Raw genomic sequence first — 72,089 nt, 5'->3', positions numbered from 1 at the left:
TCCACCACTTAAAAATATGAGAGGCGTCTGTAATTTACATCATAGGTAGACCTCAACTATGGGAGACAAACTGAGAAAAAAAAATCCAGAAAATCACATTGTCTGTTTTTTTTATCATTTTTTTGCATATTATGGTGGAAAATAAGTATTTGGTCAGAAACAAACAATCAAGATTTCTGGCTCTCACAGACCTGTAACTTCTTCTTTAAGAGTCTCCTCTTTCCTCCACTCATTACCTGTAGTAATGGCACCTGTTTAAACTTGTTATCAGTATAAAAAGACACCTGTGCACACCCTCAAACAGTCTGACTCCAAACTCCACTATGGTGAAGACCAAAGAGCTGTCAAAGGACGCCAGAAACAAAATTGTAGCCCTGCACCAGGCTGGGAAGACTGAATCTGCAATAGCCAACCAGCTTGGAGTGAAGAAATCAACAGTGGGAGCAATAATTAGAAAATGGAAGACATACAAGACCACTGATAATCTCCCTCGATCTGGGGCTCCACGCAAAATCCCACCCCGTGGGGTCAGAATGATCACAAGAACGGTGAGCAAAAATCCCAGAACCACGCGGGGGGACCTAGTGAATGAACTGCATAGAGCTGGGACCAATGTAACAAGGCCTACCATAAGTAACACACTACGCCACCATGGACTCAGATCCTGCAGTGCCAGACGTGTCCCACTGCTTAAGCCAGTACATGTCCGGGCCCGTCTGAAGTTTGCTAGAGAGCATTTGGATGATCCAGAGGAGTTTTGGGAGAATGTCCTATGGTCTGATGAAACCAAACTGGAACTGTTTGGTAGAAAAACAACTTGTCGTGTTTGGAAGAAAAAGAATACTGAGTTGCATCCATCAAACACGATACCTACTGTAAACCATGGTGGTGGAAACATCATGCTTTGGGGCTGTTTCTCTGCAAAGGGGCCAGGACGACTGATCCGGGTACATGAAAGAATGAATGGGGCCATGTATCGTGAGATTTTGAGTGCATACCTCCTTCCATCAGCAAGGGTATTGAAGATGAAACGTGATTGGGTCTTTCAACATGACAATGATCCAAAGCACACCGCCAGGGCAACGAAGGAGTGGCTTCGTAAGAAGCATTTCAAGGTCCTGGAGTGGCCTAGCCAGTCTCCAGATCTCAACCCTATAGAAAACCTTTGGAGGGAGTTGAAAGTCCGTGTTGCCAAGCGAAAAGCCAAAAACATCACTGCTCTAGAGGAGATCTGCATGGAGGAATGGGCCAACATACCAACAACAGTGTGTGGCAACCTTGTGAAGACTTACAGAAAACGTTTGACCTCTGTCATTGCCAACAAAGGATATATTACAAAGTATTGAGATGAAATTTTGTTTCTGACCAAATACTTATTTTCCACCATAATATGCAAATAAAATGATAAAAAAACAGACAATGTGATTTTCTGGATTTTTTTTTCTCAGTTTGTCTCCCATAGTTGAGGTCTACCTATGTTGTAAATTACAGACGCCTCTCATCTTTTTAAGTGGTGGAACTTGCACTATTGCTGACTGACTAAATACTTTTTTGCCCCACTGTATATATATATATATATATATATATATATATATATATATATATATATATATATATAAGATACAGGTAAAAGGGGTATTTCATCCTGTGGGGCACATTTCTATGGTAGGTATAAGGAGGAGAGATTACCACATGATAAATCTCACATAGTGATCTATGAAGCTCCCATTTTAAAAGGAGACTCAACAAAAAATGGAATTAATACCAGTATTTTCAAAAAACGCAAAAAGTCCTCATAAATATTTTTCTCTTTCTCAGCTTGACTATAAGAAACAGGCAAAGGACAACTGTTCATTTATCCCTTTTCGCTCAAGGCTCTCCATTCTGAACATCCATTCGCACTCCCTTCTTAGAATGGTCTTGTCCATATTTCCCCCTCTCGGGTTCACATTTACCACCTCAATTACCATAAATTTAATTTCGGCCAAATTACCTCCATGGAAGGTCTGCATATGTTTTGCCAATGGGGTATCCCTGTTGTTTCTAATGTCTCCCCCACTCGCCTCCTAAACTCCCTTTTAGTTTTACCTATATAGTCTCTAGGTCAGGAACATTTTACCATATATACCACCCCTGTGGTCTTGCAATTAGAGAAGTTGCGTTGATGAAAAACTTTCCCCGTAGTCGAACTACGAAATACGTACGCTACTCACCTGGTAGCAGTGTTTTTTCAGGAGCCATGACAGCACAACGAGAGAGGGGATCCGCCCTTCAGGGACAGGAAACCTCAGACATAAAAGGGCGGCACCTCACTCACCCGCCAGTTGGTTTACAGAGTATGAAAGGACCTTCTAGGTTAGTAGCACATAAACAATATTAATATATGGTACAATTCACCCAGTGAATAAACTTAGGAATTTTCTAAAGGGAGTGTTGAACCCATAAGCAAAGAGGGTAGGGAATATAAGGGTGCTGTCATGGCTCCTGAAAAAACACTGCTACCAGGTGAGTAGCGTACGTATTTATTCAGTCGCCATGACAGCACAACGAGAGACTTTCAGAGAAGTGAAAAGGTGACTAGGGAGGGATAATAGCTTCCAGCACCCTTCTCCCAAACGTGAGGTCGGAGGAGCCACCTAGATCTAATCTATAGTGTCTAAGAAAGGTGGATGGAGAAGACCATGTGGCCGCCTTACAGATGTCCTCAATCGATACTTCTGCTCTCTCAGCCCAGGATGTGGCTACCGCACGAGTGGAGTGAGCCTTTATACCTTCTGGAATCTCCACGCCACCTGCGGTATAAGCAAGAGATATCGCCTCCCTAATCCATCTGGCTAGGGTATTTTTTGATACTCTAAGTCCCTTCCTAACCCCCTGGTAGGATAAAAATAATGCGTGGTCTTTTTTCCAGGTGTCTGTTACTGAAATGTATTTAAGAAGGCACCTACGTACGTCCAAACAATGAAATCTCTGCTCCTTATTGTTAGAGGGATTAGGACAAAATGAAGGTAGGATCACCTCCTGGGATCTATGAAATTTTGAGGCAACCTTTGGAAGATAAAGAGGGTCAGACCTCATCACCACTCTATCTTCCAAAAATTGCATATATGGACGTTGCCTGGATAATGCCTGAAGATCACTAACCCTTCTTGCCGATGTAAGAGCAACTAAGAGGGCTGTTTTGACCGACAGGATCTTGATCGGGACAGAGTCAATAGGCTCGAACGGAGCTTGTGTTAGAGCTGAGAGCACAAGATTTAGGTCCCATGGAACTATTCTCTGTTTAACAACCGGCCTGGATCTGGTGACCGCTTTGAAAAACCTTGTTATCCAGTGATTACTGGCTATGTTGGAATTATATAGTGCCCCTAGAGCTGAAACCTGAACTCTAAGGGTGCTGGTGGCTAAGCCTAACTCTAGGCCCTTCTGTAAAAATTCTAGGATCTGAGCAATATCAGGTTTTTGATCGATTTGTGCTCCTGAACTTGATAGGAACTTCCTCCATACCCTAACATAAATGCTAGTCGTGGAGGCTTTCCTACTTTTAAGTAGAGTATTTACAAGATTCTGGGAGAATCCCTTTCCTTTCAGAAGTGACCTCTCAAGTTCCACGCTGTCAGGTGCAAGTTGGTTACTCGTGGATGGAAGACTGGACCCTGGGAAAGGAGGTCCGGTATTTCTGGGAGGATCCATGGTTGGGAAATGGACATGCTTCTCAACCATGGGAACCAAGACCTTCTGGGCCAGAATGGGGCTATTAAAACCACTCGGGCTCCGTCTTCGCGAATTTTCCTCAGAACTATAGGAATGAGATTCAGAGGAGGGAAAGCGTAGGCGAGATTGAAATTCCAGGGGATCAGAAGAGCGTCGACTGCGTACGGGTTGTCCCTTGGGTCTAGGGAACAGAATTGATGGAGTTTCTTGTTTCCTCGACTGGCAAACAGATCTATCTCTGGACATCCCCACAACCGCACGATCTGATTGAAGACAGCCGGTTTTAGAGACCAGTCCCCTTGTTTGAGCTCGTTGCGGCTTAAGTAATCGGCCATGGTATTTAGATTTCCCTTTATATGAAGGGCCGTAAGGGAGAGCAGGTGATTTTCGGCCATCTGAAAGATATGATTTGTAACGTTCATTAATGACCTAGACCGTGTACCTCCTTGGTGGTTCACATAAGCAACGGTCACCTGGTTGTCAGAGAGTATCCTAACATGTCTACCCTGCAGAGGTATAAGGAACCTATCTAAGGCGCGTTCCACCGCCATCAATTCCTTCAGATTGGAGGACGTGTCTCGCTCAGAATGGGACCACAGACCCTGAATGCAATTGCCCTCCAAGTGAGCTCCCCACCCCGTGGGGCTAGCATCCGTTGTTATTACCCGTGATATCTGATATGTCCAAGGTACCCCTTTACGCAGATTAGGGATGTGTGTCCACCACCTTAGTGAACCCGTGGCCTCTACAGATAGGGAAAATTTTTTGTCAAGGTTAGCGCCCAGACGCCGAAAATTATGCAGAACATCCCATTGCAGAGCCCTGGAGTGAAACTGTGCCCACATCACCGCCGGAAAACAAGAAGTAAGTGAACCTAAGAGTGACATAGCACTTCTTAGGGAAACTACGGGATTACTAATTGCTCTGGAGGCCAGCCGGTGAATAGTATCAACTTTTGAGTCTGGCAGGCGACATTCCTGCTGAGCTGAATCCACAGTAAGACCCAAGAACTGCTGTGATGTTGAGGGCTGAAGACGCGACTTTTTGAGATTGATAATCCATCCTAAGTTGTGTAACGCCGCCATCACTTTCCCCAACTGTTCTTTACAGTGTACCTCTGAGCGCCCAACGATCAATAAATCATCCAGATAGGGAATTATTAGTATATTTTGCTCATGAAGGTGTGCCATAACCTCCACCATAATCTTAGTGAACACCCGAGGTGCGACTGCAACACCAAAGGGGAGTGCCCGATATTGAAAGTGCTCCACTGTGCCGGCAAGAGAAATCGCCACCCTGAGAAAGCGCTGATGAGTTGCATGTATCGGGACATGATAATAGGCGTCTTTCAGATCTAAGACAACCATGAAGCAATTGTGAAAAAGAAGCTTTATTGCCGACTTCACAGATTCCATTTTAAAGGATGGGACCAGCAGGAATACATTCAGGCCCTTCAGATTGATGATGGTACGATAAGATCCATCTGGCTTCTTTACCAGGAATAAAGGGGAGTAAAACCCCGTACCTTGTTCCTCCGTAGGTACTTTAACGAGAACCCCCTTTTTTTGGAGATCTCGAACCTCTGACTCCAACGCCAACTGTTCTGCGGGAGAAGAACGGATAGGAGTTAATTTGAATTTTTCCAGGGGGGTATGGTGGAATTGGAACTTTAGCCCCTCTTTAATGATACTGAGTATCCATGGACTATTGGTGATTTTTACCCAGGCTGGGTAGAAGGCCAAAAGCCTACCGCCCACCTGGGCCGCCAGTCATTGATGCTTTTTAGAGTCTCTAGAAGAGTTAAACATGTAACCTCTACCTCTTCTCCTGTAAGAGTTGTATCTGGTCGATTCTCTATTTGAATCCCTGTCCGATCTTCGGCGATATGGCCCTCCTCTATTATAGTCCCGTCTATAGAAGGGTCTTGTTAGGAGAGGGAATCGCTTCTTACTGTCACCTGCTTTTTCTAGAAGCTCATCCAGCACTGGGCCAAACAAATGAACCCCCTCACAGGGGATGCCACATAGTTTTGATCTGGCCTGCAAGTCTCCTGGCCAGCATTTTATCCAAAGAGCCCTATGGGCCGCATTGGACAGTGCTGGTGACCTTGTCGCTAGCCTAACAGAATCGGCTGACGCATCCGCAAGGAAGGCTGCTGCATCCTGAATCATAGACATAGATGATAGGATCTCGCTCCTAGGAACCTTATCCTTGAGCTGGTCTTCTAGATTACCCAGCCATACCATCAACGACCGGGCAGTGCAGGTGGCCGCAATCGCTGGTCTCAGGGAACCCGCTGATGTTTCCCAAGCTCCTTTAAGGAATACCTCAGCTTTCCTATCAAGCGGGTCTTTTAGGCTCCCCAGATCCTCAAACGGAAGAGACGTCTTTTTACATGTTTTAGCCACCGCCGCATCCAGTTTCGGGACCTTGTCCCAGGAGGAAGAAGCTTCTTCCTCAAAGGGATATCTTCTTTTGAACGCTGGTGGGAGAGACCCCTTCCTTTCGGGTTTTTTCCATTCTCTCGTAATCAGAGACTTAACTTTATCAACTACGGGAAATACTCTTCTGGATTTGCGATCTATGCCTTTAAACATTATATCCTGGATGGAACATTCCGCCTGGGTCTCCTCAATGCCCATAGTGCTATTGACAGCTTTGACTAAGCGGTTAACCCTGTCCAGTGATAGACAGGTTCGACTAGATTCCACGTCCTCTGATGATGATGACGGATGAGAATCCGAACTCACACCACCCGTGTCTGAATCCACATCCGAGGCTGGGGATAATATCTCCTTCCTCTTTTTTGAAACTGTCTTCTGAGACCTTATGGAATCTCTGACCTCCTGTCTAACCAGATCCCTAAGAGTAGACGTAAGGTCAGGGGTCTCGTCCTCCATTAATTGTTGAATGCAGATGCTGCACAATTTCTTTTTATGTCCATCCGGAAGAGGTTCCGTACAGATGGCACACTCTCTATGTTTGGATTTGGACACAGATTTCCTCCCCTAATAAGGAGAGAGGGAATACAAGGAGGGACAGCTATCAGAAATGTACTTTCACGAAGCTCACTTACCCATCCCTGCAGTGAATGGTACCGTGATCGGGGGGTCCTTCTTAGCCGGAGATTCCTTACGGCCAGAGGACTTAGTTGACTTCTGAGTTTCTTTGGCTCTACCAGCGCGACTACTGCCACTAGAACGCCGCTGGGAGCTGCTCAAAGGTTGTTCAGGTAACTGCTGCTGCTCACCGCCCAGCTGCGGTGTTCCTTCCAGAGACTCCATTCCAAGATGGTGGACAGGAACAATGTTGAGGCCTCAGTGCAGCGTTTAAATCTATCCCCCTGGGTACCACCCCCGGATGGGGGGTCAGCAGGGACATCCCTCGGTGCACCGCTAATTGGTACTGCCCCCGCTAGCGCCCGTAGAGCGCCAGACACCCTGAGGCCAAAATCCCCCCCTGCGACGCCGGGCGCCGCCATTAGCCAGGATAAGACGCTACCGCGCATGCGCGGCCGCGTCATCGCCCCGCGCCGCACCCGCGTCATCAGGACACGCCCCTTCCGGACGCGGACGCGGCGCTGAGAGCAGACGCGCCGAACAAGGACGGCAGCGCTCACCTAGCCACCGCAGACCCCAGCAGCAGCGGCGGACCGACCCCAGGAGCTCCGGCAGATGCGCACCATTGGGCCTCACGTACCAGGTGAACAGCGGCACCACAGAAGTCAAGCCCCCCGCTTAGGGCTGCTTCCTCCTGCTGTCACCTACACAGACAGTCCCCCTGCCGTGTGGTGCTTCCATCCCCCTGATCAGGCCGAGGTAGGGGACCCCCGCTACCTGCATCGGCCTGTCAGGAGTGGGATAGCTTCTATCTTCAACCCTCTTCTCTGGGCCTGTCTGAAGAGGTTCCACTGTCAGGGACAGGAAACCAACTGGCGGGTGAGTGAGGTGCCGCCCTTTTATGTCTGAGGTTTCCTGTCCCTGAAGGGCGGATCCCCTCTCTCGTTGTGCTGTCATGGCGACTGAATAAATGATTTTCCTGGTTCCATCCATTTACACATGCTGCAGTTACCACATTTGAAAAGCCCACATGGTTTCCTATCTAACCATGTTTCACTAGTTGCCGGTCTCCTGTACTGACTATGTACCAACATGTCCCTTATCGACCTCCCTTTTCTAAAGGTAATACTGGGGTGTTCTCCCACTATATCCTTCAGATCTGGGTCCAAACTTAAAATATCCCAGTGTTTCATAAGGACTTTTCTGACTTCTTGATGTCTGAGGTCAAATGTTCCAATAATCCTAATACCTTCTGTGGGATCCTTGTCAGTACGTTTCTGTAGAAGTTGTTGTCTATTTGCTTTCTTAGCATGCTCATATGCAGTATCAAGGACATGCTCCGGATACCCCTTCTCTCTAAATCTCTTATACATGTCACCTTCTTGTCTATCAAAAAGGTAATTCCTGGAGCAGTTCCTTCTCAACCTAAGGAATTGGCCTTTGGGAATCCCCCTTTTAAGGGGGACCAGATGGTGGCTTTGCCAGTGCAGGAGACTGTTGGTACTTGTCGGCTTCCGATAGATACTAGTGGAAACACTTCCCTTATTCTCCTTTCTTACTTTCACATCCAGGAATGCCAGTTCTTCCTTTTGGATCTCTGAGGTAAATCTAAGGCCTATCTCATTATGGTTCAGCTCGTTGAGAAATTCACCAAAACTGTCTCACGTCCCTGTCCATATTACAAACACGTCATCTATGAACCTATACCATACAGATATAAGATCTTGCCACCATTTTGTGTCACCTCTAAATACGACTGTTTCCTCCCACCAGCCCAGGAACAAATTTGCATACGATGGGGCACAGGGACTCCCCATCGCAGGGCCCCTGAGCTGGTGGTAGTGTTTGCCATAAAAGGTGAAGGTATTATGGGTAAGCGTGAACTCAAGGAGAGACAAAACAAAGATGTTATGTTCACCACATGTCACTGGTCTCTGTTGTAAGAAGTATTCCACACCCCTGATCCCTGCTTGATGTGGTATGCTGCTGTATAAAGCCTCTATATCAATGGATGCCAGCCAGGAATCCTCCTCCAAGTGGATCCCCTCAAGTTTAAGTAGTAAGTCCGCTGTACCTCTCAAATATGATGGAATAGAAACAACAAGAGGGCGTAAAATTTGATCTATGTAAATGCCAACATTTTGTAACAAAGAGTCCACCCCCGACACTATAGGTTGTCCCTTCAGAGGGTCAAGCCCCTTATGAATTTTGGGGAGAGCACAGAACGTTGCTACTAGGGTTGAGCGAAACGGGTCGGCAATTTTCAGAAGTTGCCGACTTTTGGCAAAGTCGGGTTTCATGAAACCCGACCCGACCCCTGTGTGGGGTCGGCCATGAAGTCGGCGATCTTCTGAATCTGGAATCGGAATTCCGATACCGATTCCCGATATGCTTAAGATATCGGGAATTGGTATCGGAATTCAGATTTAAGTGTAAAATATAGAATAAAAATAAAAAATATCGCAATACTTACCCTCTGACGCGCCCTGGTACTAACCGGGAACCTTCCTTCCTTCGAATCAGCCCTTCCAGGACCTTGCGGTGACGTCGCGGTGACGTCGTGGCTTGTGATTGGTCGCGCGAGCGGTCACATGGGAGGTCGCGCGACCAATCAGAAGCCGTGACGTCACCGCGACGTCACCGAAGGTCCTGGAAGCGCTGATTCTTAGGAAGGAAGGCTGCCGGAAAGAAGCAGGGCGCGTCCGAGGGTGAGTATATTCCTATTAGGAATATACTCACCCTCGGACGCGACCTGCTTCTTTCCGGCAGCCATCCTTCCTAACAATCAGCGCTTCCAGGACCTTCGGTGACGTCACGGCTTCTGATTGGTCGCGCGAGCGGTCACATGGGCGGTCGCGCGACCAATCACAAGCCGCGACGTCACCGCAAGGTCCTGGAAGGGCCGATTCGAAGGAAGGAAGGTTCCCGGTTAGTACCAGGGCGCGTCAGAGGGTAAGTATTGCGATATTTTTTATTTTTATTCTTTATTTTACACTTAAATATGGATCGCAGGGCCTGAAGGAGAGTTTCCTCTCCTTCAGACCCTGGGAACCATTGGAAACCCAATGCACTGCAATGGGTTTCGAGTTTCGGCCGACCCCGACTTTTTTATAGGATCGGCCGATTTCACTCGACCCGACTTTTGAAAAAGTCGGGATCCTATAAAAGTAAAAGTCGCTCAACACTAGTTGCTACCAGCGGAAACTTGAGGAACAAAACTTCAAACTCAGTTTTAGAGATAAGGCCAAGAGAAATTGCCCCCTCCAGGCGTGTTTTTAGCTCTTCACTAAACGTCCCCAATGGGTTACAGACCAGTACTTCATATGTCATTTTATCATATAGGATGGAATTGCACATTGTGCGATATTCTAAGTGATTCATAATCACCAGGTTGCCTCCTTTATCGGAGGGTTTTATTATTACCTGATCATTTTTCTTTATGGTCTCTAAAGCTATTCGCTGTTATGAACTGGTGGTTTAGGAGCAACATGGGACGAGCTCTGAAGGAGGTGGTACCTGTACTGACCGCAGTCCCTAAGCTCAACACAACACTAGAAGTAGCCGTGGGATGCTCCTGTCACTCCCTAGGCACCTCGTCACAGCCTGAGAACTAACTACCCCTAAAGATATAAACAGGAAAACTATCTTGCCTCAGAGAAAATCCCCAAAGGATAGATAGCCCCCCACAAGTAATGACTGTGAGTAGAGAGGGAAAAGACATACACAGAATGAAACCAGGATGTAGCACAGGAGGCCAGTCTAGCTAGATAGATAAGACAGGATAGAATACTGTGCGGTCAGTATAAAAACTACAAAAATCCACTCAGAGTTTACAAAAATCTCCACACCTGACTAAAGGTGTGGAGGGTAAATCTGCTTCCCAGAGCTTCCAGCTTAACTGAATTAATCCATACTAACAAGCTGGGCAAAACATAGAATGCACAGAATGAATAAGTCCACAACATGTGGACAGAAAAGAACAAAGCAAGGACTTAACTTTGCAGGACTGGTCAGGATATCAGGGAAATCCAAGAGAGATGTGAATTCAACCAGGAACCATTGATAAGTGGCACTGGCTGAAGGAAAGAGCCAGGCATAAATAGCCGAGCAGAAAGACAATCAGTGGAAGCAGCTGAAGACTGCTAAATCCAAGGAGCAGCCATACCACTTACAACCACCGGAGGGAGCCCAAGAGCGGAATTCACAACAGTACCCCCCCCCTTGAGGAGGGGTCACCGAACCCTCACCAGAGCCCCCAGGCCGATCAGGACGAGCCAAGTGAAAAGCACGAACCAAATCGGCGGCATGGACATCGGAGGCAACAACCCAAGAATTATCCTCCTGGCCATAACCCTTCCACTTGACAAGATACTGAAGCCTCCGCCTCGAAAAACGAGAATCCAAAATTTTCTCAACCTCATATTCCAACTCTCCCTCAACCAACACCGGGGCAGGAGGATCACCCGAGGGAACAACGGGCACCACATATCTCCGCAACAAAGATCTATGGAAAACATTATGAATGGCAAAAGAGGCTGGAAGAGCCAAACGAAAAGACACCGGATTGATAATTTCAGAAATCTTATAAGGACCAATAAACCGAGGCTTAAACTTAGGGGAAGAAACCTTCATAGGAACATGACGAGAAGACAACCAAACCAAATCCCCCACACGAAGCCGGGGACCAACACACCGACGGCGGTTAGCAAAACGTTGAGCCTTTTTCTGAGACAACGTCAAATTGTCCACCACATGAGTCCAAATCTGCTGCAGCCTGTCCACCACAGAATCCACACCAGGACAATCAGTAGGCTCAACCTGCCCCGAAGAAAAACGAGGATGAAAACCAAAATTACAAAAGAAAGGTGAAACCAAAGTAGCCGAACTAGCCTGATTATTAAGGGCAAACTCGGCCAACGGCAAGAAAGCCACCCAATCATCCTGATCAGCAGACACAAAGCATCTCAAATAGGTTTCCATGGTCTGATTAGTTCGCTCAGTTTGGCCATTAGTCTGAGGATGAAACGCCGATGAAAAAGTCAAATCAATGCCCATCCTAGCACAAAAGGCCCGCCAAAACCTAGAGACAAACTGAGAACCTCTGTCAGACACAATATTCTCCGGAATGCCATGCAAACGAACCACATGCTGAAAAAACAATGGAACCAAATCTGAGGAGGAAGGCAACTTAGGCAAAGGTACCAGATGGACCATTTTAGAGAACTGGTCACAAACAAACCAGATAACAGACATCTTCTGGGAAACAGGAAGATCCGAAATAAAATCCAAGGAAATATGCGTCCAGGGCCTCTCAGGGACCGGCAAAGGCAAAAGCAACCCACTAGCGCGGGAACAGCAAGGCTTGGCCCGGGCGCAAGTCCCACAGGACTGCACAAAAGCACGCACATCGAGCGACAAGGAAGGCCACCAAAAGGACCTAGCAACCAAATCTCTGGTACCAAAAATCCCAGGATGGCCAGCCAACACTGAACAATGAACCTCAGAAATTACCTTACTTGTCCATCTATCAGGAACAAACAGCTTCTCCACTGGACAGCGGTCAGGCTTATCAGACTGAAATTCCCGAAGCACCCGCCGCAAATCAGGGGAGATGGCAGAAAGAATCACCCCTTCCTTAAGAATGCCAACCGGCTCAAGGACTCCAGGAGAATCAGGCAAAAAACTCCTAGAGAGGGCATCAGCCTTAACATTCTTAGATCCCGGAAGATACGAGACCACAAAATCAAACCGGGAGAAAAACAGGGACCATCGAGCCTGTCTAGGATTCAGCCGCTTGGCCGACTCGAGGTAAATCAGATTCTTATGATCAGTCAAGACCACAATACGGTGCTTAGCTCCCTCAAGCCAATGTCGCCCCTCCTCAAACGCCCACTTCATAGCCAACAACTCCCGATTGCCGACATCATAATTGCGTTCCGCAGGCAAAAACTTTCTGGAAAAAAAAGCACACGGTTTCATCAAAGAACCATCAGAATCCCTCTGAGACAAAACGGCCCCTGCCCCAATCTCAGAAGCGTCAACCTCAACCTGAAAAGGAAGAGAAACATCCGGCTGACGCAACACAGGGGCAGAAGTAAATCAGCGTTTAAGCACCCGAAAGGCCTCAACAGCCGCAGAGGACCAATTCACCACATCAGCGCCTTTCTTAGTCAAATCAGTAAGGGGCTTAACCACACTGGAAAAGTTGGCAATGAAACGGCGATAGAAATTAGCGAAGCCCAAAAAAGAGACCTTCTGAACTCCGAATAGGCAGTTAGACCCCTTCACAAATAAAGCATTATCACGAAGGATCTGAAATACCATCCTGACCTGCTTCACATGAGACTCCCAATCATCGGAAAAAATCAAAATATCATCCAAATATACAACCATGAATTTATCAAGATAATTGCGGAAAATATCATGCATAAAAGATTGGAACACAGATGGAGCATTAGAGAGCCCGAATGGCATCACGAGGTATTCAAAATGGCCTTCGGGCGTATTAATTGCAGTTTTCCATTCGTCACCCTGTTTAATACAGACAAGATTATATGCCCCTCGGAGGTCAATCTTAGTAAACCAACTAGCCCCCTTAATCTGAGCAAACAAATCAGAAAGCAAAGGCAAGGGGTATTGGAATTTGACCGTGATCTTATTAAGAAGACGATAATCTATACAGGGTCTCAAGGAGCCATCCTTCTTAGCAACAAAAAAGAAACCCGCTCCCAATGGTGACGAAGACGGACGAATATGCCCCTTCTCCAAAGATTCCTTAACATAGCTCCGCATGGCGGCATGCTCTGGCACAGACAGATTGAAAAGTCGGCGCTTAGAAAACTTACAACCTGGAATCAAGTTAATAGCACAATCACAGTCCCTATGTGGAGGAAGGGAACTGGACTTGGGCTCATCAAATACATCCTGGAAATCCGACAAAAACTCAGGGACCTCAGAAGAGGGGGAAGAGGAAATTGACATCAAAGGAACGTCACTATGTACCCCTTGACAACCCCAAATAGTCACAGACATAGATTTCCAATCCAGCACCGGATTATGTTCCTGTAACCATGGAAAACCCAGTACAACCACATCATGCAGGTTATGCAACACCAGAAAACGGCAATCTTCCTGATGTGCTGGAGCCATGTACATGGTCATCTGCATCCAGTACTGAGGTTTATCCTTGGCCAATGGTGTAGCATCAATGCCCCTCAAAGGAAAAGGGCTCTGCAAAGGCTGCAAGGAAAAACCACAGCGCCTGGCAAATTCTAAGTCCATTAAGTTCAGGGCAGCGCCTGAATCCACAAACGCCATGACAGAAAAGGACGACAATGAGCAAATCAGTGTCACAGATAAAAGAAATTTAGGCTGTACAGTACTGATGGTAACAGACCTAGCGACCCTCCTAGTACGCTTAGGGCAATCGGAAATAACATGAGCAGAATCACCACAGTAAAAACAAAGCCTATTCTGACGTCTGAATTCCTGCCGTTCTGTTCTAGTCAAAATCCTATCACATTGCATAGGCTCAGGACTCTGCCCAGAGGACACTGCCATATGGTGCACAGCTTTGCGCTCGCGCAGACGCCGATCAATCTGAATGGCTAGAGACATAGATTCGCTCAAACCAGCAGGCGTAGGGAAGCCCACCATAACATCTTTAAGGGCTTCAGAAAGACCTTTTCTGAAAATAGACAGCAACCACAGATGTACCAATCACTGTATACCAATAATTAATAAGATTGCATAAAAAGATATATATATATGTGTATATTTTTGTGCCAGTGACTAGCGTACTGTGGAGAAAGAGTGTGGAAACCACTAGTAATCCAGGAAGAAACAACCACAGCCAATATAGAGTTACTCAAGAAAGGCTACCAGGCAGAGATAAGATACACAAATGCCTTTATTATATCTAATTGGCAAGAGAAAAAAATATAATAATAATTATAAAATTCAAATTTCAACAATTGTGCGCACAACAGGACAATAGTAGCTCATAAATAAAACAATGTGGGAGATGGTACAGGCTAACCCAATTTATACATGGAATCAAATATCAGGTACGTATAACCCCCAAAGAAAAACGTAAAATATATATGCCAAGGATCTATGTATGAGATATGATGTGAAATTTATATGTATATGAAACAACTATAAATATATGTGAGCATATACCCAATCCACACTATAATAAGATATGTGTTAATGTGTAATAAGTCACTTGGTAAAGTATTATTGCCAGGACTGAAAATGTGTGCAAAAACTGCAAAAAATTGCACAAAACTGCAACAAAAAAACTGCAAAAAAACTGCAAAAAAATGAAACACTTTTTAAAAAAGAAATATATGTAGCCACTCAGGTGCTCCTCACACTATATTGTGCAAAAAATACATAAAGTGCGATGTGCAAAAATATATATGAAAAAGCAAGGAAGCTACAGCAACCATACAGGAGTGCATAGGAGAATAAGTGCAACTATTGTTAATAAAGTGCAACTGTTAATGATAATGTGCAATTAGCGCAAATAGGGAAATGCTATGAGTAGCTAAAAAGCTTCTAATAGAATTGTTCTGGCCGCAACTTGTAGTGTGCAGACTACACCAATGGGGAGAATTATAAGTAATTAGAAAGCTTCAAAATAGCACAGTGCCAGGTGCCAGAGTAATAATAGCGGATACAGAGCACTGCTCTGCAAGCCAATTATAGCCACAGTCCCACGGCAGAAGCTAGATACCAATGTGGCAATATAAAGGGGGGAGTATACGATATACCTGTGCAAATGGGTCAGCCCGGGTCCCGAGATGGCGCACCCCGACGCGCGTTTCGGATCTAAGTCCTTCGTCAGGGGGTGGCCATTGTATCAAATAAAGAGCCTTATATACGATTCCCATACCGAGCGCTGCGGCCCGGATGTAACCGGTGCATGCGCAGTTGCACCGATCCGGAGCTTCCGCCGCCCGCGTCATGCAGCCGGACGTACGGGGCAGAGTACCCGACGTCACCACAGCAACAAGGGCGCCATGCGGCCGAGCTCCCTCACAGCAACCGGGCATGCGCACCATCAAGGGCCGAGTCTCAGGCAGGTAAATGGAGCCCGCACACCTATCAAAACAAAAGCTCTACCGCATCTAATATGTAGTGTACTGGGGACCTACATGGATGTAATTAAAGTCCCAAAGTACCGCATACCGATACTCCTAACTATAAACCATTAAATGGTGCTACAGCACGGTATAAATGAAAAAAGTACAAACTATATAAACTATAATGTAAAGAATGCTTTAGGCTACGTTCACATTAGCGTTTCGCGTGTCATGATTCCAATGGCAGGGAATCACAAAAGGACAAGCACCAACGAGCTCTAGGGTGATGGAACCTGAGCTGACCGCGACCCTAAACCTGAACACACAAATAACAATAGCCGGGGAACGTGCCTACGTTGATCCTAGACGTCTCGCACCAGCCGAAGATCTAACTTCCCCTATTAGAAGAAACACAGACCTCTCTTGCCTCCAGAGAAATACCCCACAGAAATAGCAGCCCCCCACATATAATGACGGTGAAATGAGAGGAAGGCACATACACAGTATGAAACAGATTCAGCAAAATGAGGCCCGCTAAAACTAGATAGCAGAGGATACAAAAGTAAACTGCGCGGTCCGCAAAAAACCCTTCAAAAAACCATCCTGTAATTACTTGAACTCATGTTCCAACTCATGGAACATGAGGAGCAATTACAGCCCACTAAAGCAACCAGCAGCAAAGAGACAATTATATGCAAGCTGGACAAGACAAAAATAAAGCAAAACGTGGAACAAGAAAATCAAAACTTAGCTTGTCCTGAAGATTACTGAAGCCAGAAGCTGAGGTAACAAAACACTCTGATAACCTTGATAGCCGGCGGGGAAATGACAAGAAAGCCCGGTTAAATAGGAAACTCCCAAATCCTAATAGAACAGGTGGACACCAGAGACAGCAGAACACAAATCACCCAGTACCATCAGTAACCACCAGAGGGAGCCCAAAAACAGAACTCACAACAGTACCCCCCCTTGAGGAGGGGTCACCGAACCCTCACGAGAACCACCAGGGCGACCAGGATGAGCCCTATGAAAAGCGCGGACCAAATCATCAGCATGAACATCAGAGGCAACCACCCAAGAATTATCCTCCTGACCATAATAACCCTTCCACTTGACCAAATATTGGAGTTTCCGTCTGGAAACACGAGAATCCAAGATCTTCTCCACAACATACTCCAATTCTCCCTCCACGAGCACCGGAGCAGGAGGCTCAAGCGAAGGAACAACAGGTACCTCATACCTCCGCAACAACGACCGATGGAACACATTATGAATAGCAAACGATGCCGGGAGATCCAAACGAAACGACACAGGGTTAAGAATTTCCAAGATCCTATAAGGACCGATGAACCGAGGCTTGAACTTAGGAGAAGAGACCTTCATAGGAACAAAACGAGAAGACAACCACACCAAGTCCCCAACACGAAGTCGAGGACCCACGCGGCGACGGCGATTAGCAAACTGCTGAGCCTTCTCCTGGGACAACTTCAAATTGTCCACCACATGACTCCAAATCCGATGCAACCCATCCACCACCATGTCCACTCCAGGATAATCAGAAGGCTCCACCTGACCAGAGGAAAAACGAGGATGAAACCCCGAATTACAAAAGAAAGGAGAAACCAAGGTAGCAGAACTAGCCCGATTATTAAGGGCAAACTCGGCCAGCGGCAAAAAGGTAACCCAGTCATCCTGATCAGCAGAAACAAAACACCTCAAATAAGTTTCCAAGGGCTGATTAGTTCGCTCCGTCTGGCCATTCGTCTGAGGATGGAATGCAGACGAAAAGGACAAATCAATGCCCATCTTAGCACAGAACGTCCGCCAAAATCTAGACACAAACTGGGATCCCCTGTCAGAAACGATGTTCTCCGGAATCCCATGCAAACGAACCACGTTCTGGAAAAACAGAGGGACCAACTCAGAGGAGGAAGGCAACTTAGGCAAGGGTACAAGATGAACCATTTTAGAAAAGCGGTCACACACAACCCAGATGACAGACATTTTTTGAGAGACAGGGAGATCTGAAATAAAGTCCATGGAAATGTGCGTCCAAGGCCTCTTCGGGATAGGCAAAGGTGACAACAATCCACTGGCTCGAGAACAGCAAGGCTTAGCCCGAGCACAAACCTCACAAGACTGCACAAAAGAACGCACATCCCTCGACAAGGAAGGCCACCAAAAAGACCTGGCCACCAAGTCTCTAGTACCAAATATTCCAGGATGACCTGCCAATGCAGAAGAATGGACCTCGGAGATGACTCTACTGGTCCAACTATCCGGAACAAACAGTCTCTCAGGCGGACAACGATCAGGTTTACCCGCCTGAAACTCCTGCAAAGCACGTCGCAAGTCTGGGAAGACGGCCGACAAAATCACCCCATCCCTAAGGATACCAGTGGGCTCAGAATTTCCAGGGGAGTCAGGCACAAAACTCCTAGAACGAGCATCCGCCTTCACATTCTTTGAACCTGGCAGGTATGAAACCACAAAATTGAAACGAGAGAAAAACAGTGACCAACGAGCCTGTCTAGGATTCAGACGCCTGGCAGACTCAAGGTAAATCAGATTTTTGTGATCAGTCAAGACCACCACACGATGTCTAGCACCCTCCAGCCAATGACGCCACTCCTCAAATGCCCACTTCATGGCCAAAAGTTCCCGATTACCCACATCATAATTCCGCTCAGCGGGCGAAAATTTTCTAGAAAAGAACGCACATGGCTTCATCACCGAGCAATCGGAGCTTCTCTGTGACAAAACCGCCCCCGCTCCAATCTCGGAAGCATCAACCTCAACTTGGAAAGGAAGCGAAACATCAGGCTGACGCAACACAGGAGCAGAAGAAAACCGGCGTTTAAGTTCCCGAAAGGCCTCCACAGCCGCAGGAGACCAATCAGCAACATCAGCACCCTTCTTAGTCAAATCCGTCAAAGGCTTAACAACACTAGAAAAATTAGTTATAAAACGACGATAGAAATTAGCAAAGCCTAAGAACTTCTGCAGACTCTTAAGAGATGCAGGCTGCGTCCAGTCACAAATAGCCCGAACCTTGACGGGATCCATCTCAATAGTAGAAGGGGAAAAAATATACCCCAAGAAAGAAATCTTCTGGACTCCAAAGAGACACTTTGAGCCCTTTACAAACAAGGAATTAGCCCGCAGGACCTGAAACACCTTCCTGACCTGCTGAACATGAGACTCCCAGTCATCAGAAAAAACCAAAATATCATCCAAATACACAATCATAAATTTATCCAGATATTCACGGAAAATATCGTGCATAAAGGACTGGAAGACTGAAGGAGCATTAGAAAGTCCGAAAGGCATTACCAAATACTCAAAATGGCCCTCAGGCGTATTAAATGCGGTTTTCCAGTCATCACCTTGCTTTATTCGTATAAGATTATACGCACCCCGAAGATCAATCTTAGTGAACCATTTAGCCCCCTTAATGCGAGCAAACAAATCAGTCAACAAAGGCAAAGGATACTGATATTTTACGGTAATCTTATTCAAAAGACGATAATCTATACAAGGCCTCAAGGACCCATCTTTTTTGGCCACGAAAAAAAAACCTGCTCCCAAAGGGGACGAAGATGGATGGATATGTCCCTTTTCCAAGGACTCCTTAACATAATCCCGCATAGCAGTATGCTCTGGCACTGACAGATTGAACAAACGACCTTTAGTAAATTTACTACCAGGAATTAAATCTATAGCACAATCGCAATCCCTGTGAGGAGGAAGCGAACTGAGCTTAGGCTCCTCAAAAACATCCCGATAATCAGACAAAAATACAGGAACCTCAGAAGGAGTAGATGAAGCGATAGAAATCGGAGGTGCATCATCATGAACCCCCTGACATCCCCAGCTTAACACAGACATTGTTTCCAGTCAAGGACTGGATTATGAGTTTGTAACCATGGCAGACCAAGTACTAGAACATCATGTAAATTATACAATACCAGGAAGCGAATCACCTCCTGATGAACGGGAGTCATAGGCATGGTCACTTGTGTCCAGTACTGAGGTTTATTCATAGCTAAAGGTGTAGAGTCAATTCCCTTCAAAGGAATAGGGACTTCCAGAGGCTCAAGACTAAACCCACATCGCTTGGCAAATGACCAATCCATAAGACTCAGGGCAGCGCCTGAATCTACATAGGCATCGACGGAAATGGATGATAATGAGCAAATCAGAGTCACAGACAGAATGAACTTAGACTGTAACGTACTAATGGCAACAGACTTATCAACCTTTTTTGTGCGTTTAGAGCATGCTGATATAACATGAGCTGAATCACCACAATAAAAGCACAACCCATTTTTCCGCCTATAGTTTTGCCGTTCACTTCTAGACTGAACTCTATCACATTGCATTGTCTCAAGTGCCTGTTCAGAAGACACCGCCAAATGGTGCACAGGTTTGCGCTCCCGTAAACGCCGATCAATCTGAATAGCCATAGTCATAGACTCATTCAGACCCGTAGGCGCAGGGAACCCCACCATAACATCTTTAATGGCCTCAGAAAGGCCATCTCTGAACTTTGCAGCCAGGGCGCACTCATTCCACTGAGTAAGCACTGACCATTTCCGAAATTTTTGATAATATATTTCTGCTTCATCTTGCCCCTGAGAGAGAGCTAATAAAGCTTTTTCAGCCTGAATCTCCTGGTTAGGTTCCTCATAGAGCAAACCCAATGCCAGAAAAAACGCATCCACATTAAGCAACGCAGGATCCCCTGGTGCCAATGCAAATGCCCAATTTTGAGGGTCACCCCGCAGGAAAGATATAATAATCTTAACCTGCTGAGCAGGGTCTCCAGAAGAGCGAGATTTCAAAGAAAGGAACAGCTTGCAATTGTTCCTAAAATTCAGAAAACTAGATCTATCTCCAGCAAAGAACTCTGGAATAGGAATTCTAGGTTCAGACATAGGAGCATGTACAACAAAATCTTGTCTATTTTGAACCTTAGCAGCAAGATTATTCAAGCTGGAAGCTAAACTCTGGACGTCCATGATAAACAGCTAAGGTCAGAGCCATTCAAGGATTAAGAGGAGGAAAAAAAAAAAATCAGCCTGGCTGCAATTAAGGCTAGGCAGCAACCTCAGAGGAGAGAAAAAAAAAAAACTTCCTCAGACTACTTTTCCTCCTACTTCAGCCCAAACATTTTGGGCCGGCTATACTGTCATGATTCCAATGGCAGGGAATCACAAAAGGACAAGCACCAACGAGCTCTAGGGTGATGGAACCTGAGCTGACCGCGACCCTAAACCTGAACACACAAATAACAATAGCCGGGGAACGTGCCTACGTTGATCCTAGACGTCTCGCACCAGCCGAAGATCTAACTTCCCCTATTAGAAGAAACACAGACCTCTCTTGCCTCCAGAGAAATACCCCACAGAAATAGCAGCCCCCCACATATAATGACGGTGAAATGAGAGGAAGGCACATACACAGTATGAAAACAGATTCAGCAAAATGAGGCCCGCTAAAACTAGATAGCAGAGGATACAAAAGTAAACTGCGCGGTCAGCAAAAAACCCTTCAAAAAACCATCCTGTAATTACTTGAACTCATGTTCCAACTCATGGAACATGAGGAGCAATTACAGCCCACTAAAGCAACCAGCAGCAAAGAGACAATTATATGCAAGCTGGACAAGACAAAAATAAAGCAAAACGTGGAACAAGAAAATCAAAACTTAGCTTGTCCTGAAGATTACTGAAGCCAGAAGCTGAGGTAACAAAACACTCTGATAACCTTGATAGCCGGCGGGGAAATGACAAGAAAGCCCGGTTAAATAGGAAACTCCCAAATCCTAATAGAACAGGTGGACACCAGAGACAGCAGAACACAAATCACCCAGTACCATCAGTAACCACCAGAGGGAGCCCAAAAACAGAACTCACAACAGACGCGCCCCTATGTTTAACATGGGGGACGCGTGCGTTTTTTTGGTAGCGTTTTCCGACATGTGCGTCGTTTTCGACGCTAGCGTCGGACGCAAGAAAGTGCAACAAGTTGCATTTTTCGTGCGTCCGATTTTCGTCAAAAAACGACGCACGCGTCGCAAAATGCAGCGTTTTTGCGCGCGTTTTTGGTGCGTCGTGCGTTGCGTCGCCGTTGCGTCGCCGACGCACCGGCGCGCAACGCTAATGTGAACGTAGCCTTAGAGAGCTGTATAGCTCCCAATTAAATCATGCTGTAGAAGAAATTGATGAATATTTAAACCAAATAGAATTTACCAAATGTTATTGGGAAGATCAGGCATTATTGGAAACAGCTATCACTTTGGAAGAAATTCGTGAAGCAGCTATGTCTCTCTCTAACGGTAGTGGTAATTTCAAAGCCAGATAAACCAGCTGAAGTGTATGGTTCTTATCACCCCATATCCTTACTTAACACGGATTACAAAATACTTACAAAACTTATAGTTAACAGATTGAAAACAGTAATATTAAGCATTATACATGAGGATCAATCCAGCTTCATGCCAGGAAGGTCCACCTCCTCTAATATTAGAAGAGTGCAGGTTGTGACGCAGATAGGACACAAATATGGGGAACCCTCGGCGATAACTTCTTTAGACACGGCTTTTGATTCCTTGGAGTGGACATTTTTTGCAGTGTGTGCTTCTGAAATTTGGTTTCTCTGACAAATTTTCCAAGTGGATTAAATTACTTTACTGCATGCCGAAAGCTAATATCCTTGTAAATGGAATACTGTCGGAGTACTTTGATCTAGGTAAAGGAACCAGACACAGCTGCCCTCGGTCCCTGATGCTTTATGCCCTAGCAATAGAGCCTATTGTGCTTAAGATTAGACAGGACCCTTTGGTGGAGGGTATAATGTAAATTCCAGAATAGACAAAGTGGGATTATATGCGGATGACCTTGTACTTTTCCTAAATAGAGTGGAACAATCTCTCCCGAGAGGAATTGACCTCATTAACTGTTTTGGAGAATTGTCAGGTCTCAAAATGAATTGGAGCAAATCTGTGGTCATGCCACTTATAGATAACATAGCTGAACCTGTGATGTTTTGGACTACAATTAGTACAGAAGTCCAAGTATTTAGGCGTTATAATGAATCAAAACCCAATTAAAGAACTTAGGGACAATGTATTTCCCTTAGGTGATATGATAAAAAAGGATTTGAGGTCTGGTCTCATCCACCCCTATCTGTGGCATGCAGAATTGGTTTAATCAAGATAATAATTCTTCCAAAGTATTTATATGTACTGGAACCTTCATCAATTAAGGTCTCCAAAGGATTTTTTAGGAAATTGCATGGCATGATGGCGGCATTTATATGGGGTTCATCAAGGCCTAAATTAAGTATTGGATCCCTGCAGAGACCCAAAAATCAGGGTGGATATGCAGTACCTGACCTATGTTTGTATTATCTAGCTGGTCAACAACGTTATTTAAAACATTGGATAGTTGTTGACAAGCTATCTAGTGCAGAAGCTCATCTCATACACTTTTTGGGTGGACATGCACCATGGGCAATATTAGAGGATTCCTACAGACCATCACACGGTTTATTATTTGCACACAGTTTGGCGTTACAGGTGTGGCGAGAAAGTAAGCTTATTATGAAATTCACTGTTCAAGTAGGAGAAACTCAAATGGGATAATCCCAAATTTCCACACCTCAAAAATTTGCAAGACCCAAGTTTCTGAAAGCAATACAGAATAACAGTGCTTAATCAGGTTTTTGAAAATGAAGTTTTATTATCATTTTAACAAATTCATATAAAGTTTAGAATCTCCCATAGTGATTTTTATAGATATTTGCAAATGAGACATGCCATAATGCACCAGTTTCCATATCCTAGGATGCGAATATCAAGATATCCTTTGATATGAGTGCTATCAACTCAAGGAGCCATGGACGCAATATTTACCTCTACTAAACTCCAGAATTGCCTTTACTCAACTTGCTGTAGAGAGTAAATGACGGCACTTAATCCCCTCTATCACTGATGATCAGTGGAATGATGCTCTAGAGACACATACGATGGTGTCGCCAGACGCAAATAATTAATTCAACTACTGTATATATACTTTGCCAATCCTACCTGACCCCGGGTAGACTACATAGATTTGGCAGACTGGTAACTGATGAATGTCATAGGTGCGGGGAATCTGAGGCAGATTTCAGGCATCTTATTTGGAATTGTGGGATAGTACGAAGATACTGGAGTGAAGCGATAACTACATTAGGACAGATATTTGGGATACCAATTGATTATAGTCCAGAAATGTTTATCTTGGGAATTGTAGATGAAGAATAGTGGGTTCATTATGACAGAATATTTCTCCAGGAAGTTCTATTTATGGCTAGGAAAGCAATAGCATTAAGGTTGATGGGGGGAAGAAGCCTCCTATTATTAAACCATGGAAAAAATTAGTGAATGATATAATACCATATGAGAATATATTATATAGATATGGAGGATGTCCCCTGATGTATATCCCTTCCAGTATATGAAAGTGATGGTATATGTAGACTTAAGGAGTGTGTTTTTTTTATTATGATCCGATTTGGTATGAGTGAATTCTGATAAAGAACCTGTTAATTTGAGTGTGCAATGCTTTGTAATGGAAATTGTCTCAATATGCTATGTTCCATTCTGTTTGTTTGCTTTTCTTTATTTGTTTACTCTATAATTGAGAGTGTGATGTTACATCCATGTTATTGACCTTACACTGCACTGTTATGTGCTTGTAACCTTATCCTGTGGAATCTTTCAATAAAAAGAATTAAAAAAAAAGAGTTAATTTCTGTATAAAACATTTCCCACATTCTGAATGGAAAAAGGCTTCTCCCCTGTGTGAGTTCGCTGGTGGATATCAAGATTTGCTTCCCGGCTAAAACATTTCCTGTATTCTGAACAGGAAAAAGGCTTCTCCTTGTGTGAGTTCTCTTATCTGTAGCAAGAGTTGATTTATCTACAAAACATTTCCCACTTTATAAACATGAAACGGGCTTCTCCCCTGTATGAGTTATCTAATGTATGTTAAGACCTAATTTCTGTCTAAAACATTTCCAACATTGTGAACATCAAAATGTCTTAACTCCTGTGTGTGTTCGCTGGTGACTAACAAGACGTGATTTCCATGAAAAACATTTCCCACATTCTGAACATGAAAAAGGCTTCTCCCCTGTGTGAGTTCGCTGGTGACTAACAAGATTTGATTTGTGGTTAAAACATTTCCCACATTCTGAACACAAAAAAGGCTTCTCCCCAGTGTGAGTTCGCTGGTGGCTAACAAGATCTGGTCTCAGGTTAAAACATTTCCCACATTCTGAACATGAAAAAGGCTTCACCCCTGTGTGAGTTCTCTGGTGATTAACAAGATTTGATTTCCGTAAAAAACATTTCCCACATTCTGAACATGAAAAAGGCTTCACCCCTGTGTGAGTTCTCTGGTGATTAACAAGATTTGATTTCCGTAAAAAACATTTCCCACATTCTGAACATGAAAAAGGCTTCACCCCTGTGTGAGTTCTCTGGTGACTAACAAGATTTGATTTGTGGTTAAAACATTTCCCACATTCTGAACACAAAAAAGGCTTCTCCCCAGTGTGAGTTCGCTGGTGGCTAACAAGATCTGGTCTCAGGTTAAAACATTTCCCACATTCTGAACATGAAAAAGGCTTCTCCCCAGTGTGAATTATCTGGTGACTAAGAAGATTTGACTTCTGATTAAAACATTTCCCACATTCTGAGCATGAAAAAGGTTTCTCCCCTGTGTGAGTTATCTGATGTTTGGTAAGGCCTGATTTCTGTCTAAAACATTTCCCACATTCTGAACATGAAAAAGGTTGCACCCCTGTGTGAGTTCGCTGATGACTAACAAGATCTGATTTGTTGTTAAACCACTTCCCACACTTAGTACAAGAAAATCTATTCTTTGCTGTGTGTTTTTTTTTACGTTTAAGAAAAGACTTTTCTAGGGGAAAACTATTAACATATTCTGAATGAGGAAATGGCTTCTTTGCATTAGGAGCAATTAGTTTTTTAATGCTTATTTTGTGACTCTGATTTTGCTTAGTAGTCGGTAATGAATCACGTGACAGATTTTTGCTATGAAGGGATGATGGTATATCGGGAGTAATGGAATTCACTTCGACTGTGTCCTGTAGGATCTCAAGATCATTTGATTTAAAAATTGAAGATGTCAGCTGTCCCTCTGATCTCCTGGTACAGTCATCTGCCAATAATAAAATGAATTATCATTTTTGAATAAATATCCGTGATCTTTTTATTTTTTAACATTTCTACTTAAACGGTCCATAAAAATAGCAAGCTATGTGAAAATATTGAATTATTTACCAAGACAATGACAGTTCACAGTCTAATAGAAAACCTTGTAGGGTGAACAAGTGGACCGGTGTACAACTGTTTGTTCATTCTACCTCCCAAACAAGGAATAAAAAGCCAACAATGTTATGTAGGCAAAAATAATACCAACAAAAGTTTCTTCTCATCCCGCAAAACAAAAGTCCCCACACAGATCCATCATCTGCCAATGGAAATATTTTAGTTACTTACAGGTAACGGGATTTTACAGAGCCCTTGACAGCACTATCTAAGAGAGGGTGTCTGCCCATAAAGGACAGGAAACTAACTGAATAAAATGGTGGTACCTCTCCTCCACATCAGTTGGATTTGAGAACATGAGAGGACCTCCAGACAGTTGTTAACACAGCAATCACCAATCAACATTTATCTTAAACACATCTAGTAACATAGTAACATAGTAACATAGTTAGTAAGGCCGAAAAAAGACATTTGTCCATCCAGTTCAGCCTATATTCCATCATAATAAATCCCCAGATCTACGTCCTTCTACAGAACCTAATTGTATGATACAATATTGTTCTGCTCCAGGAAGACATCCAGGCCTCTCTTGAACCCCTCGACTGAGTTCGCCATCACCACCTCCTCAGGCAAGCAATTCCAGATTCTCACTGCCCTAACAGTAAAGAATCCTCTTCTATGTTGGTGGAAAAACCTTCTCTCCTCCAGACGCAAAGAATGCCCCCTTGTGCCCGTCACCTTCCTTGGTATAAACAGATCCTCAGCGAGATATTTGTATTGTCCCTTTATATACTTATACATGGTTATTAGATCGCCCCTCAGTCGTCTTTTTTCTAGACTAAATAATCCTAATTTCGCTAATCTATCTGGGTATTGTAGTTCTCCCATCCCCTTTATTAATTTTGTTGCCCTCCTTTGTACTCTCTCTAGTTCCATTATATCCTTCCTGAGCACCGGTGCCCAAAACTGGACACAGTACTCCATGTGCGGTCTAACTAGGGATTTGTACAGAGGCAGTATAATGCTCTCATCATGTGTATCCAGACCTCTTTTAATGCACCCCATGATCCTGTTTGCCTTGGCAGCTGCTGCCTGGCACTGGCTGCTCCAGGTAAGTTTATCATTAACTAGGATCCCCAAGTCCTTCTCCCTGTCAGATTTACCCAGTGGTTTCCCATTCAGTGTGTAATGGTGATATTGATTCCTTCTTCCCATGTGTATAACCTTACATTTATCATTGTTAAACCTCATCTGCCACCTTTCAGCCCAAGTTTCCAACTTATCCAGATCCATCTGTAGCAGAATACTATCTTCTCTTGTATTAACTACTTTACATAGTTTTGTATCATCTGCAAATATCGATATTTTACTGTGTAAACCTTCTACCAGATCATTAATGAATATGTTGAAGAGAACAGGTCCCAATACCGACCCCTGCGGTACCCCACTGGTCACAGCGACCCAGTTCGAGACTATACCATTTATAACCACCCTCTGCTTTCTATCACTAAGCCAGTTACTAACCCATTTACACACAATTTCCCCCAGACCAAGCATTCTCATTTTGTGTACCAACCTCTTGTGCGGCACGGTATCAAACGCTTTGGAAAAATCGAGATATACCACGTCCAATGACTCACCGTGGTCCAGCCTATAGCTTACCTCTTCATAAAAACTGATTAGATTGGTTTGACAGGAGCGATTTCTCATAAACCCATGCTGATATGGAGTTAAACAGTTATTCTCATTGAGATAATCCAGAATAACATCCCTCAGAAACCCTTCAAATATTTTACCAACAATAGAGGTTAGACTTACTGGCCTATAATTTCCAGGTTCACTTTTAGAGCCCTTTTTGAATATTGGCACCACATTTGCTATGCGCCAATCCTGCGGAACAGACCCTGTCGCTATAGAGTCCCTAAAAATAAGAAATAATGGTTTATCTATTACATTACTTAGTTCTCTTAGTACTCGTGGGTGTATGCCATCCGGACCCGGAGATTTATCTATTTTAATCTTATTTAGCCGGTTTCGCACCTCTTCTTGGGTTAGATTGGTGACCCTTAATATAGGGTTTTCATTGTTTCTTGGGATTTCACCTAGCATTTCATTTTCCACCGTGAATACCGTAGAGAAGAAGGTGTTTAATATGTTAGCTTTTTCCTCGTCATCTACAACCATTCTTTCCTCACTATTTTTTAAGGGGCCTACATTTTCAGTTTTTATTCTTTTACTATTGATATAGTTGAAGAACAGTTTGGGATTAGTTTTACTCTCCTTAGCAATGTGCTTCTCTGTTTCCTTTTTGGCAGCTTTAATTAGTTTTTTAGATAAAGTATTTTTATCCCTATAGTTTTTTAGAGCTTCAATGGTGCCATCCTGCTTTAGTAGTGCAAATGCTTTATTTTTACTGTTAATTGCCTGTCTTACTTCTTTGTTTAGCCACATTGGGTTTTTCCTATTTCTAGTCCTTTTATTCCCACAAGGTATAAACCGCTTACACTGCCTATTTAGGATGTTCTTAAACATTTCCCATTTATTATCTGTATTATTAGTTCTGAGGATATTGTCCCAGTCTACCAGATTAAGGGCATCTCTAAGCTGGTCAAACTTTGCCTTCCTAAAGTTCAGTGTTTTTGTGACTCCCTGACAAGTCCCCCTAGTGAAAGACAGGTGAAACTGTACAATATTGTGGTCGCTATTTCCTAGATGCCCGACCACCTGCAGATTTGTTATTCTGTCAGGTCTATCTATCTATGTCCATCTATGTAGTGCACACCAACTAGTGATAAAAAGGGAGGGAATATAAGGGTTTTGTCATGGGTTCTGAAAATTCCCATTACTGGTAAGTTTGTAAGATTTTCCCCCTTCTCTCATGACAGCATCACCTGAGAGATTTACATAGACCAAAGCACCTGAGGTAGGGTTCTCCACTTGCATCACCTTTCTCCCAAAGGACAGGTCATCAGAAGAAGACAGATTAAGTTGATAATGCTTATATAGAAGGTAGGAGAGGACCATGGCACTGCATTACATATCCTGTCGATCAACACTTCCACCAGGAAGTTGCCATGGCCCTGGTGGAATGAGCCTTCAAGTTCTTTGGAACTGGTATATTACTAGAGGAGTAGACAAAGCTAATGCTGTGTCTAATCCATCTAGCTATGGTTGCCCTTGTTACTTTAAGACCTTTCCTAACTCCATGGAATGACACGAATAAGGATTCACTCTTTTTTCACTGTTTTGATATGGCTAAATGCTGTACAAAGACCCATATAACATCTACCGTGTGAAGTCTCTGCTCCTCTGCATTTTTAGGATTGCTAAAGAAAGAGTGGAGGACAATTTATTGGCTCCCATGAAATATAGATGCCACATTTGGATGACATGCTGGGTCTGGTCTCAATATACCATATTTTTCGGATTCTAAGACACACGTTTTTCCCCAAAATTTGGAGGGAAAATGGAGGTGCATCTTATAATGCAGATACACCTTACTGGTAACGTTGCTGCAGGCCGCAGGCTGGGATGAGGGGGTGTCTGTCAGTGCTAGGGGGTCTTCGGTGCTGCAGGGGCCCTGTTGACATACTGTGAAAGGCCAGAGCCCCCGCAGTTCCATGATTTCATATGCGGTGGACTCCGGGAAAATGGCGCATGTGCAGGTGGAGATCTCAGCACCAAGTTATCAGGAGAGGACATCTCAGCACTAAATTCTCATCTCCTGAGATCTTGGTGCCGAGATCTCCACCTGCGCATGTGCCGCCTTCTGGCGGCCAGGGGCGGATTATAAGAGGGTCAATCTGGGCGGTAGCCCACTGCCCAGTGGTGTGGGGGGCCCTGGGCTATCGCACAGATTGCCCGCCGGCCGCCGCCATCAGGGCATTATTACCCGTCCCTCATGGGCCCCCCCGTCAGTTTCATATGCAGCAGCGATGTGAGGAGGGAGGAGGAGGAGCGTCACTGTGACAGATGGCTGTGCTGAAGCAGCCACTGCCAGTGCTGAGCCACAGGAGGGCGGGACTCCATCGTCCAATCCCTGCTGAGCGCGGGCTCAGTGCAGCATTCTCTCCCAGTCTCCACAGTCAGTCACTGAGCAGCGCAGCCCTCGGTGCGTGTGTGAGCCTGTGCTGGTGACAGTGGTGAGGTGTATGGACGGTGTGAGGACAGGCTGCAGTAGTCCAGTCCCTGCAGCAGACGCATCATCAGTGAGCTGGTCGCTGTCCATACTATCAGCACAGCAGCCGCTCACTGAGGATTACTATGTCCTGACCCCTGTCTGTCTATAGATCAAGATAAGAGCACAGCGCAGTCTGTGCTGGTGACCCCCTCCCCCACCTCCTGCAGAGAAGCATAAGGCTGCTGAGCCCACTCTGCCACTCACAGGACACAGCAGCTCTCTCTGAAGATTCCCACAGGTGTCTCTCCAAACTGCTCTGAAAAACTTTCAGAATTGAGCTCCTGTGTTCTGTCAGGGGGCAGATGGGACACAGCAGCCTCATCCTTCTCTGCAGGGGGTCAGTAGGACACTGTGCATCAGGCTTTATAGCTGAAGAATAGGCTAACCTTCCAGAGATATGTCACATCACCACACACTATGTATATGTATCTATCATACATATCACACGCACTGTATATTGCAGGGGGAATAAAGGCTCTTAGGGTATGTTTCCACGTTCAGGATTTGGGTATGTGCACACGTTGCGGTTTTTGCTACGGATCCGCAGCGGTTTTGACGCTGCGGATCCGCGGCAGTTTTCCATGCGGTGTACAGTACAATGTTAACCTATGGAAAACAAAAACCGCTGTGCACATGCTGTGGAAAAAAACGCGCGGAAACGCTGCGGTTTATTTTCCGCAGCATGTCAATTCTTTGGGCGGAATCCGCAGCGGTTTGGCACCTGCTCCATATTAAAAATCCGCAGGTGTCTAAAACCGCTGTGGAAACCGCACAAAAAACCGCGATAAATCCGCAGTACTTTTTGCACTGCGGATTTAATCGAATCCGCTACGGAAAATTCTGCAACGGAATCCGCAGCGTGTGCACATGGCCTTAGGCAGCGCTTTGGACGCAGCACATGTCCGTGCTGCCGGCTTTTGTACACGCGGTGATTCCAGATGTGTTCACTGAACAGTGTGGAATCACTGTACCCTATAAATTAGACTGTGATATTTATCTTGCGGAGACTGATCGTCTCCACAAGATAAATAGACATACTGATGTCTATAAAGGCTCACCGCACGTGCATATACGTTGGCATCTGTACACACATAGTGAAGACGGGATTTCTTGAAATCCCCTCCACTATGCTGGATGCTGCAGATTGGACGCTGTGGCTCTACACAGCATCCAATCCACAGCATTTACTGAACATGGAAACATACCCTTAGTCGGTGCTCACACTAGCCTAGAATACGGCTGAGTGCTATGTGATGTATATACTATGGACACACTGTGGGCAATGCTGGAGGACACACTGGGGCAGATGATTGCTGGAGACACTGGGGCAATGCTGGAGACACTGGGGCAATGCTGGAGACACTGGGGCAATGCTGGAGACACTGGGGCAGATTGCTGGACACACTGGGGGCAATGCTGGAGGACACACTGGGGCAGATGGTTGCTGGACACACTGTCTGGGGGCAATGCCGGACACACTGGGGCAGATTGCTGGACACACTGTCTGGGGGCAATGCTGGACACACGGGCAGATTGCTGGACACTGGGGCAATATGGTGGACATACTGGGGCAGATTGCTGGACACAAAGGGGCAGGACTGGAGGCATGGGCAGAATGTAGATACGGGGCATAATTGGAGAGACGGGGCAGAATGAAAGACATGGGGCAGGATTGGATCATGGGGCAGGATGGATACGATGGAGACAGATGGGGCAGGATGGGGAGATCATATGGGGTAGAATGGATACTCATGAGGGCAGGATGGGAGAACATATGGCTGGAGCCAGGAATGAGATACATGGGACCAGGATGGGGAATATTACCATAGGGGCTAATTAAGGGATATTATTACTGCAGTGATGTATTTATTTTATTTTTGAGTATACTGTTTTAAATGGGGGAACAGTCCTGTTACTGTGTAGAGTGACACTATGTTGCCTTTTTTCTTCATGTGGTGTAATGTAGAAGTTGTGAAAAATTAAGTAATGTGTTCAGCAAGCGGAGCTCGAGATAACTTATTTCCTGCAGAAACGAGTCCTGGCTGGAAGAATTGATGGCGGTCTGTGCTGGATGAAAGATGAAGGACTTCACCTAGAGACGTCACTGGTGAGTCAGTGTTACCTATACACTGACACTATACTATATACAGAGGTCCTGTGTACAATGTCACCAGTGATCACTGTACCTATACATTATATACAGAGCTCCTGTGTATAATATCACCAGTGATCACTGTATTACCTCTACACAGACACTGCATACTAAGTACAGATCTCCTGTGAATACTGGCACTTATGGTGATAGTATTGTGTTTTTGTTTTGTTTTTTATTACTGATCAGTATTGTAGTATTCAGTCACTATGTGGTGGTAATATGTGGCCTGGAAATGGTGTTGTGGTATTTGTCCCTTGTATGTGCTATTTGGTCACCAAGTGGTGGTAATATGTGGTCTTGACATGGTGCGGTGTTCCTTGTATGTGATATTATTCGATCACTGTGGTTGTAATTTGTGGTCTGGTCATGGTTCGGTGGTATTTGTTCCTCGTTTGTGATATTGGTCAAAATATACCTAAATTGTATTGCATATTTTAACAAATATTTAATAGGTTACAGTAGAGTAGGGCCCGGCCATTTTCCTGGAATAATCTGGTACAGGTACAACATGACCCCCGTCACATGACCCCCGTCACATGACCGGGGGTGCCCACAGTGTCTGAACAGCCCGGGGCCCTGGCTACCCTTAATCCACCCCTGCTGGCGGCCATTTTCCCAGGATCCACTGCATAGTAAACCGTGGAACTGTGGGGGATCTGGCCTTTCACAAAATGTCAGCAGGGCCTCTGCAGTACCAGAGACCCCTGCAGCAGCATCGGACGCCTGAAGCAGCACCAGACACACTCAGCAGCGTGCAGCACATTGGAACACCCCCTCATCCCATCCTGCGCAGCCACCACCCCCGGTAAGCAATAAGACGCATGTATTACAAGAAGCACCACCATTTTATTTTTAAAAAAATTCTGTTTTTCTCCTCAACATTTGGGGTGTGTCTTATAATCTGGAGCGTCTTATAATCCGAAAAATACGGTAACTATTTTCCGCGATCTGTGTAAATGAGTGGTTAATTTATAGAGCCTGTCACTGACTCTGAGGGCTGTTCTTAAGGCCACCAATATTACAGTTGTTGGGGTGAGTATCTTGAAAGGTAATTTGTCTAAGAGCTCAAAGGGAGATCTCGTTAACACCTCAAAGACCAGGCTTAAGGCCCCTTCACATTTAGCGACGCTGCAGCGATACCGACAACGATCCGGATCGCTGCAGCGTCGCTGTTTGGTCGCTGGAGAGCTGTCACACAGACCGCTCTCCAGCGACCAACGATGCCGGTAACCAGGGTAAACATCGGGTAACTAAGCGCAGGGCCGCGCTTAGTAACCCGATGTTTACCCTGGTTACCATGCTAAAAGTAAAAAAAAACAAACACTACATACTTACCTACCGCTGTCTGTCCTCCAGCGCTGCGCTCTGCTTCTCTGCTCTCCTCCTGTACTGTCTGGGAGCCGGAAAGCAGAGCGGTGACGTCACCGCTGTCTGTCCTCCAGCGCTGCGCTCTGCTTCTCTGCTCTCCTCCTGTACTGTCTGGGAGCCGGAAAGCAGAGCGGTGACGTCACCGCTGTCTGTCCTCCAGCGCTGCGCTCTGCTTCTCTGCTCTCCTCCTGTACTGTCTGGGAGCCGGAAAGCAGAGCGGTGACGTCACCGCTCTGCTTTCCGGCTCACAGCCAGTACAGGAGGAGAGTAGAGCGCAGCGCTGGAGGACAGACGGCTGTAGGTAAGTATGTAGTGTTTGTTTTTTTTTACTTTTAGCATGGTAACCAGGGTAAACATCGGGTTACTAAGCGCGGCCCTGCGCTTAGTTACCCGATGTTTACCCTGGTTACCAGTGAAGACATCGCTGGATCGGTGTCACACACGCCGATCCAGCGATGTCTCCAGGGAGTCCAGCGACGAAATAAAGTTCTGGACTTTATTCAGCGACCAACGATCTCCCAGCAGGGGCCTGATCGTTGGTCGCTGTCACACATAACGATTTCATTAACGATATCGTTGCTACGTCACAAATAGCAACGATATCGTTAACAATATCGTTATGTGTGAAGGTACCTTTAGATCCCAAGGAGGCATTCTTGGGGCTGGTATCAGTCCAGACCTATCACATTACATAATGAATCTAATTATCCACCTATCTGCCACTAATTTATAATTACTGTATATACTCGAGTATAAGCCGACCCGAGTATAAGCCGACCCCCCTATTTTTGCCACAAAAAACTGGGAAAACTTATTGGAGTATAAGCATAGGTTGGGAGGAAATGCAGCAGCTACTGGTAAATTTCAAAAATGAAAATAGATACCAATAAAAGTAAAATTAATTGAGACATCAGTAGGCTAAGTATTTTTGAATATCCATTTTGAATCAGGAGCCCCATATAAAGCTGCATAAAAGGTTAATGATGGCCCCATAAGATGCTCCATAGAATATTATGCCCCATATAATGCTGCACAAAGGTTTATGGCCCCATAAGATGCTCCACAGAAGAATATGCCCTGTATGTTGCTGCTGTGATTTAAAAAAAAATGACCTACTCACCTCTCGTCGCTGGGAGCCACGTGCCTAAATGGCTTTAATTAGAATTTTTCATTTTAAGGATTGTCCTGAACTAGACAATGATTTTGCCCAAGTCCTACCTAACACTCTAGTTGTTACTGGTTTCCTGCTATGAAGCAGGGTAGAGACTAAGGCCAGGAAGAAGCCCTTTTGGATTAATAGCTACCTTTCACACTCCAGGCCATCAAATGCAGGTCAGACCCCTGAGGATGACAAACTGGGCCCTGCCTGAGGAGATCCAGGATATCTTGGAGGACAAAAGGATCCGACACAGAAATCATGCTCATCCACATGAACCATGGTCTCTTGATCCAAAAAGAAGCAATTAGAATAACGCTTGCCCTCTCTTCCTGAATCTTTTTTAATACTGCCGGAATCAACATTTAACAGGGGGGAAGGCATAGGCTAGGTTGAAGTCCAGGGAATATGTAATGCATCCACTGCATAGGTACTTTCCTTCAGAATCAGAGAGCACAAGCTTTCCATTTTTTTGTTTTACTCGTTGGCGAATGTTACACCCAGTCTGGTTCCCGTACCTTCGTAGGGTCCCCGTCGGGACTCTCGCTCTGTGCCGGGTCCACGCTGTCCGGACGGGACCTCTGCTTCTCCTCCCTCCTCTGCTCCCTGGCGTGCAGCCAGCAGGTCCTCATGCTGTGTGCTTAAGTCGCGTGCGCGCTCACTCACGGTCTCTTAAAAAGACAGTGCGCAGTTTCCAAAAGGTGCTTCTGACCAATGGCGTGTGAATGATTGCCATTTCTAGTTTCTCCACCATAGGGAGGGTCCCGGAGCAACAAGTATCCTCAGTTGCTAACTTCCTGTTCCTGCTAGCATGTTATTCTGTTCTGAAGTCTTTGTCAGTGCTTCACTTACACTGTTTGTCTCCAAAGACTATCTGCTACCTGTTACCTTGCTATTCTAGACGATCTCCAGTCTGCTTATTTCTGTTCTGTCTTGTCCCGCCATTCAGTCACCTGAACCTCAGGACAATGTCGGTACCACTGGAACCAGTCTCTTCCCATACCCCTGGTATCCACCGGTTAGCTCCACATCACCTGCTAACCCTGTTTGTCCGTCTGTCCCGCTGGGTCAGCTACCATGAGTCCGGGGTCTAACTGGAGGTTGCACCCGTGTCCCCCAGGTGTCCTATTCTGACCCTGTTTGAGGGGTCTTACTACGGGTGTTTGGGGCTTACGTAGTCATGCCCCCTTCGGAGCCCCCTGACCGTGGTCCAGAGGTTCCACGCTCTATTACAATAAAACGAATGTGAACTTACCACCGGTGCCTCCGTTTCCATTCGTTACAGATTGATCCGGCCATGGAACCCGCTGGATACCAGGAACCACTGGCCATGGAGCTATATCTGGAGGTTACCCATCTGAGGAATCAACAGGAAAAACTCACGATTTTTCTGCACAACTGGTGTACTTGCATGGAATCCCTGGTCTCTTCGCCTGCATCCAACTCTGCCACTGGCATCCAGGTATCTAGCTGCACAGGAAGTAGAGGTCCTCGCTTGGCGGCTCCCACTCGCTTCCGTGGCGACCCCGTTCAATGTTGGGGGTTCATTAATCAGTGCACACTGCACTTTGAACTCCTGGGGCATATGTTTGCTTCTGATCGGGCCAAGGTGGGCTTCATCATGTCTCACCTTGACGGAGAGGCTATCGCCTGGCTGAATCCGCTGTGGGAGAGAATGGACCCTCTAGTTATTAATCTTCACAGTCTTTTCTTGAGGCATTCCACAGGATCTTTGATGAACCTGGTCGTGCTACGTCGACGGCTTTTGCACTTATTTGACTACACCAGGAGGCTTTTACTGTGGCTCAGTATGCAGTGCGGTTCCGTACGCTCTCGTTTGAATTATCCTGGAACAATGAGGCCTTGGTGGCTATCTTCTGGGAAGGTCTTTCTGGAAGAATTAAGGATGTGCTGGTGGGACGGGATTTGCCTACAATACTGGATGACCTAACTTCCCTGGCAGTCCGGATTGACTTATGGTTTCAAGAACGATCCAAGGAGATCATATGTGAAAAAGCTTCCTACCACTCTGTTGCTAGTACAAGGAGTTCCCCGACTTCGTTCTCCTTGCCTGTGGCTATGGAAGTAGATCGGGTAAGCTTGGGTAATCGCCACCAGGAGGCGTGTCACCAGGAGGAGAGCTGTTTAGGCAATTCCAAAGAAGTCGGGAAGATCCAGTGCCTAGGGTCTGTAGGAGAGGCAGCCTTTGGTAAGGATCATTTCTCTCCACCACTGCAAATAACAGTTTCCGTGGTCTTTGGTAAGGTAAAATTTTCTGAACTCTGTCACCTGGACTCTGGAGCTGCTGAAAATCTCATTCAGCAGGCGGTCGTTGATCGTTATCACATACCAGTTTAACGCCTTCCAGAACCATTGCAGGTGACATCCGTAGATGGCAAACCCCTGTCCAAGTCCATTTGGTTTCAGACTGTGCCAGTGGAGCTCCTTGTAGGTTTAACGCATTCAAAAAGAATTTGCTTTTATGTCCTGCTTGGTTCCTCTCACCCCTTGCTTTTAGATCTACCCTGGCTTCGGATGCATGAACCAGTCTTAAATTGGAAGACAGGATAGGTTCTGCGCTGGGGTGACTCCTGCTTGGATAGATGTATCATTCCGGTTTGACCTGTTCATCCTCCAGTTCAGCTCACTGGTCTGCTGGGTCTACCCTCCTCTTACTGGGCCTTTTCAGACGTCTTCGGGAAAAAGGAGGCAGAGAAATTACCTCCACACAGGTTGTATGATTGTGATCTGCTCCCCGGAATGTCCCCTCCTCGGGGGCGAATCTATCCTCTTTCTCAAACAGAGACTTAGTCCATGTTGGACTACATTAAGGAGAACCTGGACAGAGGATTTATCCAGAGGTCTTCCTCGCCAGCTGGAGCAGGATTCTTCTTCGTGAAGAAAAAAGATGGATCTCTTTGGCCCTGTATTGATTATAGAGGGCTGAACCAGATCACGGTAAAGAACAGGTATCCATTGCCACTTATTTCAGAGTTGTTTGATCGTCTCAGGGGTTCTAAAATTTTCACCAAACTGGACCTCAGAGGGGCTTACAACCTTATACGTATTCATAAAGGAGACGAGTGGAAAACCGCTTTTAATACCCGGGACGGACACTACGAATACCTGGCTATGCTGTTTGGTTTAAGTAATGCACCTGCAGTTTTTCAGGAATTTGTAAATGATATTTTCAGAGATCTGCTCTATTCGTGTGTTGTTGTTTACCTGGATGACATTCTGATCTTCTCTGCAGATTTAGCCTCCCACCGGAGACAAGTTCATCTGGTCTTGCAAAGGCTCCGGGAGAACAGACTTTATGCTAAGTTTGAAAAATGTCTTTTTGAACAATCATCTCTGCCTTTCCTTGGTTATATTGTCTCGTCCATAGGATTAAAGATGGATCCGGAGAAGGTATCTGCCATCCTTAAGTGGCCTCGCCCATCCGGTCTGAAAGCCATACAACGGTTCCTGGGGTTCGCCAACTATTACCGTTTATTTATTCCCCATTTTTCCACCCGTGTGGCACCCATCTCGGCCTTGACCCGGAAAGGCGCAAATGCCAAGTATTGGACTCCTGAGGCAGAGGATGCTTTTGTTTTTCTTAAACAGGCCTTCTCCTCTGCACCCATTCTTCATCGACCGGATTCAGGGAAACAGTTCTTGCTAGAGGTAGATGCTTCTTCCATAGGTGCTGGTGCGGTTTTCACCCAGAAGTCATCCTCTGGTAGGATGGTCACCTGTGGTTTGGGTCTTCTGGCTTCCCAGCAGCTGACACCTTTATAGGGGAATTCTCAAAAGTATGGAGTGACACCAAGGTTGCCTTGGAGAAAGCCTCACAACGTATGAAGAGGCATGCGGAGAAAAGATGTTTGGATGCACCTATCTTTCAGCCCGGAGATAAGGTGTGGCTCTCTTCCAGGTATATCTGTCTGAAGGTGCCCTCATACAAACTAGGTCCCCGTTTTATCGGTCAATTCCAAGTCTTGAAACAGATCAACGCTGTTTCCTAGAAATTGAAGTTGCCTGCTTTTTTGCATGTGCCTAACTCTTTCCATGTTTCCCTCCTCAAATCTGTAATTTTGAGCTTTTTTTTAAAGACCCAGGTTCCACTCCTGAGCCTGTCAATGAGGAGGACGTTTTTGAGGTAAAAAACATCTTAGCCACTAAAAGAGTAAGGGGCAAGATCTTGTATTTGGTGGATTGGAAGGGCTTTGGTCCTAAGGAGAGGTCATGGGAGCCTAAAGAGAATATTCAGGCTCCTCTCCTTCTGAAAAGATTCTATGCAGGCTTGAAAAAGAGGGGGCGTTAAGAGGGGGATACTGTTACACCCGGTCCGGTTCCCGTACCTTTCCGGGGTCCCCGTCGGGACTCCCGCTCTGTGCCGGCTCCATGCTGTGCGGACAAGACCTCTGCTTCTCCTCCCTCCTCTGCTCCCTGGCGTGCAGCCAGCAGGTCCTCGCGCTGTGTGCTTAGGTCGCGTGCGCGCTCGCCCCCGGTCTCTTAAAGAGACAGTGCGCATTTTCCAAAAGGTGCATCTGACCAATGGCGTGTGAATGATTGCTATTTCTAGTTCCTCCACCATAGGGAGGGTGCTGGAGCAACAAGTATCCTCAGTTGCTAACTTCCTGTTCCTGCTAGCATGTGCTTCTGTTCTGAAGTCTTTGTCAGTGCTTCGCTTACACTGTTTGTCTCCAAAGACTATCTGCTACCTGTTACCTGGCTATTCTGGACGATCTCCAGCCTGCTTATTCCGGTTCCGTCTTGTCCCACCATTCAGTCACCTGAACCTCAGGACAACATGGGTACCACTGGAACCAGTCTCTACCCGTACCCCCGGTATCCACCGGTTAGCTCTATGTCACCTGCTAACCCTGTTTGTCCATCTTTCCCGCTGGGTCAGCTACCATGAGTCCGGGGTCTAACTGGAGGTAGCACCCGTGTCCCCCAGGTGTCCCATTCTGACCCTGTTTGAGGGGTCTTACTACGGGAGTCTGGGGCTCACGTTTTCACGCCCCCTTCGGAGCCCGCCGGACCGTGGTCCAGAGGTTTCATGCTCTATTACAATAAAACAAATGTGAACTTATCAACTGTGCCTCCGTTTCCATTTGTTACATCGAACAAGTCTATATCTGGCTGTCCCCAGCGTTCCACAATTTGCTGAAATATTACTGGATTCAGTTCTCATTCACCGTGCCTTAGTGTATTCTGACTGAGGAAGTATGCTCTCTCATTTTCCTTCCCTTTTATGTGCAGTGCGGTCAGTACTAATTGATATTGTTCCGCGACTCGAAGAATCTGTTCTGTCATTAACATCAGGGGACGAGATTTTGTACCCCCCTAATGGTTGATGCAAGCAAATGTTGTCCAACAATTTTAATATGATGCCCCTTTAGATGAGAAAGGAGCTTCACCACTGCATTCTTCACTGCTAGTAGTTCTTTCATGTTCGAAGAAAAATGTTTTTCGGTCTCTGACCAGACTCCCTGGACTATGCATTCTCAGATATGTGCTACCCAACCCTCCGAGCAGGTATCTTTCATGATCATGTCCATAATCTGATAGGACCAAAGAATTGCCTGTGATAGATTCCAACCATCAGGTCTTGGAATTGATAGTCACACAGGAAGGTGTAATGTTCCCTTCTAAATAGCCCTTGAGCTTCTTTTCTCCTTTCAGGATGTCCTGCTCTAAGTTCCTGGAATGTATCTGGGCCCACTGGACTACCGGAATGCAGTAAGTCACTGTCCCCAGCAGTGACATTGCCTTCCTTCAGAGTCATAAGCGGTCTGGTCACTACTGCTGTTAGGGTTATGACCGTGGTCTCCTTTTCTTACGGTAGATGACACATCTGTTCTCCTGAGTCCAAGATAAACCCTAAGAAAGACTGAATCCTTAGTGGTTCCAGTTTCGACTTTTCACGATTTAATATCTATCTTAGCTGGGTAAGGCTGGTTCTGACTTGCATCACTTGGTGATTGCATTCTTCTATTGGTCTACCCACCACCAAAAAATCGTTTAAGTATGTAATTATTAAATCATTCCATTCCTGAAGATGTACTGTAACCTCTAGAATAACCTTTTTAAATACCTTGGGGCCATGGAAAGCCCGAAGGGTAGAGCTGTGCACTGAAAGTGCTTTACTTGTTTGTTTATGTACAAGGCTACTCTCAGGTACTGTTGGTCTTCTGGATGGATTGGGACATGATAGTAAGCATCCTTTAAGTCCAGGACACTCATATAACAGTCTGGGAACAGTATTTTGATAGTCGATTTTATGGACTCCACTGTGAAGGGTCTGTAGACCAGAAACTTGTTCAGTCCCTTCAGGTTGACAATCATCCTGAAGGTGCCTGTAAGGAACTGGTCACGGACTAAAGACTATTGGACCAGTGCCTGTAGAGTGGAGTTCACTGATCTAGGAGATGCAGACTTTTCTAGCACGGAGCACCAGTTGCGTCTATATTGTTGTGTTTTGTTAGAGATTTTATTGCGGTTTTATTATTGATTAGCTTGCGCGTCAGTTTAGCCTCAGGAATCAATGTTTTCATTCAGTGACTGCAAGCAAAGGAGGACGTGTGGGAGGGATCTAATGTAAACCTAAAGGTAAATGTAAAGCAAACATTCTATCAATCTCATCTGTATCTCAAGGTCTCAATCCATTGTGCTGCCAGCAACTAGGCCCATTGCGATGATGGGGATAGTAGACCCAGGGGCGCCATCACCACAGGGGGTCTCACATGCAATCACAGGTGATGGGTCTCAGCTTGAGGGAAACACCCTCACAATGCACAATTCGTTTTGGGAGGGGAGTGTTTCCCGAGGGTTGGGTGACTTGGGGTATTGAGGACGGATGAGGAAATGTTGTTTTTGGCTGGAGTGGCCAAAAAGAAGCTGGTGGACATCAACCGGCTAGATTTAAGCCACAATACTCCAAGGGCAGCATTTCTTACATTCGCTGCTCTGTCCGCTAACCTGACTGTGTCCGAGGAAGCATCTGCGAGGAAGGAAGCAAGCAGCATCTTGCATTAGCAGGAGATTTGCCAGCATCTTTTCTCTCAGAGTGTTATTCCTGATCTGATCATCGAGTTGCTGTGAGCAGACCATCATAGATCTGGCCATGCAGGTTGCTTCTATTGCTGGCTTTAATGCCCCTGCTAAAGATTACCAGGTTTGTTTTAAATAAATTTCAGCTTTATTGTCCAGGGGGTCCCTAAGAGTTCCCAGATCCACAAAAGGTATGGTAGCCTTTTTGGAGGATTTTGCTACATCAATCTTAGGGGTCTTCTCCCATAAGCCTACTTCTTCTTCGTGAAATGGGTTCCTACTTTTTGATGCAGGTGGTTGCGGACCTTTTTTTATCACGTCTCATACATTGTTTTTCAATGAGCATTTAAATTTTTTCATTGACAGGGATTGAGCACCTCCATTTCTGTTTTAAACTACCAAACATGATGTCCTGAACTGTAGTAGGGGTTTTAGAATTTGGGACACCTATGGTTGTCCTAATGGACCTTACTCAATTTTCAGTATCTTCTGAGAAAAGGGACCTATTTAACATGGTGAACTTTCACGAAGATCACTCACCATTCTGAAGTTCAGTCTAGGGTACTGGAAATGAAGGTAGGATCGGTTCACATGATTATTCTCACCTGGAGGTGTGTTATCCCCTGGAAGTGGGGAACTCACGACCCACCCTGTTCCTCTGGGCAGTCTTTCTGCCTCTTGCCCGACTGCCATTGTGGTGTCCCTGGTGACGCTGCTGCTGCGGTGACAGTGTCTGTGGCTGTGGTTCCTGCTGCTGTGGCTTCTGAAGCACATCCATGCAAGAAGTTGCTGCAAGGTGCCATCTTCTTGTGACTATCACATTATATATAGGGATAGTCCTGTCACACGTCCGCTGGTACCTCCCTGATACATAATTCAAATCCGGTGCTCTGTGCACAGGGAGCCTCAGCCAGCCCTGAGCATGATCAGACCCACATGGCCGCATAACATCTGGCTTGCTGCGTCATCAGGACACGCCAGATGTTACATCCCATGTGCTGTTTAGAGCTAGGCAGCCGTGCTTTCCAGTGTGCTCATCATTTCGTGCACAGCCCCTGAAGCATGTCCTGGTTCACTTAGCATGGCATGCTCCTGCAGCTCCAGCATACGCAGACCAGGGACCTCTTGTCAGCAGGAGACTTTTGCCAAAAGGTCTCTGCCTGCACCGACGCCCTGGCCAGTGGATGTATATCCCATCTGGAAGGCGTCCCATTTTTTTCTTCTTACTTTAATGGGATATCTATGTTAGTTTCCCCACAGCATTAAATAGGCTTACTGTGGCCTTTCAGAAGGGTTTTTTCCATTATGTGGTTTTTATTGTATGCATATGGGGTGTCATTTGAATATGATATTGTATATGCTATAGTGTTATAGGGCTACAAGTGATGTATTTTGTCTTTTAAATGTTTTTATTGTGGGTTTATCTACTGATAAACTTTGCATATATTTTTCTTCAATATCTTGGGTGTGCGCCTAATATGCATGGTTCTTTCCTCTTTTTTTTTATGCATTGCTTTATCCTGTGCATTGTGCAGCACCCCTATATACTGTATATGACTCAAGCTATTTTTACGCCCGTTAGTGGTGCTCCCTGTTTTTCTTTATCTGGCATCCCATCCCTGGACACGGTCCGGACCAAGGAATATCTTTAGAGTACCGCTCTTCCTTCGGCTCCCTCAAGGACAGGAAATCAACTATTGTCAAGGAGAGGTAACGCCCTTTCATTCAGTAGGTTTCCTGTCACTTGATGGGCAGATACACTTTCTCAGGTGGTGCTGTTAGGTCCATCATGTCTCCATGCAAAAACAGAGGTTTCCACATTATTAGTGGCTTAAAAGCTCCTGAATAGCAGCCATAAACCAATCCAGCAATATCCGCTCTCCCAAAAGTCATATCTCCCCCTCACTTCTGAGCCTTGCAGTGCACCCAAACCACATTTGGCATCCATATATATGGAATTACTATAGCGAGAAGAACCCACTTAATTTACGGTGTAGGCATCTCCTGGAGCACAATCTGGGTACTATGTGGTGGGTAATAAAATGGATATTTGCATTTTGTATTTTCTCTGTCCTCCTGGTTCTGACCAAGCTATATGACTATTCTTCTTGCCATCTCACACCACAGAACAGCAGGTAACACCATGGCATAAGCCTAGGGATCTCCGTGTAAGTCCTGATCCATGTAGAGGGATTAAAGGATGATGAGCAAGGCAATCCTTGTGATCTGGAAAATGGAGTAGATAGTGCCAAGCATGTTGGTGTTGGACATCAGTGCAAACAGTGCCCCAATACATTGTTTCTGAAAACTATTTCAGGTAGATCTGCATTCAAACAGCTACATGGCGCTCCTTCCCTGCTTAACCTGCCATGTGCCCAGACAGTACTGAACAACCTTAGAGAATTTGGAAAAATATTTGTAAGGTCCATTTGTTTTCTATTATTCTTTGTGAAAAAATTCCAAAGTTATCAACACATAAAGTGACACACGTCAGATTTGAAAAATGAGTCCTGATTAGGAACACAAAACTGGCTGCGGGAAGTGATTAAATCATAGGATTTTGGGCACTAACTACTGTAATCAAAAACTGACTATAGACAATAACACATCTACTGAAATTATCAAACTCAACAGTCTTCATCATTAACGAATGAGTAACCAGTAGTGAAACCTCTCTGGGGTAATTAGAATATGGGATTTGGTGGCTCTGGGCAATTAAACTATCTTAAGGGCCAATATTTTCTGACAGATGAGTTTCAAGACATTCGAAGAGAACTTTTTATAATACTGTAGAGCTAAGGTGTCTTAACTGTAGATCTCGGGCATTTGGAAGAGGCAATGGAGACCTTTTTTAAAGACTACCAGAGAGTTACAGATTCACATAAGTGAGGCAGACCGATCCCACATCATCAAACTATCATACAGAATTAACCTGTAAAATATAAAAAAATACCCACACAGAATAATGTTTGGGAGAGAGCTCCAAAACTAAACCGCAGTTGCACTTATTTATGGTAGACCTTTGGAGCTACTGTGTGTCAGTTTTAAAACACATTGAAAAGTCAGGATAAAGGGAAACTTTGTTGTTATTGTACAGAAATTCACACTTGGCCCTCACTGGACATTCAATCATAAAACTGAAGATTGGCCAGAAAGACTGGACTTGGTCTTGTAGGGACCATATGAGCGCATTCAGCAGCACGGAAGAGGGAGAAGGAAAAGATTTCAGGGATCTAGGAAGCCAACAGTATCATTACCATCCACTTTCTATCGCAAGCCCATCATAATATTTTTCTTCAAGTGATTTTCTAACTTGTTAGCACATTCTATGTACACTGTCATTTGACTTTGTAGTTTACAGATCTGGGCATGTAATAGTCAGCGTCTTTTTATTTCAGTTGGATCTACCAGGTTGTAAGTTCTTAAGGACAGGGCATTCAACGTCCAAAGTAATTTGAACAGTTTTGGGTGGTTGACTATGCCGTGGTCTAGAAGGAAAATGGCGACTCTGGAGCGGCTACACTACACCACTGATAAAGCAGCCACAGATGGTGACTGAAAAGAATCTGAGACTTCTCTGCATTTAGTGGTTACTACTCACCTGGGTAGTCATATGTAGGAATCTCCTCTTTACACTGCTCATCACCCCTCACATATGTCTCTGTAGTATTAATATGGGTCAGATCTTCACCCTGAAACAAATATTGTAAAAGTCACAGACAGATGGAGAAGTCACATCTATGATCAGCTCTAATCCTGCCATCTCCACCGTTCTCATTACACTGGTCAACACAAAAAAAATCATCAGCAAAGGTAAAATGTCTGTTTTATGGAGTTTGATGTGCCAATTCCAAAAATATGCTTAGTTTTGCTCTATCACAAAGTTTCTGAGATAGAAGTATTTTTGTTATTACGTTATTTCTGCATTTTCAATGTATGTGGTTTTTCTATGTTATTCCCATTTCTTTGCTTGTCTTACTTAATTGTGAATTTTCTTACAGGTACATCATCAGTAAAGGTTTTAGTAAGTTTTATGGGAAGGAGTATTGACAGTGCAGTCAACCAATGACTGCTTCTCGGAAAGTCACGTGTTATGGGGAAGAGCTAACTTTTATGAGGCGGTAAGATTTAAGTCAGTCAGAAAAGGATAGTGATGCAGCAAGGACTGGTATGTGAAACTGACAGGAGACAGGCCTCAATAGGGATCTGAGCCCTGCCACAGGGAGATAGAAGGGAAGGCAGGGGACAGCCGCCATTGTGAGAGGATTTTCACTGCATTTCTGGGAGGGCAAGTCGCCTTAGAGGGAAGAAAACGCCACAGCCACTGAGGTTTAACTGAGTGAGGGTCTCCACAGAAGAGAACCTGAAAGCAGCTAATATCACACTGAGAAACTAGCTGTCTGCAAATGTTCATCTGTAAGGAATAGGCTGACCCATTTACCTCACAACTGTATATAGTTATCTACCAGATTACCTCCAGTAAAGTCAGTTCTAAATACAAGCTGCCTCTGTCATCTCTGGGGAAATATCTAAATACACCTCTGACAAAAATTAAGAGACCACTGCAAAATTTTTAGTTTGTCTGATTTTTCTCTTTATAGGTATATTTTTGAGTAAAATGTAAGTTGTTCTTTTATTCTATAAACTACTGACAACATGTCTCCAAAGTTCCAAGCAATAAATTTTGTATTTATTTTCTGAAAATGAATAACGGTCAAAATAACAAAAAAATGCCTTGCTTACAAAAAAAACAAAACTAGTTCATAATCATTTAGAAACAACAATCTAATGTTTTAACTCAAGAAGAGTTCAGAAATCAATATTTTGGGGGGCGTGGCCTAGCTTCTGGCACGAGAGGTCGCATCAGCTCTTAGCTCTCTCGCATCACCCCACTAAAAGCGACTAAAACACAACTTTCTGAAGCTAAATTATTAACTTTAAATCATCCATCATCAGCCTTTATCTCAGGCTTTGTAAAAACACTAGACCTGGCTCCATAGCGGAGTCACAAAGAGCCTTAGAAGACAAGACCTTCCCTGCCTGAGGAGAGGCGGGAAATCGCCATATTGGACTTTACAGCTCCGGCGGTGTGAGTAGATTCCCTACGCAGCCTGGAGTGGGGATACACAGGAGCTCCCCGCCTGCTGGCTCCCTGGTCCCGGTGGTGAGCGGTGGTGAAGTTTAAGGGTTGCTGCCCCTTCCTGCTCCGGACCGCAACGTTGCTTGGCCGGCCGCGGCACTCGGAGGGAGGGAGCCCTCGGCACCTGCGGCCGCATCGTTGAGGACATCGCCGACGGAGGAGGGAAGGCTCGCCGTACGGCGATCAGCGGTGAGTCCCCCCGTCTCTCATCACAGCGCCTCTGCCCACGCAAGACGTCCCAGCGCCTATTGGGAGTGAGGCCGGGTGCTTTCTGCCTGCCGGCCACGATAGACGGTCGGCGGAGGGCTAAGAGACTCGTGGTACTACAACACCGCTCGTGCTGGCCAACGGCTCCGGAGCTCCCTGTGCCGACAAAGACCGCGCCGGCTGTCTGCCCCCGCTCCTCGCCACAATCCCCCGGGGGACGTTGCTGCTGCCTGGGCCTGTCAGCGTCGGGAGAGCGGTACTGCCGTCTGGGGAGGTGGTTATCCCGGAGACATCTGAGCCGCTGCTGGAGGGAACTGACGCCGCCTGCACCTCTCTCACGGGTGAGGATCGCTGCCTTGCCTGTGCGGCTGATAGGGGGAAGAGGGCTGGGGACGCAGTGGCCGACACGGCGGGCTCCACGGTGGCCGATCTTTACCCCATACAGAAGATCTACCCCTGTTAAAAGAAACGCCCCTTTATTCACCGGAAAAAAGGAGGATTCTCCTTACCTAATTTCATAAACTATTATAAAGCGGCCAAAATTGCCCAACTAACCAGAATATGCACAACTGTAGACAAACCTAGATGGGTCCAACTGGAGTCATTTTTGTTAAAACCCTATTCTTTGATAGGTCTGCTGTGGACAGAAGCTAAACTCCCTAAACACGTCGCTGATATCTCACCCTTCGCGGCCCAATCACTGCTCCTCTGGAGGAAAGAGAGGTTTAACCCCTTCGTGCCAGCCGCCGTACTAGTACTGCGCTGCCGGCACTGCATAAGTGCCAGCAGCAGTACTAGTACGGCGCACCGATCACCGCGGTCTCGCGCTGAGCGCCGCGGTGATCGGGTGCGGGTGTCAGCTGTATATGACAGCTGACACCCCGCAGCAATGCCCACGATCGGCGCTATCGCCGATCGCGGGCATTTAACCCCTCTGATGCCGCTGTCAGTAGTGACAGCGGCATAGAGGGGGATCGCGCAGGGACGGGGGCTCCCTGCGCTCTCCCACCGGAGCAACGCAATGAGATCGCGTTGCTCCGGTGACCCGGAAGGAGTCCCCGGATCCAAGATGGCCGCCGGACTCCTTCCGGGTCATGAAGTGACCTGGCTAGCCGGCGCCTGCTAAGAGCAGGCGCTGGAAAGCCAGCTAAGCTGCCTGTCAGATCGTTGATCTGACAGTGTGCTATGCACAGTGTCAGATCAACGATCTGATCTAATACAGAGATGTCCCACCCTGGGACAATGTTAGAAAGTAAAAAAAAAAAAATAGAATGTGTAAAAAAAAAATTTTAAAAAATCCCCAAATTAAAAAAAAAAAAACATTTCCCAATAAATACATTTATTTATGTAAAAAAAAAAAAAAACAATAAATGTACACATATTTGGTATCGCCGCGTCCGTAACGACCCGCTCTATAAAACTATCACACTAGTTAACCCCTTCAGTGAACACCGCAAAAAAAAAAAAAAAAAAAAGGCAAAAAACAACGCTTTATTATCATACAGGCGAACAAAAAGTAGAATAACACGCGATCAAAACGACGGATATAAATAACCATGGTACCGCTGAAAACGTCATCTTGTCCCGCAAAAAAAAAGCCGCCATACAGCATCATCAGCAGAAAAATAAAAAAGTTATAGCTCTCAGAATAATGCGATGCAAAAACAATTATTTTTTTATATAAAATAGTTTTTATTGTGTAAAAGCGCCAAAACATAAAAAAATTACATAAATGAGGTATCGCTGTAATCGTACTGACCCGAAGAATAAAACTGCTTTATCCATTTTACCACACGTGGAACGGTATAAACGCCCCCCCTAAAAGAAATTCAGGAATTGCTGGTTTTTGTTCATTCCGCCTCCCAAAAATCGGAATAAAAAGCGATCAAAAAATGTCATCTGCCCGAAAATGTTACCAATAAAAACATCAACTCGTCCCACAAAAAACAAGACCTCATATAACTCTGTGGGCCAAAATATGGATAAATTATAGCTCTCAAAATGTGGTGATGCAAAAACTATTTTTTGCAATAAAAAGCGTCTTTTAGTGTGTGACAGCTGCCAATCATAAAAATCCGCCAAAAAAACGCTATAAAAGTAAATCAAACCCCCCTTCATCACCCCCTTAGTTAGGGAAAAATAATAAAATGTAAAAAAATGTATTTATTTCCATTTTCCCATTAGGGCTAGGGTTAGGGCTAGGGTTAGGGCTAGGGTTAGGGTTAGGGTTAGGGTTGGGGTTAGGGTTTCAGTTATAATTGGGGGTTTCCACTGTTTAGGCACATCAGGGGCTCTCCAAACGCGACATGGCGTCCGATCTCAATTCCAGCCAATTCTGCTTTGAAAAAGTAAAACAGGGATCCTTCCCTTCCGAGTTTTCCTGTGTGCCCAAACAGTGGTTCCCCCCAACATATGGGGTATCAGCGTTCTCAGGACAAGTTGGACAACAACTTTTGGGGTCCAATTTGTCCTGTTACCCTTGGGAAAATAAAAGCATAGGGGATAAAATATCATTTTCGTGGAAAAAAAAATTTTTTTTTTTCACCGCTCTGCGTTATAAACTGTAGTGAAACACTTGTTGGTTCAAAGCTCTAACAACACATCTAGATAAGTTCCTTGGGGGGTCTAGTTTCCAATATGGGGTCACTTGTGGGGGGTTTCTACTGTTTAGGTACATCAGGGGCTCTGCAAATGCAACATGACGCCTGCAGACCAATCCATCTAAGTCTGCATTTCAAATGGCGCTCCTTCCCTTCCGAGCTCTGCCGTGCACCCAAACAGTGGTTCCCCCCAACATATGGGGTATCAGCGTTCTCAGGACAAGTTGGACAACAACTTTTGGGGTCCAATTTGTCCTGTTACCCTTGGGAAAATGAAAGCATAGGGGATAAAATATCATTTTCGTGGAAAAAAATATATTTTTTATTTTCACGGCTCTGCGTTATAAACTGTAGTGAAACACTTGTTGGTTCAAAGCTCTCACAACACATCTAGATAAGTTCCTTGGGGGGTCTAGTTTCCAATATGGGGTCACTTGTGGGTAGTTTCTACTGTTTAGGTACATCAGGGGCTCTGCAAATGAAACAGGACACCTGCAGTCCATTCCATCTAAGTCTGCATTTCAAACGGTGCTCCTTCCCTTCCGAGCTCTGCCATGCACTCAAACGGTGGTTCCCCCCCACATGTGGGGTATCAGCGTACTCAGGACAAATTGGACAATAACATTTGTGGTCCACTATCTCCTGTTACCCTTGGGAGAAAAAAAAATTGCGGGCTAAAACATCATTTTGTGGAAAGAAAAAATGATTTTTTAATTTTCACAATGCTACATTCTAAACTTTAGTGAAACAATTGGGGGTTAAAAGTGCTCACCACACATCTAGATAAGTTCCTTAGGGGGTCTTCTTTCCAAAATGGGGTCACTTGTGGGGGGTTTCCACTGTTAAGGCACGTCAGGGGCTCTCCAAATGCGACATGGCGTCCGATCTCAATTCCAGCCAATTTTGCATTGAAAAGTCAAATGGCGCTCCTTCCCTTCCGAGCTCTGCCATGCGCTCAAACAGTGGTTTATCCCTATATATGAAGTATCGACGTACTCAGGACAAATTGCAAAACAACTTTTGGGGTCCAATTTATCCTTTTACCCTTGGGAAAATAAAAAATTTGGGGCAAAAAGATCATTTTTTGTGAAAATTAAATATAATTTTTTTTTTACGGCTCTACATTATAAACTTCTGTGAAGCACTTGGAGGTTCAAAGTGCTCACCACACATCTAGATTAGTTCCTTAGGGGGTCTACTTTCCAAAATGGTGTCACTTGTGGGGGTTTCCACTGTTTAGGCACATCAGGGGCTCTCCAATCGTGACATGGGCTCCGATCTCAATTCCAGCAAATCTCGCATTGAAAAGTCAAATGGCGCTCCTTCCCTTCCAAGCTCTGCCATGTGCCCAAACAGTGGTTTACCCCCACATATGGGGTATCAGCGTACTCAGGACAAATTGTACAACGTCTTTTGTGGTCCAATTTCTCCTGTTACCCTTGGTAAAATGAAACAAATTGGACCTGAAGTAAAAATTTTGTGAAAAAAAAGTTAAATGTTCAATTTTTTTAAACATTCAAAAAATTCCTGTGAAGCACCTGAAGGGTTAATAAACTTTTTGAATGTGGTTTTGAGTACCTTGAGGGGTGCAGTTTTTAGAATGGTGTCACTTTTGGGCATTTTCTGTCATATAGACCCCTCAAAGTCACTTCAAGTGTGAGGTGGTCCGTAAAAAAATGGTTTTGTAAATTTTGTTGCAAAAATGAGAAATCGCTGGTCAACTTTTAACCCTTATAACGTCCTAACAAAAAAAAATTATGTTTCCAAAATTGTGCTGATGTAAAGCAGACATGTGGGAAATGTTGTTTATTAACTATATTATGTGATATAACTCTCTAATTTAAGGGCATAAAAACTAAGAGTTTGAAAATTGCTAAATTTTCATAATTTCCGACAAATTTTTGTTTTTTTCACAAATAAATGCAAGTCGTATCGAAGAAGTTTTACCACTATCATGAAGTACAATATGTCACGAGAAAACAATGTCAGAATCACCAGGATCCGTTGAAGCGTTTCAGAGTTATGACCTCATAAAGTGACAGTGGTCAGAATTGTAAAAATTGGCCCTGTCACTTAGGTGAAAACAGGCTTTGGGGTGAAGGGGTTAAGATTGAGCTGCAGACTAGAAATACGCCATTAAACTCGCTATTTGGTAACCCAGTATTTCCCCCGGGTCTCAATCCCCAACCCTTCTCATGGTGGATTCTGAGAGGAATAACCACTATAAAACATCTCTGCTCCCCGTTTAACATAATCCTATCTAAACAGGAGTTTATTCAAAAATACGAACCGCCAGTCCGGGAAGCATTTCGTATTAACCAAGTCTTTGATTTAGCTAGAAAGAGTGCAGCGAATGGGAGGCCTTTCCGAGTCACTGGGTTCGAGCAGAAGTGCTTAACTGACCCACTGGGTGGAGGGGTCATTTCTTACTTATACTCATCCTTTACCAATACAAAGGAGGAAAAGAAACTTAGATTTATGCAACAATGGGAGGAGGACCTGGGGTTTAATATCTCACTGAAAGAATGGCAGAGCTGTTGTAGTGCCTTATCGAGAGGATCCCACCAGGTATCCCTGGTTGAGACTTCCCTCAAAGTCTTACATAGAACATACTTGGTCCCTACTAGACTGCATACCATATATCCTCAGGTTTCTGATAAATGTTTTAGAGGCTGTGATGCACCTGGAGATATGGGTCACATATGGTGGTCCTGCCCGACGGTGACCGATCTGTGGGGAGAGGTAAAGCTTTTGGTGGAAAGGATGTATGGAAAAGAGATATCAATGAGCCCAATGACCTTCCTACTAGGCTTAAAACCGAAGGGATTACCCAAAAATCTATATAAACTGGTGGTCCTGCTGGGAATGGCGACCAAAATACACATTGCGTCAAAGTGGAAGTCTCCTTTGCTCTCGATTTCTCAGGTTAAAGATAGGATGAACACCATCATGATCTATGAGCGCATTCAAGCGACAAGGACCGATAACTGGAACTCCTTTTTCCAAATTTGGTCGCCATGGCTGGAACTATACCTGGATGATCAAGTGAGGAGGGCTCTCACCCTTTCTCCATGACGAATTGCCTCTTTTCAGACTATGTGGCGGTTTTGGGACGCTAGATAGGGCCAATGTTGGGGCCCGACTAATATTTGTTGTCACAGGAGAAGCCTAGTCTTTTCTCTCTTTCAATTTGGTAAAATTGTGGAACAGTTTTATATTACTCATGATTCTGTGCCTAATCCCCCTTGTTTCTGTCTTGTTTTTGTCTTGTCTTAAATGTATTAACATTTATAACTCTCTCATATAATATTAAGGTGCTGTTGATATCTTTGTATTTACTGTAAATCCAGAACTCCCATGTTGGGAGAACTTCGTGTTATTTTTCAAATAATAAAAAATTTATTGAAACAAAAAAAAAAAAAAAGAAACGCCCCAATTAATAGCCGTTCTGGGGGGTCTCACCCTCTGTGGAGGCGCCCCGATACTCTGGTGGCCTAGTGACTATCCCGGACACCTCTCTGTCCTCACGTGAAAGAACTAAAGTCTCCCACAGGCGCCATCTTATGTTACACTGTGTGGTGCAAAGTGGATTCCCTGCACGTTGATGTGAGATTCTGCACCTTGCTAAGCTTGCTCCCCAACTATAGCACACAATTGCGCACTGTCTTCTGCTGCCCCATATCCAGTGGATTACCTTTCTGGAAGTCTAGGTTACTATATCTGGACAGTATATAAGGTACTACTGATGTGCTGTGATACGGGGAACTACGCATTCTAGTGAGATCGCTTTGCATCTGCAATACATAAGCAAATTCTACTTGTTGCTGCCTGATATCCACTTGTTTAACTCTCGTTATTTCAGAGCAATAACTGGTGTTCTTGAGCAATAAAGCTAGTTCTGCCTGAGAGGAAGGTTACATCTTAGATTGTAATAGCCCCTTTTATACAGGCTCAGCAAGGCATTATTTTTCTTTTCTGATCTTAGAGCGACACCTAGTGTCCATCCTGAACATATGATTCAAATCCATTACAATGTGTAAATAGGTTTCTTCCTTCTTTGTCCAAGTTGTGATCGCAGCACTTCACGCTAATAGACACTCTCAAGATGGTTAAATCACAGAAAGAGCGTGAAAAAATCAGCAAATAAAACCATGGCAGACGACCACAAAAAAGGCACTCATGGTGCTCTTGACTCATATCTGAAAAAAAAAAGTGATGTTTCTCAGACCCCTACTAGGCGGTCTCTTAAAAAAGCGATCTCATCCGAAAACATAGATGAATCGGACTTCAGTGATGCTGACTCTGACAGTGATTCCGCCACAGGAGACATAGCCCCTATTTCAAGAGCCTTCATGAAAAAGTTGATGGCCCAAAACATGAAGCCACTCTTAGAGGAAGTCTCGGGTATGGGAGCTGACCTTCAACATCTAGGCCACAGGGTCGAATCACTAGAAACTGCAAACGTCGAGATAGTGGAAGCTGTCACTTGCCTAAATGATCAAGCCCTCAAACAACAACAACACCTGAACGTAGCGCTATTAGCTATTGAGGATCAAGAGAACAGGAGTAGAAGGAAAAATATCTGGATAAGAGGGGTTCCAGAGTCCTTCGCTCGAGAAGCACTAGACAAGGTGGCGAGAGAAATTTTTGCTAATCTCCTAGACACAGAGAGAGCATCAAAAATTATTATAGAAAGAATTCATCGCGCTCTAAGGCCTAAACCAAAAGCTGAAGAACCACCTAGAGACATTATTTGTGGCCTTCTTAGCTATGTTGACACAGCCGCCATCCTAGCAAGCGCTAGGGAACAAGACAAAATTATATATGACAACACACAAATTCAACTTTTTCAGGACTTGGCCCCATCCACATTAGCAAAAAGACGCATGCTCAGACCCCTTCTTGCCGCTCTGAAGGCCAAGAATCTTACATACAAGTGGCAGTTCCCATTCGGCCTGGAAATGAACACCGCTAGCCGTCAACTTACAATTCGTACCCCAGAGGATCTTCATAAGGCTTGGGAAATTCTAAACATTACACCAATTGATATTCCCTCCTGGATGCCAGTTGACTCCAATTGGAGCTTACCATCAATGAAGAAGCCCTCGGAGTGGTCGCAAAAGAAGAAACACACTTCTCCCAAAGTCAAGAAACAAGACCCCAAGAAACATCCACCATGAAATTCCTTTTTTCTCCCTCCCTATTTTTACAAGTAAAACGGAGCAACTACTTGACTTGTTTTGCTTTTCAAGCAACCACATCTGCCTCTCTAAGTTTTTTCTAAAAATGTTATATTTTGTTCTTCTCATTGCATTAAGATAAATCACAACTTGGACTACCCTCGCCTATGTCTGGGTGTTACTACCCCCCCCCCCCTGCCATGGGCGAATGCTTAAATGTACAAAGTTCGTTATTCATGTTTTGTTTCCCTTTTTCTTTCCTTAGGTACCGGGGTGGGACAAACTCCTCTCTAACACATGACGAAAATGAATGATAAGGTGAGCTATGGTTCCATCACAGTTGCCTCTTTTAAATGTTAAAGGCCTTAATTCACCCGCAAAAAGAAACCACATTTTTACACTTCTAAAAAAGCAAAAAACTCAGGTAGTCTTCCTTCAGGAAACACACTTTAAAACTGGTAGAACCCCTAATACCTCCTTCTCCCCATACCCAACTTGGTTCAATAGTTGTAACTCTTCTGCATCCAAAGGTGTTAGTATTGCGCTAAAAAAAAGGCCTACCATTCTCACCCAGGGATACATTGAGTGATCATGAAGGGAGATATATTTTTATCAAAGGTCACCTAGCCAACACCCTAGTTACTTTTGCCAACCTTTATGCACCCAATAAGCATCAAAAACCAGTGGATTACAAAAACACTGGAGGTGTTGCAGCTCTTCACTGAAGGGTTACTGATTGTGGGAAGTGACTTTAATATCACTTTGGACCCTGAGATTGACTCCTCAAGCGGTCTTTCCTTCATACCACAGAAAGCGAGACACAACCTACTGAACAAGTTATCTACCCTCCATCTTATCGACCCATGGCGTATTATTCACCCCACCACTAAGGATTTTACTTTCTTTTCCCATCCCCATTCATCCTATCACCGCATTGATCTTATCTTAATCCAGTTGCGATCTCTCAGTCTTGTCAAATCCGCCAGTATAGGCCAAATCACAATATCTGACCATGCCCCGATCTTTATAGATATTGCCATTGACACCGTACCCCGCCCTGCAACATCCTGGAAACTAAATGAATCCCTAATGGATAACCTACAAAATTTGGAAAAAATAAAATATACGTTGTCGCGTTATTTTATAGAAAATGTTGCAGACGGTCCACTGACACCCAATATATGGGAAGCACACAAAGCTGTTCTTCGAGGGGAGCTCATATCAATCGGTGCCCACGCAAAAAAACAAAGGGAAAAAGAAATGATGTCTCTTTTACATCAAATAGCAACCACAGAACGCCTCCACAAAAAAACTAACACTCAGACTTTACAACGGGACCTGGTGGCCCTTCGTAACAAATTAAAAGATTTGCTTAACATTAAATCTGCAAAGATCTTCATGCATTGTAAACACCGATTTTATGTACACGGAAATAAGAATAGCAGGTTGACTTCTCATCTACTTAAAAAGCAGAAGGAAAACAAATTTATACAGCATATTTATATAGACCCAAACACGAGGGTCGACAGGTCCGAAGATATTGCAGAGGCGTTCAGATGCTACTACCAATCCCTCTATAATTTAGAAGCCCCTGACCCCATGAAAGACTGTATAACAGCGGCAGACAGGATCCAGGAATTCCTAGCCCCACTTTCCCTCCCGAAAGTCCAAATCAAAGACCATTCGGTTCTCTTAGCTCAAGTCACCTGCCAAGAAATTAGCGACACTTTACAAAACATGGCAATTAATAAGACTCCAGGCCCGGACGGCTTCCCAATGTCCTATTATAGAAAATTCTCAGACATACTCCTCCCATGCTTGGCCTCTCTTTTTAACTCCTTCCTCACAGGAAACCCCCCAACTAAACAAACTTTAGAAGCATACATATCTGTTATCCCAAAGGAGGGGAGAGACGGCAGCCAATGTGGTAACTATCGCCCAATATCTTTGTTGAATTCAGATTTGAAACTTTGGGCAAAAATACTTGCATCAAGGATTAACATTGTCCTCGAGTCCCTGATTCACCCTGATCAAGTGGGCTTTGTCAGGGGATGAGAGGGTAAAGACAATGCCTTAAAAATCCTTCTAGCTATTTCACATGCCAAACGCTCTGGAACCCCGTTGGCTCTGTTATCTACAGACGCTGAGAAAGCCTTTGACAGAGTCAGTTGGCACTACATGGTATGCACTTTACGGAAGTTTGACTTCCCCCAAACTTTTATTGATGCCATCATGACTCTGTACTCTGTTCTAACCGCGAGGGTCAGAGTCAACGGATTACTCTCAGATTCTTTCGGGATTAGGAATGGAACCAGACAAGGCTGCCCTCTCACCCTCTTTGTGCTAGTTATGGAGACTTTAATACAGAGAATAAGACAGGAGGAGTCGATCAGAGGTCTAATTGTGGAACAAACAGAATTTAAAACGGCTGCTTTCGTGGACGACCTTATGATCGTGATCTCAAATCCTAAGACTGCTTTTCCCTCTATTTTGAAACTTCTTGACGAATTTGGGGTCATCTCCAACTTCAAAGTTAATATGCATAAATCGGAAGTCATGAATGTTTCATTATCGGTCAAGGCAGTCTTGGATCTCAAAAAGTCTACCCCCTTCAAATGGCTCGCAGATAAACTGAAATATCTAGGAGTCTTTCTCACTGCTGATCCCTCATCTCTGTATAAACACAATTTTGAACCCCTTCTGGTTAATCTCCAAACACTTCTTAAATCCTATAACTTACCATTTCTCTCATGGATCGGGAGGATAAATATAATTAAATCATACATCTTACCAAAAATATTCTACCATATGAATATGATCCCCATACCTCTCCCCAAGTCTTTCTTCACTTCAGCCAATAAAATAGTCAACGGGTATGTGTGGAGGGGCAGGAGGGCTAGACTACCCTTCAAAATACTCTCGCTCCCGAAAAAGAAAGGTGGTCTTGGACTCCCTGACTTTAAGACCTACTACCAGGCAATCCATCTAGCTAGGTGGATGCGCCTGGTTAAATCAAGACATGATCCAAAAACCCCTAATCTTGAACGCTTGTTAATGGGAGGTGAAGCGGAGAAATATTTCTGGACCTCTGCTGCCCCCCCACAAAATTCTCTGGAGGAAATAACCAGCAACACCCTGACTATAAGGAAGAAGCTTGTCCAGAACAGTTGGCCACGTTGCCTCTTTTTGGACAGTATGCCTTTGGGAGTCATACCCTGGCTCATTGAGCCAAAATATATCGACACATTTGACCTCTGGAAATCCCTGCCGACCCTCCCAATTTCACACCTACTCTCCAATCAAATTAGTTGTACAAATAGTTGGCCTCGGGACGCCAAGAAGCAACCCAGGGATTTCATTCAAATACATCATGTACAATATATTATTTCTAAACTTAAGTCAGACATCCAGACCAATTCAGATTGGCTTTGGCTGGAACTTCTACTTAAACTCAATCCTACACCCCCTAAATTAATCTCTAAATTATACCATAACTTAATCTCCCCTAAATCTCACTTTAAACCCCTATATATCTCCTCATAGGAGTCTGAGCTGAACATATCTCTCTCTGATAGAGAAATAGCGCAAGTTTTAGAGCACTCACATGAGTTCTCAAGATGTGTCCTGCTCTAGGAGAATGCCTTTAAAATCCTCTCCAGATGGTACAGAACCCCTGAGTCGCTCTACCACTTTGGCCTCTCAGACTCTCCTCTTTGTTGGAGATGTATGAAATCTAGAGGCTCTTTGGCACATATTTTCTGGTCATGCCCAATTATTGCTAAATTTTGGGAGGAGATTTTTAACCGACTCCGCCAGATGAAACTAATAACGCAGAGTCTAACTCCTCAAGAGGTCCTACTGTCACTTCCCACGAAGTCCTACAAACCTAAGAGGCAAGATCTACTCCCCCTCCTAATATCCGCAGCCAAACACTTGATCGCCTTACATTGGAGTCAAATGACCCCCCCTCATATCGATGAATGGCTTAAAAAAGCCCAGAACATTTATAGGATGGAAGAGTTGTCCAGTTGGGATTCACACACGCATGGTAAATTCTTTCGTATATGGTTGCCCTGGCAGCTAGCATCTCAGGCTACCCCTTAGTTTCTCATTAACTATTCTCCTTACACAACACATGGTTGTGCTGAATTGATTTCCTTGGGCTCTTTTACTGCACTGTGATGGATCCAAATACAGCTCAATTACCTAGTTGATTTAGTCATGCTCAATATTTTCCCTGTCTTTGCTTCCTAATTGGTCAAAATTATCTGTTCTGCTCCTCGTGTGTTTATGGTCTCATTCTGACCGTCTTTTCTCTGACGAGGGATCTTTGTATAGGGAGCTATGTTTGACCACTTCTCCTCCTCACCCCCTTTCCCCGGTACAACCCCCCCCCCCCTCCCCTTCTTTTTTTTTTTTTTTTTTTATTTTCTTTGATTGTCATATTGTTTATGTTGGTCTTAATTCTGAACGATATCTTGAGGTTCATGTTACGGATTGTGTAGCCTATTTACTTTGATCGCATATCTGTACTACCATAACCAGAACTGTGGACACTTCCGGCTATTAATCCGTATTGAGGGTACTCTCGAAATGCTACTATATATTTCATTTTAAATATGTATCCATCTTCATCAGATTCTTGTAACCTGTATGATTGTTATTTGTTTATTTGTTTTGAAAAGTTGAAAATAAAAAAAAATAAAAATAAAAAAAAAAAAAGAAATCAATATTTTGTAGAATAACCATGATTCTTAATCTCAGTTTTCATGCGTCTTGGCATGCTTTCCACCAGTCTTTCACACTGCTTTTGGGTGACCTTATGCCACTCCTGGTACAACAATGTAAGTAGTTCTTCTTTGTTTGATGGCTTGTGACTATCCATCTTCCTTCCTGAACGCTGAACTCAACATTGTCAAAAGATAAAGCTGAACTTCTTGCATTTAGGTTGGAACAGAAGAATCTTCTTCATGATGATGTCAAAGTGTGTTATTACCAAAACAGAAGTAACACTTTAACACAATTTTTCACAGTTGATGGACCAATGGTGTACTGTAACAATGTGAATGGCCCCTTTGAAGAACTGAATCAAGAGTATTTTGTTGCAGATTGGCGATTGTTTATTGTCTCATCCCAGAGAAGTTTGAAAGCAGTGTTACTTCACAATGGAAATATGAAACCATCAATCCCTATTGCTCACTCATGTCATCCAAAGAAAAGTTATGAAAATCTGTCAGTTGTTTTGGATGCTGTACAATATAAGCATCATCAGTGGAATATCTCTTGAGATTTGAAAGTGATTGGTCTGCTAATGGGAATGCAAGGAGGTTTCACAAAATATTGTTGTTTCTTGTGTTTATGGGACAGTAGAAATACAGTAAAGCATTATGTTCATCGTGATTGGGGATGGAGAAACATCAATGCTCCAGGTAGAGAAAATGTTCAGCATAATCTTTTAGTTGCTCCAACAAAAACTTTCTTCATCCGCTACATATAAATTTGGCATTGATTACAAACTTTGTGAAAGCCATGGCAAAGACAAATTCACAAGTGTCCCAGTACATTTCACAGAAATTCAACGGCAAAAACTAGAGAAATGGGTATTTGTTGGTCCTCAAATCAGAGAGCTTATGAGACATGATGTGTTTGAAGGAACTCTAAATGATAAGGAATTGAGATCTTGGAAAAGCTTCAAGTGGATCTGTGAAAACTTCTTAGGAAAACAAAAATCTCCAGAATATGTTGAAGGTGTCAAGGAACTGCTTATTTCATACCAGTGTCTTGGATGTTGCATGACTCTGAAAATGCTCTTTTTGCATTCACATTTAGATTTCTTCCCTCTAAATCTTGGGGATGTAAGCGATGAACAAGGCGAGCGGTTTCACCAGGTCATTAAAGTAATGGAACACCGCTACCAGGGTTTTGGGAATGACTTAATGATGGCAGATTACTCTTGGATGTTATATAGAGACAATGTAAATAGTTATATATCTGCGCTGAAATTAACCCCTTTCTGACCTCGGATGGGATAGTACGTCCGAGGTCAGATCCCCTGCTTTGATGCGGGCTCCGGCGTTGAGCCCGCATCAAAGCCGGGACATGTCAGCTGTTTTGAACAGCTGACATGTGCCCGTAATAGGCGCGAGCAGAATCGCGATCTGCCCGCGCCTATTAACTAGTTAAATGCCGCTGACAAACGCAGACAGCGGCATTTAACTAATGCTTCCGGCCGGGTGGCCGGAAATGACGTCATCGCCGGCCCCCGTCACATGATCGGGGGTCGGCGATGCTTCAGAATTGTAACCATAGAGGTCCTTGAGACCTCTATGGTTACTGATTGCCGGCAGCTGTGAGCGCCACCCTGTGGTCGGCGCTCACAGCACACCTGATTTTCAGCTACATAGCAGCGAACAGCAGATCGCTGCTATGTAGCAGAGGCGATCGTGCTGTGCCTGCTTCTAGCCTCCCATGGAGGCTATTGAAGCATGGCAAAAGTTAAAAAAAAAAAGGTAAAAAAAATGTGAAAAAAAATAAAAAAATATAAAAGTTTAAATCACCCCCCTTTCGCCCCAATCAAAATAAATCAATAAAAAAAAATATCAAATCTATGCATATTTGGTATCGCCGCACTCAGAATCGCCCGATCTATCAACTAAAAAAAAGCATTAACCTGATCGCTAAACAGCGTAGCGAGAAAAAAAATCAAAACGCCAGAATTACATTTTTTTGGTCGCCGCGACATTGCATTAAAATGCAATAACGGGCGATCAAAAGAACGTACCTGCACCGAAATGCTATCATTATAAACGTCATCTCGGCATGCAAAAAATAAGCCCTCAACCGGCCCCAGATAATGAAAAATGAAGATGCTACGGGTATCGGAAAATGGCGCAATTTTTTTTTTTTTTTTTTTATAGCAAAGTTTGGAATTTTTTTTCACCACTTAGGTAAAAAATAACCTAGTTATGTTAGGTGTCTATGAACTCATAATGAGCTGGAGAATCATAATGGCAGGTCAGTTTTAGCATTTAGTGAACCTAGCAAAAAAGCCAAACAAAAAACAAGTGTGGGATTGCACTTTTTTTGCAATTTCACCACGCTTGGAATTTTTTTCCCATTTTCTAGTACACGACATGCTAAAACCAATGATGTCGTTCAAAAGTACAACTCGTCCCGCAAAAAATAAGCCCTCACATGGCCAAATTGATGGAAAAATAAAAAAGTCATGGCTCTGGGAAGGAGAGGAGTGAAAAACGAACATGGAAAAACGAAAAATCCCAAGGTCATGAAGGGGTTAATCCCTCACTAATTGTATGGGTTAATAGTGGGAAGCACCCACTATACGTATAGTCTACCAAATTGATCTAGTTCTATAGAGAGGGTTGGGAGTATATTTAGCCTATTCAGTCCCATGCAGTTTTTGTTTTCTATTTTGCATATGAAATTATTTTGGTTCAATAAGATCTGTTTTGTACGGTGAAGCATTTTTTTCTGATATGTAGATTGCTGTTTTCTTAGGCTATGTGCACATGTTGCGGATTGGGGTGCAGAATTTTTCTGCACAAAATCCGCATCTCCTGGCAGAAACCGCAAGTGCAGATTTGCCGCGGATTTTCTGCGGTTTTTACCACTGCGGAGTGCTATAATGGAAGGGTGCAGAAACGCTGCAGATCTGCACAAAAGAAGTGACATACACATCTTTTAAATCCGCAGCGTTTCTGCACATATTTTTCCGCACCATTAGCACAGCTTTTTTTTTCACTATTGATTTACATTGTACTGTACATCACAGTGCGGATTTGCAGCGTTTCTGCGCGGAAAAATCCGCTGCAGATCCGTACTAAATCTGCATCGTGTGCACATAGCCTTAATGTTGCCAGTGTATTTCCTATACCTCATAATCATGATGCTGCTCCATGGAAACTATATGTGCTACAGAAAAACTATACACATTTTTAATATCAGGACAAAAAGATGATTCATGACCTGTGTTACACAAGTATAAAACATGTAAATACTGGTGAATAAAACAAGACTGAGCACAAGACCTTCACCCCCATCTACACATCATAGGGGAGATCTCATGACACCTTCTCTCCATCTACCTGATGATCCTGAGGAACATCGGGATCTTCTTGTTTACAGTCCTGTGGAAGAAGAGGACGGGGACATCTCTCTGGTGTTGTCATCTTACTGGATAGATCTGGAGGAAACACATACAGGGACTGAATTCATTCTTTACATACAGATAATTATAGGCCGTGTGTATTTAGTCCTGTCTATTACCTGGTGATGTGAGGGGCTGGGGAACCTCCATCATGACGTCCTCGTACAGATCTTTGTGTCCTTCTAAATACTCCCACTCCTCCATGGAGAAATAGACGGCGACATCCTGACACCTTATAGGAACCTGACACATACAATGATACTGTAATCCCCCCGATCCCTTCATAGCATCACTGTATAATGTCCCAGTATTCCCAGCAGTGTCACCTCTCCAGTCAGCAGCTCAATCATCTTGTAGGTGAGTTCTAGGATCTTCTGGTCATTGATGTCCTCATGTATCAGGGGGTGAGGTGGAGGCCCCGTGATTGGGCTCAGGGGTCTTCCCCATCCCTCAGACACAGGGTCCTGACAGCGATCACTAGAGGTCTTCTTCACTACTGTGTAATCCTGGTTATGGAGAGACACATTAATAAATCTCACTGCAGAGATTTCCAGAGTCCTCACCTCTCCAGTTCTGTCCATCTGTTATTCCCATAGATAAGAATGATGTAATGTGACGTCATCAGAATCTCTCACCTCTCCAGTAAGCCGGAAGAGGATCTCTAGGGTGAGGTGTAATATCCTCTCCGCCATCTTGTCTCTGTCCATATCCATCTTTGATGGGTAAATCAGGAAAATTCTCTAATATAAAAGATCTTCACTGAGAGGATCCGATATTGTAGAGACCTGAATGAGTAGAATATGAGTCTTTGTTTCCAGGATTTTTCTTGTGGGAATTGGCTGCGATATCGCCTGTGCAATATATTTCTAGTATTAATGCGCCAGTAATGGGGAATCTCCACATACCTCCACGCACAGAGCCGCACTCCACATATATGGCTGCTCTGTGCGCACAGGACTTGTGATGAGGTCACAGGAGGGGAGGAGTCAGGGGTCACATGATCAGGGGCCTCAGTGTATGCAGGACTCTGCTGTGCTGACAAGTATTCAGCTCGTCTGCTGGTGCTGCTCCTTTAAGAACAGGTAACATTACTAAAAGTAGAACAATTACCCCATTAAGTGATTGGATCATCCCAGATCTTTCATAGACCTTAGTGATATTACAGACGGGAGATTCCAAGAGCGCTAGATTCAGGGGTAATCCTAGTGCTGACTGAGCCGTGCGCCTCCATCTAAGAGAGCGGCCACAACCCCAGACGATGCAGCGGCCGGAGCAATGTTATTAATTGAGGGAATTTATGTGAGCAGCAAATTAATAAGAATGTTTTACCAGAACCTCCTGGGGCAACAAGGAAAACCGTCTCCCATTTCCACGTGGAATCTGAGCCATAATTGCCAAATACCCCGATCTGTGGTCATCAACCAGAAGAGACATTTACTGGGACAAATTCTCTCATCTTCCCAAATCCAGGCTTTTCTCTCCCAGAATATCTCCCCCATAACACAGAGGCTGGTGGAGCTGGTGGCGGTAACCTGATGCTATTAGGCTACGTTCACATTAGCGTCATGCGATGCAGCGTCGCCGACGCAACGCACGACGCATCGGAAACGCACGCAAAAACGCACCATTTTTGACGCATGCGTCGAATGGATGCGTCGTAAAACGCAGCGTTTTTTGTGCGTTTTTGTTGCGTTTTTCCAAAAAACGCAGCGTTTTACAACGCATGCGTTGTCAAACAATGATGTCATCTTTCAACACAATTTAGTGTCTAGACACTAGATAATACCACCAATGAATAGAAGAGGGTGGGTCTAGTGTCTAGACACTAGATAATGCCACCAATGGGTAGATGAGGGTGGGTATAATGGAATTTTGGTATATATACCCCGGCATAGATTAATTCCAACCATACAGCATCAAGATGGAGCGTCCCATGGAGAGTATCTACCTCAATATGGAGCTGGATTTTGCCCTTGCTATTGCTTATGCTATTGCCTGTCATGAACAGAGGAAAAGAGACAAACTACGGAGAAGGAGTCGTCGGCGTTTTTGGCTACACCCTATAGTGGAAGTCCGAGAGAGTCGTGGAGCCTACCATTGTCTGTTTGGCGAGTTAAATAACAACCAGGAGAAATACTTTGAGTACACCAGGATGTCTCAAAACAGCTTCCGATATCTGCTGCGTCTGGTGGAAGGAGCCATTTCCAGGCAGGACAAGCTGCTCCGTAAATCAATTTCCCCCGAGGAACGTCTGCTGGTGACTCTACGGTACGTAATGCAATGTGAAGGATTGTTCTTGCCATTTTGTTAAAGTTTCGTGTTTTGGTTTTGTGGGGTGGGGGATTGTAATTAAAAATGAAAATTTATTTCATAACAATTTAATTAATTATATTTATTTATTTATCTTCTTGTCAGTTTCCTGGCTACCGGAGAGACCTTGAGATCACTGCATTTCCAGTTTAGGATTGGAGTCTCCACACTTTCTGGTATTATTGCCGACACATGCCGCGCATTGTGGGACAACCTCCGGGAGGAATTTTTACCCATCCCTACAACAGAATTATGGCAGGCCAACGCCCAAAAATTTGAACAAGTGTGTTCTTTCCCAAACTGTATTGGAGCCGTGGATGGGAAGCACATTAGGATTACCAAGCCTTCAAGAAGTGGACCTCTGTTTTTTAATTATAAAAAATACTTTTCCACCGTGCTCATGGCAATTGCAGGTGCGGACTGCAGGTTTCTCGCTGTGGACATTGGAGCGTTTGGCCGTGCAAATGATTCACGGACATTTAAGGAGTCTGATATGGGCCGAAGATTATACGAGAACAATTTTAATTTCCCCCAGCCACGACATCTTCCCAACACCGAAGGCCCGGCCATGCCATTTGTTGTGGTTGGGTCAGAAGAACTGTGGAGTGCGCCTTTGGAATCCTTGTCTCCAAATGGCGTATCTTAGGATCCGCTATAAATTTGAAAATTGAGACAGTGGATGAGGTGGTGAAGGCTTGTGTGGTTCTCCACAATTATATTATTGATAAAGAGTCACCGTGGAACTCGATGAACCCATACCAAATCCATTGCCTGATTATCAAGATCATGCTCTGCGGACAACTGTGGAGATTGCTCATATGAGGGACCAATTTGCTGCATACTTTGTTTCAGATGTTGGGCGTGTTTCATGGCAAGATCAAATGGTTTAATTCATCTTGGTATTATGATACAATAAAAACACTGTCATGTAAACACTGTGGAGTCCATGTCATTTTCCCAGCCTATGTAATGTTATTTAAATGTATATGTCCCCTGATTTTCTAATGCGTTGTGTTTTGAAATAAAGTTCTTGTGCCTTTCCGTTTTCACAAAACAAATCTCCCATATGTTTTTCAATAGTAAACTAAATTTAAAATCCAATGTTATAGAAACTAATGTGTGTCCCACAAAATTTATGTGAGCACCAGTACCCAAATGGACTGTGAGAAAACAAAAACATTTTTCAGCCGTGTGTTCCATAGTTTTGACATATAACATGATCGGCTCCCACCTTGTCAACCATTTTTAATCTTGCAGACTATTTGCATATGGAACCTGGCTTGACAAGGAGGGAGACGATCATGTTTGCAAAACTCTACAGAGTTAACACTATTGCACTCAGGATGCTAGAATACTTCCATAGTCAAATAGTGGCGACACTGTGAACATTGCTACCACCTCACCTGACCAATATTCTTAAGGTACCGTAATAAAACAATTAGCCAACGATCCCGACCAGTGATACGACCGGACCGTGATCGTTGTTAGTCGTCGCGTGGTTGCTGGAGAGCTGTCACACAGACAGCTCTCCAGCGACCAAAAAAGAGCAAGTCCCCGTGTAATCTGGGTAAGCGCATGGCCGCACTCACGATGTTTTCCCTGTTTACCATTGTAAATTTAATTAAAAAAAAAAAATTACCCTTACATTCTGGTGTGTGACACGTCCATCGCCGTCAGCTTTCCGTACTGTGCCAGCCCTAATGCACAGCACAGCGTTAATTATTAAGTCAACGGTGTGCTCTGCTTTACGGGCGGGAAGGACAGTGTCAGTCACTGCGGGAAGATGACGTCGAGGGACGTGGTTGACACCTTTTTTTTTTTTTGGGTATTGTTCACTTTTTGGATTGTTTAAAACACTGCGCTAGTAACCCAATATTCCCTTGTTTACAGCAAAGACATCGCTGGATCGGTGTCAAATACGCCGATCCAACAATGACAGCGTGTGATCATTTACCCAAACAAAATTCCTAATCATTCGCTGAGACCTACAATCTCCCAGCAGGGGCCTGATCGTTGGACGATTTCAGAAAAGATAACGTTGGTTACTGACAAAAACCAACTATATCGTTAATGAAATCGTTGTGTGATGGTTCATTTTAAAATTGATATATTGAGCAATGCTCTTTGTGTTTGTAACATCTCATAGTACAATGAGCGACAGCCCTATAAAAAAATGAAAAAAAATATTGATAAAATAGTGTCAGACATTGCACATCAGGTGTTACAAACACAAGATTTGTTTATACGGCGCACGGTGTGATTTGGTGCAAACTTTATTATAGACAAGAAAAACTCAGTATTTTTGAACAAATTAACAAATTTATTAGGGACACAAAAAAAAATTGGGTAAATGTTATGGGGTATCAATGTCTGCGATTAAGGGGGATTGATATCCTCCACTTTTGCTGTGTCTTGAGGAGACCGAGGAGGAGGACGAGGGGGAGGAACCAGCATACTCTATCACACTAGACGGGATGCCGACATCAATCCAGCCAGTAGACGGTGGCGAGACTGCCAACGCAGGAGGTGAGGGAGGAGGAGGGACGACCAGTGTCCTTGGCTGGCTACTCCTGCTCCGGGTAGACCCAGGCTGAGTACTGGGTGTGCTCCGTGTAGACCCAGGCTGGGTACTGGGTGTGCTCCGGGTAGACCCAGGCTGGGTACTGGGTGTGCTCCGGGTAGACCCAGGCTGGGTACTTTGGGTGCTTGTTTTGGGAGCAGCCATAGCCGAGGTTGTAGTGCTTGTCTTCTTTTTTTTCCTCCTCTCTCCCTCTGGGTGTGGGTCAGCTTCCCGTCTGTGTGCCCTTGAAGGCCTGGCAGGAGCAGAAGTTTGGTGCTCTGTTCTGTGGTGGCGGTGGCCCTCGGCACGCGGAGCTCTGTGGTGGTGCTCTGCAGCAGAAGTCGGAGCCATGGCAGCCAGCGATGGTACTGTGGGCATTGTAGTCGCTGACTGCATGACCCGAGCCTGCTGCAGAGCAGCGACATATGCGTTGTTGCAGGCCTGCATCACCGAAATCTGGAGTTCCGGCGTAAGATGTTCAACCATGCCCTTCTGAATGGCACTAAAAAAATGTTTGGCCGGCCTCGAGAGCTCCGATTCGATTGTTTCTTTTTCTTTCTTTTTTTTCCTTTTCAATGTTCTTTTTATTGATTTAAACAGGTTTAAACGTACAATAACAAAGTGTAACAAGATATAACAGGGCAAAGGCCTTGAGTCATACTATACAGACAGGTGGTTAATCATAAATCGTGTATATATAGACTTGAGAGTGGTTAATAATAACGATGGGGAATTACATTCCAGACAGCAACCTCTCATTGATCAATGTTATCGTAATTCAAAAATTTCGTTAGAAAACATATGGTCTGTAGTTAAGACATTGGTTATAACTTGTCCTAGATGCAGACAAGGAGTATTCCTAAAAGAATACCTAACAATAGAAAAGTAGAGATGACAGGAAAAGGGGGGGTTAGCGGGTGAAAAGAGAAGAAGGTGGTATAGATTAGGAAGGAAAGGGGGGGGGACACTCCACATCAATCTCGGATGGTCCTCAATTTGAGTCTTCAGATTCTATATATCGGTTAGCTCTATATAGGGTCCATGGACGCCACTGTTCTATAAATTTTGCCCGTGAGTGGTGAACTGAAGCAACTAGTTCGGCCATGCGATATAGTTGATCTATTTTCGCTAATAACTGGGAATGTGAGGGTACGTTCGGTGACTTCCAGTATAACGGAATCAGTAGTTTAGCAGCAGCTATGATATTGCCGATGAGAGTGGATAAGCAGGTATACTCGGACCCTATAGGGAGATTTAGCAGTGCAGTTTCGGGTGTCAGCTTCAGTGTTTTCGTCGTAACTTCCTGAATGGTCTTCTCCACTGATGACCAAAACATTTTTATCATTGGACATGACCACCACAGATGCATGTATTCTCCGATCCCCTTCTCACATCTCCAGCACGTGGTTGGGGTATCTGCCTTCCAGGCCCGAATTTGCGTCTGCGATATACAGTTAGGGCCAGAAATATTTGGACAGTGACACAAGTTTTGTTATTTTAGCTGTTTACAAAAACATGTTCAGAAATACAATTATATATATAATATGGGCTGAAAGTGCACACTCCCAGCTGCAATATGATAGTTTCCACATCCAAATCGGAGAAAGGGTTTAGGAATCATAGCTCTGTAATGCATAGCGTCCTCTTTTTCAAGGGACCAAAAGTAATTGGACAATGGACTCTAAGGGCTGCAATTAACTCTGAAGGCGTCTCCATCGTTAACCTGTAATCAATGAAGTAGTTAAAAGGTCAGGGGTGGATTCCAGGTGTGTGGTTTTGCATTTGGAAGCTGTTGCTGTGAGCAGACAACATGCGGTCAAAGGAACTCTCAATTGAGGTGAAGCAGAACATCCTGAGGCTGAAAAAAAAGAAAAAATCCATCAGAGAGATAGCAGACATGCTTGGAGTAGCAAAATCAACAGTTGGGTACATTCTGAGAAAAAAAGAATTGACTGGTGAGCTTGGGAACTCAAAAAGGCCTGGGCGTCCACGGATGACAACAGTGGTGGATGATCGCCGCATACTTAATTTGGTGAAGAAGAACCCGTTCACAACATCAAACTGAAGTCCAGAACACTCTCAGTGAAGTAGGTGTATCTGTCTCTAAGTCAACAGTAAAGAGAAGACTCCATGACAGTAAATACAAAGGGTTCACATCTAGATGCAAACCATTCATCAATACCAAAAATAGACAGGCCAGAGTTAAATTTGCAGAAAAACACCTCAAGAAGCCAGCTCAGTTCTGGAAAAGTATTCTATGGACAGATGAGACAAAGATCAACCTGTACCAGAATGATGGGGAAAAAAAAGTTTGGAGAAGAAAGGGAACGGCACATGATCCAAGGCACACCACATCCTCTGTAAAACATGGTGGAGGCAACGTGATGGCATGGGCATGCCTGGCTTTCAATGGCACTGGGTCACTTGTGTTTATTGATGACATAAGAGCAGACAAGAGTAGCCGGATGAATTCTGAAGTGTACCGGGATATACTTTCAGCCCAGATTCAGCCAAATGCTGCAAAGTTGATTGGACGGCGCTTCATAGTACAGATGGACAATGACCCCAAGCATACAGCCAAAGCTACCCAGGAGTTCATGAGTGCCAAAAAGTGGAACATTCTGCAATGGCCAAGTCAATCTCCAGATCTAAACCCAATTGAGCATGCATTTCACTTGCTCAAATCCAGACTTAAGACGGAAAGACCCACAAACAAGCAAGACCTGAAGGCTGCGGCTGTAAAGGCCTGGCAAAGCATTAAGAAGGAGGAAACCCAGCGTTTGGTGATGTCCATGGGTTCCAGACTTAAGGCAGTGATTGCCTCCAAAGGATTTGCAACAAAATATTGAAAATAAAAAAATTTTTTTGGGTTATGTTTATTTGTCCAATTACTTTTGACCTCCTAAAATGTGGAGTGTTTGTAAAGAAATGTGTACAATTCCTACATTTTCTATCAGATATTTTTGTTCAACCCTTCAAATTAAACGTTACAATCTGCGCTTGAATTCTGTCGTAGAGGTTTCATTTCAAATCCAATGTGGTGGCATGCAGAGCCCAACTCGCGAAAATTGTGTCACTGTCCAAATATTTCTGGCCCTAACTGTATACCATCTTGAAATTATTTTGTAGGAGTTTTCCTGAGTTTTCACACATCTTGTAGGACCATGTGAATGTTTATAAATGTGTTGCACTTGAGCCGTGGAAAGCAGATAGCCCAGATCCTTTTCCCATTTTGTTATGTAAGCTCTTTTTAAACATAGGTTTTCGGTTAAGAGTGAGTGGTATATTGTGGAGAGTATTTTTGAAGGTCTAGATGTTCTAATGCATAAGGTTTCAAAAGGAGTAAGATTTTGCGTGGAGTCTGGGTTATAATGCAGTTGTCTCAGTGATTTTTTGAGAGAGGAGTATTGTATAAAGTTGAGATTTGCTAGGCCTGGAAGCTTTCTGATTACCGTTAGTGGGAGGAGTACACCGTCCAACATTAATCTATCTATAGGTATATCAAATCCCTGTTGTCCGAGAACATCTCTTTTGGTTGTTATGAGTGTGTGTGGTAAGACGTCTGCAAGTGAAAGTAGTGGGGATGAAGGAGGAAGAAGAATGTTGTAAGTTTTGGCCCAGATTCTAATAAGTGATTGGGTAAGCGGGTTACAGGACTTAGGTGGCGGCTGCGCCTTAGTATAAGACAGTAGAAGTGGTCTAAGGGGTAGAGGAGAGAGTCTCCCCTCCACCACCAGCCACTGTTTGTTCCGAGTGTCTCGGATTAAGTCAACTGCTCGCGATAATACTGCGGCATAATAATATTTTCTTATGTCTGG

At 44.5% G+C, this 72,089-nt stretch overlaps 1 protein-coding gene across 2 annotated transcripts; it reads right to left on the bottom strand.

Moving 5' to 3' along the window:
• Nucleotides 1-23,587: 23,587 nt before the first annotated feature.
• LOC138666971 (gastrula zinc finger protein XlCGF26.1-like) lies at nucleotides 23,588-63,435 on the bottom strand. Of its 2 annotated transcripts, XM_069755184.1 has the most exons (3): nucleotides 63,340-63,435; nucleotides 45,709-45,799; nucleotides 23,588-26,094 (listed from the first exon to the last, which is right to left on the bottom strand). In XM_069755184.1, the coding sequence occupies exons 1-3, from the start codon at nucleotides 63,421-63,423 to the stop codon at nucleotides 24,941-24,943; spliced, it is 1,329 nt and encodes a 442-aa protein (XP_069611285.1). In that variant the 5' UTR covers nucleotides 63,424-63,435; the 3' UTR covers nucleotides 23,588-24,940. The 2 variants fall into 2 exon arrangements, with proteins under 2 accessions (XP_069611285.1, XP_069611286.1); XM_069755185.1 differs by lacking the exons at nucleotides 45,709-45,799; nucleotides 63,340-63,435 and adding an exon at nucleotides 29,123-29,348.
• Nucleotides 63,436-72,089: the final 8,654 nt, after the last annotated feature.

The sequence above is a fragment of the Ranitomeya imitator genome, chromosome 2 (assembly GCF_032444005.1).
Source record: "Ranitomeya imitator isolate aRanImi1 chromosome 2, aRanImi1.pri, whole genome shotgun sequence".
In the NCBI taxonomy this organism is placed as follows: Eukaryota; Metazoa; Chordata; class Amphibia; order Anura; family Dendrobatidae; genus Ranitomeya; species Ranitomeya imitator.
Note: the sequence above shows the minus strand (reverse complement) of the source record. Positions and strands in the feature narration are given on the sequence as shown.

Excerpts from the sequence above, each read along its gene's own strand:
- LOC138666971 (XM_069755184.1), bottom strand. The coding sequence starts at position 63,423 with ATGACAACACCAGAGAGATGTCCCCGTCCTCTTCTTCCACAGGACTGT. Across the intron at positions 45,800-63,339 it reads ATGTTCCTCAGGATCATCAG|GGTGAAGATCTGACCCATAT; the intron begins GTAGATGGAGAG and ends TATTTGTTTCAG. Across the intron at positions 26,095-45,708 it reads TCCTACATATGACTACCCAG|ATGACTGTACCAGGAGATCA; the intron begins GTGAGTAGTAAC and ends TATTATTGGCAG.